The following is a 72,089-nucleotide window of genomic DNA, read 5'->3' as shown; positions in this document are numbered from 1 at the left end:
TGCTAATAGTAACAACTTATACATTGTTAGTAACAACTGCTTAAATTTGGACAGATACATTTTACTTATTTACTTTAAAAATTTGTGTCACCAGGACTTTAAATAAATAATTTTAAGTTGTCATTTAAGAATAGTACTTTTTTATTGCTTCTCATAAGGCACTTATTACATTTCTTTAAGAATTTGAACTGTTTCTGTAGCATATGCCAGCCCAGTGATACAAGTCCTTACATTTTAATAATTACAGCTTTAGAATTTGCAATCTAGTAGAATACAACTACCCAATTTCTTTAAAAGAGTATTTATTATCCCCTATTTCTCCAGATGAATTTTACTCTGTACTTGTCAGGATCTAGGAAATAGTTCAATAGGCTTTAATAGATACTGGATTAATTTATAAGTCAAAGTCATATATATTTTCATCTCTACCACATGAACCAGCTCTACACCTTCAACTGTCCCTTCTGAACCCATGGGCTCGTCCCCATGCCCCTTGTAATTCCTAGTTCCCTTGTCTCCTCCTCTTTCTCTCAGAGGATGCTGGAAATTTATTTTTGAAGTAGGGAACATCACTCCATATATTCAAGTAGTTATTTATTTTTAATTTCTCTTAACAGAGTTTTATAATTTTCTTTAAGTCTTTTGTGTCTCAAATCAAAAATATGCAAGTATTTAATGCTTTGTATTACTATTTCAAATAGCGTTTTTTTCTGAATTTTATGATTTATTTATTTATTTATTTGCTGTCCAGCACTAGAATGAGCAGAGTTTGTTTTGAGGATTTGTTTTAGAATCTCATTTTTGAGCACGTAATTCTCTGGCTAATTTTCTTGAATATTTTAGTCATATAAACATTTCATCTGAAAATACTTATCATTCTATTTTTTCTTTACTATCTTTGCTAAACATATATATTTTAAAATCTAATTCCTACACAGTCTGGGAGTCTACAGAAAGGAAGAAGCTCCTTGTAAGACTTGAAACTTTATTTTTTGTAATTGTAAGGGTTGAATTAAAGACCCTTTAAAATGATGGACTCAGGGTTCAGGAAAGTAACATTAATTCAAATATCACCTATCCAAAAAGTGGAAGATCAGAGAAGGCCTTCAAAACACAGACCAAAATCCCTTACTGAAAAATAAACCAGTGATATTTTAACAAATCAGAAAATCTGCATAAAATAAAAACTGAACATGCTAATATCTAGTGGATGTTTCAAAACAGAAAATATTTCTTAGTTTTCTCAATAGAAAGTGGTATTGGATCAATTAAACAGAATCTAATTAGCAGAAGCAGATTAGTGGCCAAGTCATTTGCATTTCCTTACTGACGTGTGTGTGTGTGCGCGCGTGTGTGTGTGTGTGTGTAAGATTTTGGAAGATTAAAAATTAAAATGCCATTCAAACATTGATTTTATTTTCAGATATTGTTCATTGACATGTGCCACTGCAAACCTCCGGGGATGTTTATGGGTTACGTGATGACAAAGAGCTCTTATACAACTTAGTATGAATAGCAAAAAGGCAGGTGACTAAAAAGAAAAAAAAAAAAAAGACTGAGCATTACAAATATTGAAACAGTCTTTCATTGTCTGAGATGAAGCCCGAGTTCTTGTCCTACTTCCAAGACGATTAAGGAGCAGGGACACAAAGGTAAGGTTAGAGTGAATGTTTAATAAACAAAAGAAGAAAGCTCTCTGCCCGCAGAGAGTGGGTCCCCAATGCGAATACCCATTATGAGGCTGGGGTCCAGGGTTTTTATGGACTGGTAAGGGGAAGGAATGTGCTTAGTCTACGAGCTGTCTTGGCAAACACGTGACTCAACTTGGCAGTGGACCTTGGCCCTGGACCAATCAGGAGCTGAAATGATGCTTCATAGATTCTGCTTAGCTTGGCTCACATTGTATGAGAAGCTGAAGAGAAAGCTTGGCTCGGGACCAATCAGGGGCGGAAGTGACGATTCATAGATGCTGGGCTTATAATCCTAATAAAGGAGAGTCCCCACCGGAATCCACCAGAGCCCACCATGCCCATGCCCAGAAAAAAAGAAAGTTTTCCTGGGAGCACACTGACTATACAAAGAACAAAGGCACCCGGCATGGTGGCTCACACCTGTAATCCCAGCACTTTGGGAGGCCGAGGTGGGCAGATCAGGAGGTCAGGAGATGGAGACCATCCTGGCTAACACGATGAAAACGGTCTTTACTAAAAATACAAAAAAATTAGCCGGTCGTGGTGGTGGGCACCTGTAGTCCCAGCTACTCGGGAGGCTGAAGCAAGAGAATGGCGTGAACCCCGGAGGCAGAACTTGCAGTGAGCTGAGATCGCGGCACTGCACTCCAGCCTGGGCGACAGAGCCAGCCTCTATCTCAAACAAACAAACAAAAAACAACACAAAACAAAAACAAAAAACAAAACTAAAAATAAAAGACAAAGGCATTTCTATGCCCGACCTCGTTCCCTTATCTGAGTGAGCTGGAGGTTTGTGCAAGGTTTTTTCCAAAAGGCCCAGAGGATTTCCTGTCTATTCAGCCATGGACATGTCTCCAGGCACAACACCCTGTGCTAGTTCCCTTATGGGTCCCTGCAGCTTGAATTTTTTCCCAGGTTGCTTTTCATGTTATGGTAGGATGAGGCACTGACCTTTGGGCGAGGTGGGGGTGGGGTGGGGGGAGGGAACAGGGGGACTCTCTGAGACCCTTCCCTTGTTATCTAAGGCAAGCTAACTAACTCCTTTCAGTATGATTAAAGACAAACTCACATGTGATTAGTTTACACACCTTCCTTTACATGAAGCTGCTTCTCCACGTTGGCTCTACCAAACTGTGCAAACTTTATGAGCTTCCCTTCAAAAACAGATCTGTTTCCAGTATCTACTGGTGTTTGTACTTGACAGTTTAAACACCTGAACTCACCCAGAAGTTTTGACAAAGAAAGCCATCATGTCTCTTACCCTTAGCTTTCATTCACCTTTACTCTTTTACATTGTCTATTAAGTGTTCTCTTGTCAGCTGAGAGCAGCATAACCAGGCCCATGATATTCACTCTTTGAACCCAGTCATAGACCACAATATTTATCGATGTCTATTATTTAACACCATACAAATTGCTGGAAATAGAAACACAAACCAAGTCACCCCGTCCTCTCCCATCTGCAGAACAGATGTTTTCAGGATGATTCCATATGGAGGTAAGCAAAGCAGATGTGTCCTTGTTTCCTTAATATTTTTGTTGTTGTTGTTCAAAGCACAATAGCATATCTCAAATTTGCCTTCAGCATTAATGTCTTGAAACTTTTTTACTTCTTTATCTAATGGTGGAGTGGGGATAGAAAGACATTTAATGCTACTTTGTTTAAAAGGTGAAATAATTAAAAAAATTTTTTGAATTCAGGTAAACAAAAAATAATTTTTTAAAATTCCAGACAATTATCTGATGATACACATTTTGGATCTAAAGAGATAGGAGAGAGCATTTAGTGCTCTACACAAATATTTCAGATGAGTGAATATTTCAAATGAATGGGTCTTCAGACCGAGACTTGGAAACACTTTGTCATCAAAGACTCACAATGAAAGATCTCATGGATAGCTTACATTTCTCATATTTAATATACCTTTCATGTCATGTAACCTATTTGTCCTTCTACATTGCTTCAGTTGAATAGTAAGCTTGAATTTCAGTCCTGAAAAAGAAAATAAATGCATATAAAGTGTGTATGTTGTGCAGTATCTAGAGATAGGGTCTTCAGGAATAACTTCAAATATCAATTTCATTGTGTTTATCTTTCTATTACAACTCACACATATAGCAGCAATGTTATTAGGTGCAGTACAATTTAATAAGAACTCTAGTTTAATTACTAGACTCAGATACAAGCAGCTATTTACTTAAAAAGTAAGAGTCCACCAAATGAAGGGCCTCTCATCCCCCAAATGAAAGGATAATCAATATAAAAGAGGGTAGAGGAGCTACCTTCAAATACATTCAACAGAATATGAATCTCATATACTCCCTACTTCCATTTGCATTTCTCATAAGTACTTTTTCTTGTTTAAATCTTAACAAGCACTTCAAAAACAAAGACTTATTTCTCAAGCACTTTAAATGTTCTACTCAACATGGTTTAGACTCTGACTTACGTACTCTTTATCCAGAATCCAAGCTCAAGAAGTAGTCCTAATTTAGAATATATTAGAATCATGGTAGTTGTAAAAGAACTGTGACAGAAAAAAAGAGCTCTTAAAATTAATGTTTAGATGTGTACCAAGATCTTTCCAGTTAATTACATTGGTGAGTAACATGGTCAAGTATGTCATTGGGGCTTGGAAATACTCTTTTCTTAGAGGCAAAGACAACAAACAATTGCTAATACAATCTGCCATAGTAGCAGAGGGAATATTTGTTGACATCTTGAACTTCTATATGAAGGCAACCTCAAAGATGCAAGAAATCAAACAGCACTGTTTTTTTAAGTCTTTCTAGAAGGAATCTACTGAGCAATGAAATCCAAACACCAAGAATTTGGTCAAATAAAGCACTCAGAAATGAAGAATCCTGTTAAAGAAGGAATGAAAGCATTACATTTAAGTGTGGAATCAAAATGAGATAGCTGTATACATTGAGTTTATAATCCATAATTTAAAGGCTACAGCCACAACAAACTAAATTAATAATATAATATTAGCAAAAATACAGAAGGTGGAGGAAAGGATAGTAGGTAGATATGTAATTATACTAATATCATTTTCTATGGGTGAGTCAATCAATGTAGTTTTAAATTAAAACAATGTTAAAAATGACTCCAACCTCTTAATGTTTTCCATAATCTTTTTTTTTTTTTTTTTTTTTTTTTCTTTTGAGACAGAGTCTCATTCTGTCGCCCAGGCTGCAGTGCAGTGGCCTGATCTCAGCTCACTGCAACCTCTGCTTCCCAGGTTCAAGTGATTCTCCTGCCTCAGCCTCCCAAGTAGCTGGGATTATAGGAACATGCAACCACACTCGGCTAATTTTTTGTATTTTTAGTAGAGAAGGGGTTTCACCATGTTGACCAGTCTGGTCTCAAACTCCTGACCTCAGGCCATCTGCCCACCTCGGCCTCCCAAAGTGCTGGGATTACAGGCATAAGCCACCAAGCCCGGCCTTCCATAATCATTTATGAATAGCTTTAAAGATTTACTTTCAATGTAATATTTATTGTAGATTAAAAATATTTACCTTGAATTCAGCGTATCATTTAGTTTCACTTTACTTTTACTTCTTTTACTTTGAAGCAAATATATTTTCATTAAAAATATTATATATAATATATGCTTTACATTTTTAAAAATCATTTATCTATTTCCCTGTTTACTTACAAATCCATATAGTTGAGGTGGCTAATTCAGTACCAAAATGTATGTTACCCTTTCCAAGGTATACACATGTCACTGGAAGTAGCTGCCTGTCTAAGGTCTAATTGTCTCACCCCATCTCCTTTCATGTAAGTATGACCATTTGAATATTTCTCACTGAATGAAATGTGAGCTGAAGGGATGTATGACACTTTCAGGCCAATGCTCTTAATTATTTTCAAGCTTCTTTTTCTCATTTTAAACTCACTTATTTTGACATTGGGAATCCCAAGTGGATCTCTTACATTAAAATGAAAAAGGTTGCTTATGCAGTCTATGAATATTATGCCACTGGGAAAATTATTTCTTAAGTTATCTAAACAAAGTAGCTACTGATAGTAATATGATTTCCATGTAGTAGAACTATAGTATGAAGATCTGCTGCTTGATCTGACATAAGTTCTGAATTTCAGGTCTTGTGACAACTTTATTCTCACTGTAATTAATAAAATTGCAATCTGTTTTTTTCCTTCAGTCTCCACTGTTTAGTTAACATAAGATAGTCCCTGAGGGACTGATTATCCTTGAAAATGGAAAGAAGGGCATCCCTGAGCTTCCAAAGCAGAGAGCCAGATGCAGCCAGCCTTCCCTTTGATCATTTTATTTCAATTTACATCTTCATTCATTCTAATGAGTCCTAAAATGAGGATATGAATGTATGGGTTTCCAAATAATCCATTTTTATAACATCAGTTGAGCAATCTCTGCCTTTATTGTAAAATATTAGCATTTTATTAAGTTATACTGAGTGTGTATTGATCAGAATAAAATTTGTCATACTAAAATATAGAAATTTATGATATTATTAATAAATACACAGGTTGAATTAGACCAAAGTATGTTATGTATATGTGGAATTCTGCATCTGTATTTTACATTGCTTGAAATCTCACATAGTAAATTTCTATATTTGGGAGAAGATATGGTAAATGTGGAGGCCAGAATAATAAACCCCTAAAGACGTTCAAGCACAAATCTCTGGAAACTATGTATATATTACCTCACAGGGCAAAAGAGTCAAAGGGTCTTTGCAAATGTGAATAGAAATATGGATTTTGAAATGGAGATTATTAGAATGGGCACAACCAATCTATTCATATAAATGAATCTGTAAAAGTAAGAACCTGGCTGAGGTTACAGTTAGATGTGACGAAGGAAGAAGGGTCCAGGAAATGCAATGTTGCTGGCTTTGAAGACAGGAGAAGGAGATCACAAACTCAGGAATATGGACAGCCCCTAGTACCTAGAAAAGGCAAGGAAATAGATTCTCCCATAGAACAACCAGAAAAGAATACAACCCTGTAGACACCTAAAAGTCCAAGTGGTATTTCTCGCCTACTAACTGCAAGATAACTTTGTGATGCTTAAGCTGCTAAAAATTTGTGATAGTTTGTTAAGGCAGCAACAGAAAACTAATACAGTGAGTTATTTACATGAGACATCAAAATTATAGGAAAGAGATACCTGTGAAGGGATCTGATGATCACTAAGGTGAAGAAAATGAATAAGGCAGAGGAATTCTCAGGGACCAAGTGCATAAATAGAATATGTCCTTTATCTGGTCATAGGGCTTCTGCTGCCTGATATTGACTTTCAAATGAGCATTATCACTTATATACAAAAGATGCACTAACAAGACACATGAACTTACAAGCTCTATGTTGGAGAAAGGATTGAGGTGAAAGATCGTATATGGTTAAAGAAACAAAATTCACAGAACTTGAAAAAAAATTAAGTAGGGTTCTAATCTGTAGCTTCTCTCAGTAATATTCTTACAAATAGTGACAATAAACCTAATGTCCATGAATCAAGCTAAAAGGAAAGTGAATAAGGAGACCTTGGAAGCTCTTGCTGATTTTGATTCTTTCAGTTTGTATTGGGCTTTTAGCACCTGTCAGAGACTTGCTTATTTTTTTCTCACTCTTTCTTGCTGCCAACAATGAGTTCATGGCACAGTCAAGGGAAAGGCTAGAGAAATCCACAAACATTTTCTAAGGTCTGTTTCCCTGGTTATGTTTTTTTCTTTCATTAAATTTTTGACCATTCGTATGCCAGTTCCAGTGTTCATATAGAGTATCTTTATAATAATATGTTTAATGTTTATTAAAATAGGTTATCACAACCATTATTCAGCTATTCTGAATTTTCTAGTTGTTTTTACGTGTCAGTCTTCACAATAAGGTTTAGAATTATTTTGACATCTTTAGATGTTAATAAGAAAGGAAAAATTTAATTTTTGTTGAGATTTTAGATACTCTTCAAAATACAATTATGCATCCCAGGAACCTCAGAGGCAGACCTAAATTCAGAGGCTTCTTTTAAGACTCTGCTTTAATTCTTTCACATTCCGTTGGCTGAATCAAATGTTGTGGTTCAGGGTTGTATAAATCTTCCTTAATGTAGAAAGAGGAGAAGAGTAAATACTTGCTTGACATGAATGTAATGCACTAAAATATATTGGAAGGTCAAAAATGGTATGGAAAATATGTAGAGCATAGGAAAGGGTATAGAGAATTTGGGGGGATTGTGTTGTGATATAGATAGTGTGTTCTGAGTAGTACAGAGATGACATTTAAGCACAGACCTGAAGGAGTTGAGAGAGTGCTCCACGTGGACGATTGAGAGAATAGTAATCCAGACAGAGGCAGCAGCCCATGCATAGTACCAAGGTGTGAGCATATCCACTGTTTTGAGGAATGATGAGTAGAAAGTAATTGAAGTGGATTCAGAGTAGCTTATACAAGGGAAGCAGCCATGGAAAGGAAATTATATTTTAAAAAGATGAGTATGTTTAATTTGGAAGGTAAACTCAAAAAGATTTTTTCATTGAAATGTGTAAGAAAAATATTTTGGAAGCCACTAAAAGGTGTTTATGAAACTACTTAGAGCATAAAAGACTCTCTATGAAATACATTTGGCTTTTTGGCTTTCTCTCCAATTCGTCTCTATTAATATTTTACCCATTTCAACTACCAAGCTTCTATATTTTAGTATAAAATGATTACAACTCACTGAAAATTCTTTATGCAATGCATTTCTTAGTGCCAGTACCTGTGAAAGGTAATAGAGATGCCTGTATGAATGCAATGGAAATGCCTTCCACCGTTCTGACATTTATTCTCTAATTTGAGAAAGAAAGCACATAAGCAAAGATGAAGTTAGATAAATTCTCAGAGAAATTAAGGAGTGAAGTGCAAAATCAATAGGGAAGGAGGTAATATCTAAGTTGGAGCCTAAAACATACTAAAGGGTCAACTGTGAAAAGAAGGACGAGATCTACACAGAGTGGGTAGCATGTGCACTGTAGCCATTATGAGATGTGCTAAGATATGCCCACTTTTTAAATAAACTATGCATAAATGTATATTATGCATAATTAACAAAATCAGTAAAATTAACTATTAGCAAAATTAGCATAGTTAGCAAAATTAACTATTAAAACTCCGAATTAGTTCACATGTAATTGCCATAAACACACTCAGTATTATAAATTATGCCCTAATAAATACACAAGCCTAGAAGCTAGCAATACTGGGTGAAAATCAGGCTCTGCTACTTACTAGCACGGTGATCTTGAACAAGTTAAATAATGTTTAGCTATTTCACTTTACTCGTGAGTACAGTGAAGGTTGTTGTGAACATTTGAATTATACATGTAAAATCTTTTTACGGTATCTAGCATATTGAAGTAACTTCATCAGCGACTTTTATAGTCCAGATTATTATTATACAGTTTTATGTATAATTAATTTTGTCTTTAGCAAAATAAACTTTACAAACGTGTAAGAGGAACCAATAAAAATAATTTTAGGACATTTATCACTGTAGCCCTGTGCAGATAGCTCTCTAAGGAATACTTTTTATGATGTCATATGTAATGTTTTAGCCACACTTTTCTTTATCTATTAAAGCTACTCTTTGAATTTTAGGAAATTTTAGCTATTTAAGATGTTAGTTAATGAAGTTTGTTACTGGAACATCAGTCTTACATATAATCGATTACATATTAAATGACTTTTCTAAATAACTCTGGGTTAATTAACAAATAAGCCTCCAATTCAAATGTAAATAGAAGTAAAATTACTTATAAAAAATACAATAATTATTAAATGTTTGTCTCATCTAGGGTGAAAAGAGCCTAGAGAATGCCATTCTACTCTGATTCCACTTGCAAATTATGACATATTTGGTAAATAAAAAGCAGAGTCTTGATCAAAAGGCATAGTGGCCAAACTAGAGTAAAGGAGGTTTATGCATAACACTTTTATTTATTGTGTTTATAGAAGGAAGAGATGTGGTTATTAAGTCCAATAGTAGGCAAACCAGTTCTTCCGGATTTTATAATATTTTCGGTAATAATCTTTTAACGCACCTTTTCTTTTAAATGAAAGTAGTGTTTGTTAACCAATTTGATTTTCACACATTCGATTATTCTGAAAAAAAATGTTGAAGCTTATCTAATAGCATTATGCCTAATGTGTTTGGGATGACAAAACTGAAGGATATATGAGACTTGCCCTGATAGATTTTTGAGTCTATTAAGAGGGAAAGACATGTACATTGTTCAATACAAAATAGACAGTTCGGTCTCCTGAGAACTGCTTTAGGAATTTACAAGAGAGAGGTTAACATTCCAACAAGGAAAACAAAAACAAAAACAAAAACAAAAACGCTGCAAGGGTTAAAATGTAAAAATGTAAATGCACACAAGGGACAGACAGGTAAGGTGAGTGAAGAGTGTCCAGGTAGAAGACATAGGCATACATTATATGTTAAACACAGGCACACTCTTCATCACCACACAAAAATACAGTCTTCGATTTTTTTAAACTATAAAGCTTGCTTATTTTATCCACATTTTCGGTTGGAAAGACACTTTCTAATGAAAAATATAATTTGAATTAGGGCAAGTGAGATGATAAATGGCAAATTTTTGTCTCAGCGAGATGGCGGTGGGCTGGAGGAGGTTGGCTACAGGACCCCATATTGGCATGACTCCAGCTGATTGGTGGCCACTGATATTAGGGGCTTGGTATTGCCAAACCTTCTAACTTTCAAGAGAAGCTAGAATGCAGGTTTTGAATGTAAAATCTCTTCATATTAAAAAATTAGACCAAGTTATTAAAAATTGAAAAAATAAAAGTGTGTCTGGGCCACATGAAATGCATATGCTGGCTGAATTCAGCCGGAAGAGGAAGAAATTTGCAACTCCTCCCCGAGGTAATGTTTTATTAGGATATGAAAGAACAGGAGACATCTTTATCTCATGACAATCATTTCTAAAAGTCTATGTTTGGCTTAGGTTCATGTTTAATACCAAGAGTTGTCAGGGTGACATACATTTATATAATTTACTTTATTCCTACCTTAAAACCTTTTTTTGCTATGAAATCTAAGAAAGAAAAGAGAATGACATGTATGATCTCACAAATATGAGACTATACGATTCTAAAATTGTGATCTAATACCTTTACCAAAAATATCAGTGTCCTATGTAATAACTTTATAAACCAGTTCATTGGTGTCATCCCCTCCAAAAAGAATTCCTATGAGTTATTAGATATAACATTTTACAGTTGTACAAAAGGTGATTAAACACTTACCTCCTAAACCATGGTGTTAGTATACTCAGGATAAACTGAAGCATATTGCAACTGAGAAGTATTAACTATTTCATAAATTGCATTTTTTCATTTATAAACTTTTTTCCATAAGCCTTTGGTTAAAATCTCACAAATAACTGAGGTCCAGATCAACCGCAAATTCCAGGGGTCTTCAATAATCAATAGTTTTATATGCCTTCTCTTCATATTCTCATTTATACTGTCCGATTAAGAATATGAATTATTACTATTAATTAAAGAAATCAAATTTTCAGACTCAAGAAACGAATGTAGAAATAAATGGAAACATAATTTTAAAATCTGTGCCTAAAAATATATAATTGACAGAAGAAAAAATTCTCTTTCACAAAATGTCTTTTCTTTGGCAGCATTCCCTTATAAATTCTTATTTTTCAAAATGAGTTTCCAAGGAATGTTTTTCATCTGAATCACCATAATTCTGTTTCAATGCCTCAGCATCATTTTCAATACTGTATGACTGATAAAAAATTTAAAAATGGTTTTACTCAATGTGCTGGGTCTTGCTTTTTTCCACTTCCAAGGAAATAATTTCTTTTTTCTTATTTTTTATTCCTTCTGATTTCACCTTTCTCATGTATGTTTCTTCTGTCTCCCCCTATCCTTATGTTCCCCTAATTCCAGCAAAACCTTGAACTTATTAGATCCCCTGGAAACCTCCCCCCCCTCCTTTTTAATTCTAGATCTCCTGGGACTGTATTTCATGGCAAAACCCTATTAGCTTATTTTGATGTTTTTATCTTTCTGTGATTGGGAACCAGTTCATGCAGCCCAAACAGACAATTTTCTGAGGGCACTAAGTGGATTTTCAGATCTCCTTTGAGGAGAAATGAGCTTCAATAAAACATTAGACCACTACCAAAGTTTACTGGCTTGAGTGATGTAACTTCGTATGTGGTTCCTGCCTTTTACTGTAAGTTTACACTCCCGTGAACATTAACTCTGCCCCATGGTAGTGCTTTAAGTGAAGGTTTGCACGCAAATATGGCTTCCATGAAAGTTACCTCGGGCTAAAGTACTTCCATCATCGACAAAACGAAGCGTCACACTAGGTCTCTGGTGGTTTAGTTGGCCTCAGATTCAGTTGTGGCTCATGTTTTATTAATGCGGTGAGATTGTCTTTTATTTTCAGCCTCCCACAGCAGGTGAGCTTGTCATATTCACTAAGAGAGAACTAGAGAAGATTGCCCACCACTTGCGTGAATTGTTTCCACAGTTCTTAATTTCTGTTGAGAGGCACGCAATATAAACAAAGTTTTACTTAACTGCCGGAACATTTGTCAAGGATTTGATACACGCAAACCTCCATTTTTATGCTACGCTATGAAAATGCTGCAGTGTTTCTCCTCTGAGTAACCATGTGCATGCCAAGCAGAGTCTCAGAATTAAGGTATTTGAACAATTTCTCTGGCTTTAGTCTAAGGAAAAGAAATCTCACCATCCAGAAAACTAGGCGGGTAACCTGGAAATGAGTTAAAAATCATAGAAAAGAGAGGTTCTTGTTTTAGTATGGTAAGCTTAACTTTGTCCCAGCCCATTTTCCTATAGTGGAATTTCTTTTTCTTTTTTTTTTTTTTTTTTTTTTTTTAGTATAGAAAATGCCATATCCTTAAAGTTTTAACCACTGTTAAAAGCTAAGTTCTTCAGGATACTACAATGTGCTAGAAAAACTTTCACATTTTATCTTATTCTCTGTATCCAATATACCAGTAAACACAAGAATATTTTTCTTATGAATTAAATTTGTCAACAATTAAGAAGAGAATTATTCTTTTTTTTTTTTTTTTTTTTTGAGACCAAATCTCGCTCTACTGCCCAAGCTAGAGTGCGGTGGCATGATCTCGGCTCACTGCAACCTCTGCCTTCTGGGTTCAAGCGATTCTCCTGCCTTAGCCTCCCCAGTAGCTGGGATTACAGGCATGCACCATGCCTGGCTAATTTTCGTATTTTTAGTAGAGACGGGGTTTCATTATATTGGCCAAGCTGGTCTTGAACTCTTGACCTCAAGTGATTTGCCTGCCTCAGGCTCCCAAAGTGCTGGGATTACAGGCGTGAACCACCACACCTGGCCCGAGAATTCTTATTGTGTAGTCTCTGAATTTCTCTCTTTTTTTTTGTAAATTGTTTGTCCTATTTACAGATTACTTTTTAATTTGACAGGACCTACCATTCAAAATAGCATAGATACAAATTCTATGCTGCAAATAATGATGAGTAATAACATACTGATCAATGGGTTCTGTATAGTAATTTAATTAAGCGGGCTTCATGAATCTTGGGAAACAAGATTGCATTGTTTATTTCTTTTTATTTTTTGAAATTACAATATAATAAAAATTGGGTAAAAAATATGTGTATGCACACACATACTTTATAGATACACACACATATTTATTCAACTCTGAATTTTAAAAGTTAAACATTATGTTTAGTTCTTGTTTATTTTATTTACTATGAAAATTATTGTATTTTCTATTTTAAACAACTCTAAAGGTCATACATCTATAATACAAGTCAAGTAATGCTTTCTCCAATACCTAATATATTAATTGAATCATAGAAAAAGAAAATGTGGGTACTACTAATGCATTAAGGACTTTCTAATGTTGAATTTTCAAGTTTGGCTACATACCCAAATATGTTTGCAAATTTTATAGTTACACTCTATTGTTAATTTAATGTGTATTGTCAAATTCTCCCCCTTTTTATTTGTGCTTTGGGAATTCTTCTCTATAAGATCCCTTATTCTGTGTTTTGAATTACTTACAGCTAATTAAAACCTATAGAATAAACAAATAAATGGTCTGTAGAAGCTGAAGCTCATAGTTGACACTATTATAAATATAAACTTGCCTAAAAAGCTAATTGGTCAATTTTACCTTAGGGATCTGGAATTAACATGACAAATCTTGTCACTATTTCAGTTAGCATTATCTTTTGAATACTCTATTTGAATGCTAGATTTGAATACTTGAAAGTGATTATCTTTTGAATAGTCGATCATTGAAAGAAGTTACGCCTTTTAAAAATCTTGATATTGTAATTCTAGTACAACATTGAATGTGATTTAAGTAATTTACCCAATATTCTTTACCCAGTGAGACATGGAAAAGAACCTAAACCAACATCTATATAATTCCAGAGCACATCTTCCTCCTGAAATAATCACATAAATTGCATGTAGGATGATGTTACCTCTAGATGAGCAGGAGTCAAGAGAATAGTTTTAAATTAAGCTGGATTAAGCAACTATTTTTGAGTTCAGATTATAGAGGTACTTGAACTACTCTCCTTTAGAACAGTGAAAAAAGCCTTTCCCATTTCAAACATAAAGATGATAATAGCTTTAATTTATAATAGAAAATTATGAAGATTAAACAGTTGCTCTTAAGATAGTGCAAACTGACAAAATGTGCTAGCACTTTGTGGTAGGCAGAATTCTTGAGATATTCCCTCAAAATTCCTGTCCCTTGGTTATTAAAGCAAATACTAATCTAGGAGCTGCTTTGAAAGGACTTTTGAGATGGAATCAAAGTTACCTGTCCTTAAAATAGGGAGATTATTCTGTTATCTGGGTGGGCCCAGTCAAAACACTTGAGTCCTTAGAAATGCATCTGAAAGGGAGGCACGAGGGAGATGAGGGTGAGGGGAGGTCAGAAATATTTGGAGTGTGTGGACCAGACCTGCTGCTGCTGGGGACAGGGGGTGTGTGTAAAACATAGGAAACATAGACAGCCTCTGAGAGTAAAGCCCCGCTCTGGCTTATACTCAACAACTGCAATAGGGGCTACTGTAGCTGCAAAGAACTGAATTAGGCCAACAGTCTGAATGAACTTGGAAGCAGATTCACCCCAAGAGCCTCTGGAAAAGAATGTGGCCCTGCTGACACGTTGGTTTTGGCTTTGTGAGACTTTAACCAGAGAACCAGCTAAGTCTTGCCTTGCCTGGACTTCTGACTCTAAAACAATGTGAGACAATGAATTGATGTTGTTTTATGCCACTAAGTTTGCAGCAATTTGTTGAAACAGCAATAGAAACTAATATATACTTATTTTCTAAGCAGGAGTGATGAATGGTAATGTGACCTCACTGGAATGCAAGGATGTCTTTTCCAACTGATATGAATTTTACACCAATATTGAAGATATGAATGCGTTATAGGATAATAGAAAATATTGAAGAAACTGATGCATTATTAAATGGAAAAAAGTTAACTTTTAGAGTGAGTGGGTGAATTCCTTATTTCTCTTGAATCTGCAATAGTCATATAAACAAAAACTGAGAGGGATAAGGATGGAGTTGTGCAAGCTATTTTATGTTAAACTACCAGTAGTTAAACAGAGCTATGGTTTGAATGTTTGGGTCCCCTCCAAAATTTATGTTAAAGCTTAATCCCCAATGAAATAGTATTAAGAGGCGGTACCTTTAGGAAATGATTCAGTCAGGACATTTCCTCCCTTGTGAATGGGATTAAGGACATCATGAAAGTGGCATTATACGATGGTAGGTCCCTTTTAGGAAAGGACACTTGAAGAAAGCACTCCAATGAGGAATGGGCCATGACCAGTGAATGCCAGCACCTAGATTTTGGACTTCTCAGCCTCCAGAACTGTGAGAAATAAAGTTTTAAAATAAATTACCCTGTCTCAGGTATCCTGTTAAAGTGGCATGAACAGCCTAAAACAGCAGGCTGCATCTAGTGTTATGAAAGCCAGGGCAAGAGATGAAACCAGCTCAGAAAAGAAATGAAGGAAATGGGAAATGAGGATAAAGAATGCTAATCTCGTGCTGTATTGTAAAACGCTTTCAAGGAATTAATGACTCAAGAAACAATGTTATTGTATGTTGCTTTAGCTAATTGTGACTTGATTTAAATCTAGACTTAAAGGGTTGATCATTTTTCTCCCTGGTGAGCCATATGGTTCACTCAGATACTTCTCCCTAGTTTCTGTTCAAATATCACATTGTCACTGAGACCTTACTGACACGCTATAAAAGTGTAAAATATTGCCACATACCTCACTTCCACCCTCTTTTTGCAAGTTTTATATTTCTCAGCAAAATGTATAAAGAAGACATTTAGTTTTTTATTTGCTTATACATCTCTTTGCTTCACCCGAATGTATGCTCTGTGGACACAGGAAGAATGTTTGTTCACTGCTTTGCTTCCAACATCTAGAAAATTATATAAGATGCTTAATTGTCTCCTGTTTGAAACCTTCTCCTCCATGTTATCACAGTGTTTCCCTCCATCATTCCTCTTTAAGCTTTCCAAACCATACAAGGCAAGGGAGTCTGATTCAAACTTAATTAAAATACAAATCAATTCAAATATTCTTATTTAGAAAAAATTTGCCCAGTGACCGAAGCAGTGAGAATATTTGCATTGCTCTACTTGATATTACTACTTTTGGCCGTCTGTGTAAATTAGAGAACGTTTTTCTTCATTTTGTGCACCGTAAATTCAATTCTTTTTTTTTTTTTTTTTTTTTTTTTTTTTTTTTTTTTTTTTGAGACAGAGTCTCGCTCTGTCGCCCAGGCTGGGGTGCAGTGGCCGGATCTCAGCTCACTGCAAGCTCCGCCTCCCGGGTTCCCGCCATTCTCCTGCCTCAGCCTCCCGAGTAGCCGGGACTACAAGCGCCCGCCACCTCACCCGGCTAGTTTTTTTGTATTTTTTAGTAGAGACGGGGTTTCACCGTGTTAGCCAGGATGGTCTCGATCTCCTGACCTCCTGATCCGCCCGTCTCGGCCTCCCAAAGTGCTGGGATTACAGGCTTGAGCCACCGCGCCCGGCCGAATTCTAAATAAAGATAAATTATTCTATTATAATATACTGAAGTTTCTCATACCTCACTTTATTATCAACAACATTTCCAAAGAGTGCATGTATCTTTTTCCTCAAATTCTAATCCAAATGTGCTAAATAGTAAGAGTGGACTAACACTTTCATTTAAGAAAAGAGCTTATTTAGAAACAATGGAGTTTAAATAGCAGCTCAGTGTCATGCAGTAATACCAGCACTTAGTACACCACACTAAAGAAAAAAGCAAGACACTCACATTTACTGGGAAATGAGAAAACCTGGAGTTCTTATCAACTTCCCACTAAAAGAGATGGTTCAAAGCTTTCAGTTTTGTTAAGTACCATTGTTCAACAGCACCATCTGACTTTTCTTATTGTTATGTGGCCAGTTTTAGCACACTAACCCAGAGAGAATGCAGATGCTGATGTATGTGGGTTCTTTGATGTATTTTTCTACCGTGTTTTGAACCTTAACATTTGGTCGTTCTTATTTACAGTTTTGTATTTTTGTTGAAATATAAGTCTAAATGGCAATGAGGGTTATTTGTGTAAAACGAGTTCCCACTGTGTAGTACATCCCATAAACAATGCATATGGTTTAATGTTCAAGCTGAAAATCAGAATCACATTTTAAAATGACTGCAGAGTAACATAGGCTGAAGCCAGTTTCTACAATTTAATTAGATTTATTTTTATGAGAAGATGTTCAAGATTATTTTACTCGAGATATTATTTTAGGCTTTCTCCTACAGGGCAATGATTATTGACACTATTTTCCGCTAACCACAGCATTTTGACTGAGAAGTAATTCTACCTTCACATTTTTGTCACATGGTATAACTAATAGGCTAAATTTTTCCAGCAAAGCATATTATATGTGTAAAAACAATTCAAACTCAGTAAATGCAGTTACTTGGAAACATTATAAGGAAATGTCACACCATAACATTTACCTGCTCTGTTTTATTCTTTAACCCTCAAGCACTTTTGTTGTTTCCCGAGCCGAGATTAGTAACTTAAAAAGCTTTTATTAAACATGCACAATCTAAATGAAACACACAACCAACTGTAAATTCTCTCAATTAGACTTCCTGCAAATGACAAATGAGTGTGAATGTGCAATAAAACTTTGAATACCAGTGATTTAGTGCTAAGCAGAACTAGGGGATTTTTAGCAACACATTGAACGCAATTGATTGTGCGGTAAAAGGTAAGAAAAGTGTGTGGTGATTTTTTGTTTGCCCTTTCGTTTCCTCAAATCAAGAGAGGATACTTGCAATGAAGAATTTATATTAATGTGCTTTGAGAAACAAGTTAGGACAAAGAAAAGACACAACAATTCACAGATTAACAGTTGCATTATTTCAAGGCACCAGACCTCAACTCCTTTGGAAAACATAAGAATTACTTATAGATAAGAAAAATTTATCCAGTGTGTCATTTATTTGCTTTTGTTTGTATGAAGGAACAATTTATGGTATTTCTTTACAGACCATAATTGACTTGCTTTAGACTTTTTGATAGAAGCTTAGTGTATATAAAGAAATTGGTTTGGTCTATATTAGCAATTTTAAGGCTTGATTGTAAGAGCCAACTAAGTCTGTTGGAACTACATTTGACACTTATATTTATTTTCTGAAATATTGTATTTAACTTCATGTAGAGAAAATTTTAGGCCCTGTGAAATTTGTAAATTAATGATGCGGTTGTGAAAAGTAAACAATATTTTCCTTTTAAATAGGATGACTGCAATATTGACTTGGAAGTTACTTTATTTTGTAATATATATTCAACTTCAAAAGGTATCTTTGAAACTAAATACAGTATTGGAAACATATCTTGAGAATTTATATATACAAGATTTATATGTGGTTACATGGTGACAACAAGCAACCCCAAATTCGTGTGACACAACAAGGTAATTGTCATTTATGCTACATGTCCATTAGTAGACAGCAACAGGGGACCACAATCAAAGCCCTTTTATGATCCAAGCTGACTGAGCATCGACCATCTTAAGAGTTGGTTGTTATATCAGAGGGAATGTTAGTTCTGGAAATCCTCAATCTAATGATAATACATGTTATGTCACTTACTGTATGTTCGTAAGGTTTTTTGTATCAGTTCAAACCCCAAGAGCCTGCCAACAGACAACAGGAGGCGGTGTGGAGCAACATGCTGTTTTAATGAGCACCTGGGTGCAAGAGGGCTGAGGCCTAAAATGGCGTCAGCCCCAAGAGAGGACGGGGCAAAAGTTTTGTAGTCTCCTGTAAACAGGAAGTGTCCTAGTCTGATGTAACTGCTACATAGTACCCAGACAGCATCCTTCTGGATTTTCAGGGGTATGTGTCTTCCGGCCAGAGTAGGTGTCTTCCCACGGCTCTCTTCCTGCTTCTGCTGTCTTGCTGGCGCACGCTGCTGATGCAAGTGGCCTTGAACCTTGGGACTGGTCCTTAGAAGGCAGGAGTTATTAATCTCCTTAAGCTTTCAGCCTGGGGAGACTCTTACAATGTTACCTTATTGGCGAGAGCTGGTGTAAATCAATGAAAATGACTGAGGCAAGTCTCAATCGTTTTAGGAGGTTTATTTGCTAAAGTCAAGGACATTCGCCTGGGAGACAGGTCTATACGTTTCTTCAAAGATGATTTTGAGGGGCTTTAATATTTAAAGAGGAACAGTGGATATTGGGGAAAGAGGAAAACATGTTAAAAGATATGGGTAGGTAAGAAGACACAAAGGGCTACATTCTTTTGAGTCTTTGATCAGGCTTTTCCTGAATATATAATTTACATATGAGAGGGGAGAAAAGGAATATTTTATGTAACATAATGTAAACAACAGGGCAGAGGAAGCAATCAGATATACGTTTGTCTCAGGTGAGCAGAGGAATGACTTTGAGTTCTGTCCTTTGTCCTGAGCCTGTAAAGATTAGCTATCAATTTGCATTGCCATGGTGAAATTCAAGGCCTGTTTTATGGGTAAAGATTTGTGGGCCCACAAGGAATTTCCTTGTGGGCAAATTGTGAGGGAGGTATGTAACTTTTTATCTTAGTAGCTATCTTATTTAGGAACCAAATGGGAGACAGGTTTGCAAAACCCAGTTCCCAGCTTAAGTTTTCCCTTTGGCTTATTGAGTTTGGGGTCCTGAGATTTATTTTCCTTTCATACTAGTCACATGACTCCATACAATCCTCATGAGACCTGGACAAAAAATGTTATTCTACCATCTGCCTAAAAAGTAGAGGACCAAATATACTTGTTTAATAGATTAATGGTTACCATATACACATAAGACCACATTAATTGTGATTCTTAGATACACACACGCCTGCAAACACAAATATATAAGTTTTATATATAGTTTTAGTATGATTGATTACTGTAAACCTGCCAGTTATTGTTTCATTTTTAATTTGCAGAGGATAGGTAAAAATTTTTAGAATGCTATCTAATTTTATAGTTCTTGCTTAGCATAAATTGCAAACTAATTATAACAGGTGCTATGCCACTAAATGCAAATATAATAGGTTGTATGGCCCCAGAGCTGAAAGTATTTACTGTCTTTCCTTTTATGGAAAAAAAAAAAAATCCTCTGACACTTAGCTTAAAAATTTGGCTAGTTTTGACTTAGCTTACCTGAGATTGTTCTTCTCATGTCTCTCATCCTTCCCCTGGAACGTGTTCTTCTCTGACAACAATAACATGCAAGAGAGAAAGATGTAAATAATTGTATAGTGTGAAGATATTCTGGAATGCACAAATAGAGAACATTTTGGCATGGAAAAATTGAAATAGCTGATACCTAACTAAATTTAGATTAAAAATACTTCCCTGCCCTGGCAAAGAAAAATATCCTAGGATAGCTACCAAGTTTTGAATGCTTAATATTTGACATATACCTTGCATGTATTTTCTGGTTTAAATTTCGACATTGCAATTTATTCTTTATGAATAATAAAACTGAGATGCCAGTGTGTTGAACAATTTCCACCAATTGTTACAACTAATAAAGTGATAAAATTAGGATTTAAACTTCAGCTGTGTTTATGATAAGGATGACCCCATGTCCTGATATGCACAGTAGAGTTCTAGTTTTTGTATATTGTCCTAGTCTAATGATTAATTAATATTTTTTTATCAAATTGTCCTGTTATGAATGATATATTAGATCATCACTCTAGTCTGAAGTCAGCTCTCAACCACATCATCTTGAATCAAAGGAGAACAGGAAACTCAGTGGAAAAGCTGTGCTTAACCTACGCATCTTCCTTTTGTCTGAAGCGAAAATGTATTTACAAAAGACTGATTTCTAGAAATAAAAATTCATTTTGTTCAGAAGTTAGGTCTCTTATTTCCATTTTGAGAAATAAGGAAAAATTAACAATATTGATCTCGATAGTATTGAGAACATTATGGTAATCTCATTTCTGAGTTACCTAACACATACAAAAAAATATGCTGTGTTATTTGTGTGTGTTTTAATATCTTGAAAGGTTATTGCAGGGGTTTACACAATATAAACCACAATAAGAGGAAAGAAACTCTTTCAGTCTAAAACTGATTTTGAATTGTCCATATTGATATAATTTATTCTTTCATTTCTCTACATGAATCAAAGGAAATATATATATATATATATATAATTAGACAAATTTACAGTCATAACAAAATGTTAAATGGCAGGCTGTGGAGAAAAATGGGGTTTATTAACTTGATTTTAGTAATAGAAGTTAGAGTCTGAGTTTATTTAATAACTTAAAATATTTGATCTATTAGTCCTTAACAGTTTGCAAGGAGTATTGAAATTTCACTAATTTATTTTCATCTCGCATATACTGTTAGTTTGTTAGCTTTCCTGGCTCCAAATCTAGTCATGTACAGAATCTGGTACTCAATAAACACTGATTAGCTGACTGATTGATCGATTGACTTAATACACATATTCAGTGCACTTAGAAGGGAAATTTGAGCTATTTTATTTTATTAGAACATAGTGATAAATCTATTCATATGTAACATTTTGTTGCAAACATTTGAGAATTTGTTTTACTAATAAAGACATATATTCACTAAACACTTTGATATCTGAGAAATATATGAGAAGTGTTATCTCAGAAATATATCTCAGAAATATCTGAGAAATATATGAGAATATATTCAGTAATATATGATGGACAGAAAGATTTCTTTTTTAAAAAGTAATGGAATTTAAGCAAGGAAACAGTTCTTAAGAGGATACCACACAGAAGAATATCAGAATCTAATATATTTAATAAAATGCTTTGATAAAGAATAGACTCAGTATTGGACTTAGCACTCATTGCTAATAATGAATTCAAGTGTGGAAACACAGTCAAATGTGACCAAAAAAATATAAGTTTTTTTCTTTTGTATTATATATTAAAATAGCCACTCTACAATTTTGAGACATATGATCCTGAAAACTCTCATGGTTTGAAAATCTTCAGTTAATGACAGAGCTTATGCTAAAAATAGCAGTAGGAGGAAGAGAGAAAACCTGTGTAGGTATATGCACTTTTCTTCAAACATTTATTAGAAAAGATGAGAGAAAAGGCTATTTCTGTGTATTTTCTAGATGTTGTTTCATGTGCTTTTGTTTATTTTTGAAGACAGGACAACGTGTTTTCTTTAAAAATTTTTTTATTCTTATTTTTTGTGGGTACATAGTAGATGAATATATTTATGGGGTGCATGAGATATTTTGATACAAGCCTGCAATGTCAAATAATCATATCACGGAGAATGAGGGATCCAACGCCTCAAACGTTTATCTTTTGTTGTTCAAACAATCCAATTACACATTTTTAGTTATTTTAATATGTGTAACTCATTTATTGTTGATTAAAGTCACCCTGTTGTGCTATCAAATAGCACATCTTTTTCTTCCCATCTATTTATCCATCTATTTACTCATGAGCCATCCTCACCTCCCCCTTTCAGTCCCCGACTACACTTCCCAGCCTCTGCCCTCTAGGTCCATGAGTTCAATTGTTTTGATTTTTAGATCCCAAAAGTAAATGCGAATATGTGATGTTTGTCTTTCAGTGCCTGTCTTGATTCACTTAACTTCATGATCTGCAGCTCCATCCATGTTGTTGCACATGACAGGATCACATTCTCTTTACAGCTGAATAATATTCCATTGTGTATATGTACCACATTTTCTTTACCCATTCATCTGTTGATGGATGCTAAGGCTGCTTCAGATCTTAGCTGTTGGGCTGCAACAGACATGAGACGATAGATATCTCTTCGATATTTCTGATTTTCATTCTTTTGGGTATATACCCAGCAGTGGAATTGCTGGATCATAAGGTAGCTCAATATTTAGTTTTCTGAAGAACCTCCAAACTGTTTTCCATAGTAGTTTTATTAATTTACATTCCCAAAAACAGTGTATGAGGGTTCCCTTTTCTCCACAGCCTCAACAAAATTTGATATTGCCTGACTTTTGAATATAAGCCATTTTAACTAGGGTAACATGATATTTCATTTTTGTTTTGAGTTGCATTTCTCTGAAGATCAATTATGTTGAGCACATTTGCATATGCCTATTTGCCATTTGTATATCTTCTTCTGAGAAATGCCTGTTGCCTGTTGCTCATTTTTTGATCAAGTTACTAGATTTTTCTCTATAGAGTTGTTTGAGCTCACAGCAGCTGGATATTAATACCTTGTCAGATGGGCAGATTGCAAATATTTTTTCATATTCTGTGGGTTGTTTCTTCACCTTATTGATTGTTTCCTTTGCTGTGCAGAAACTTTTTAACTTGATATAATCCCATTTGTCTATTTTTCTTTGGTTCCATGTGCTTGTGTGATATTGCTCGAGGAATTTTTGCCATGACCAATGTCATGAAGATTTTCTCCAATATTTTCTTGTAGTAGTTTCAAAGTTTGTGGTCTTAGGTTTTAATCCATTTTGATTGGATTTTCATATATGGTAAGAGAGGGGGTCTAGTTTTATCCCTCTGCATATGCATATCTGGTTTTCCCAGCACCATTTATTGAAAAGACTGTCTTTTCCCAAGTGTATGTTCTTGGTAGCTTTGTCCAAAATGAGCTCACTGTAGGAGTGTGGATTTCTTCCTGGATGCGCTATTCTGTTCCCTTGATCTATGTGCCTGTTTTTATGCCAGTACCATCCTGTTTTGGTTACTATAGTTATGTAGTACATTTTTAAATCAGGTAATGTGATTTCTCCAATTTTGTTCTTTTTTTCTTGGAATAGCTTGGGCTATTCTGGGTCTTGGATGGCTTCATAAGAATTTTAGAATAGTTTATTATTATTATTATTCTTTATGTGAAGAACATCATTGGTAATATCTTCTTTTTCATGTCTGATTTTCTTGATTTGGAACTTCTGTCTTTATTTCTTAGTCTAGCTAAAGGTTTGTCAATTTTTTTAACTTTTCAAAAATATTAATTTTTTTCACTTTTTTTGTATTTATTCATTTCAAGTTTATTTATGCTCTGATGTTTATTATTTATCTACTAATTTTGAGTTTAGTTTGCTCTTGCTTTTATAATTCCTTGATAAGCTTTGTTAGATTGTTTATTTGAAACTTTTCTTCTTTTTTGATGTAGGCACTTATAGCTATAAAATTCCCTGTTAGTACTGCTTTTACCGTATCCCATAGTTTTTGGTATGTTGTGTTTTCATTATCATTTGTTTCCAAAAATATTTTAAATTTCCTTCTTAATTTCTTCATTGACCTACTGGTAATTCAAGAGCATATTGTTTAATTTCCATGCATTTCTATAGTTTCCAAAATTCCTCTTGTTATTAATTTCAAGTTATATTCATTCCTTTATGATCCGAGAAGATGCTTACTATTATTTAATTTTTTTTGAATTTATTTTTCATTTTACTTTTAATTTCAGCTGTTCATGTTTAGATTTGTTATGCTGGTAAACTTGTGTCATGGGAATTTTTTGTACAGATTATTTCATCACCCATATATTAGACATAGTATCCAGTAATTTTCCAGATTCTCTCCCTACTCCTGCCCTCCACCCTCCAGTAGGCCCCAGTGTGCGTTTCTCCCCTCTATATGTCCATCTATCCTCATCCTTTAGCTCCCACTTATAAGTGAGAACATACGGTATTTGGTTTTCTGTTCCTGTGTTAGTTTGCTAAAGATAATGACCTCTAGCTCCATCCATGTTCCTGCAAAGGACATGATCTCTTTTTTTTTTTTTTTTTTTTTGGCTACATAATGTTTCATGGTATATATAAACCACATATTCTTCATCCAGTCTACCGTTAATGGACATTTAGGTTGATTCTATGTCTTTGTTATCATGAATAGTGCTGCAAGTAACATATGCATGCATGTGTCTTTATGATAGAATGATTTATATTCCTTTGAGTATATACTCATTAATGGGATTTCTGAGTCAAATGACATTTCTGTTTTTAGGTTTTTGAGAAATCACCACACTAGCTTCCATAATGGTTGAACGCCGCCACTAACACGGTCTAAGTGTTTCTTTTTCTCCACAATCCTGTGGCAGCCACCACTATGCTGAGTTAGACTTGAAGCTAGCACAGTACTGAGTCTCTTCCAAGGCCTGCTGTAGCTACCTCCTTGCTACTGCCTATGTTCGCTCAATGTCCAGGGGCTCTACAATCAGCAGGTGGCAAAGCCAGGCAGTCCTGTGTCTTCCATTCAGAGTGATGATGTCCCCAAAGTCCCAGGTGTGTACAGAGGTGCTGTTCAGGAGTCAGCGACTCCTGGAAAACCTTAGAAGTCTACCTGGCACTCTATTGTACTGCAGCTAAGCTTGTGCTCAAACCATAAGACATAGTTCTTCCCACTTTTTCCTCTTCTTTTCAAAGGCAGAGGAGCCTCACCCAGTGACCATATGTCACTGTCACTAGGAGTACTCCCAGACTACCACCAATGTTCCTGTAAGGCCCAAGGGCTCTTAAGTCAACTTATGGTGAATGTTTCCTGGCCTAGAACTAACCCTTTAGGATGGTGGCCTCCCCTATGGCCGAGGGCAGGTCCAGAGATGCTAAGAGTGACATCTTGGAATCAGGGACCCCAAGTGCCCACTTGGTGCTCTGCACCCCTGTGGCTGTGCTGGCATCTGAAGCCAGCAACTTTTGGAGGCTCACCTGAGCTCCTTGATGTAGTACCTGAGTATCAAGACTTGTTATTTAGGGCATAAGGGCTCTACAGTTAGCAGGTGATAAATGCTGCCAGGAACTGGCCCTTCCTTTCAAGGCAGCGGGTTCCTTTCTGGCCCAGGGTGTGTCTAGAAATGTTGTCTGGGATCTAAGGTCTGTGATGGGCACCTCATAACTCTGACCGGTTCCCTATCCTGCTAAGGCTAAGCTGGTATCCAAAATGCAAGACAAAGTTTTTCCCACTATTTTCTCTCCTCTCAAGTGGAGAAGCTGTGAAGCTATGAGCTCTGCCGCCTTGCGTTAGGGGAAGGTTGATGCCAGCACTCCCTTAGCCACCACCGATGGTATCTCAGCAGTCATATGCTTCCCCAGTCCACTGTTTCCAGGCCCAGTTCAGCACCAGGACTTGCTTAAGAGTTGCAAGAGTTGCAGTCCTTATGACCTAGACTTCCCTTCAAGTTTACTTAGAGACCCAGAACACTCCAGCCCTTGGTTTTGAAGTTTGCCAGGAACTCAAGTTTGGACCCATGGGGTTGGCAATTTCCCTCTGGCTAGAGCTGGTTTTAATGCTCCCTCTGTGGGTAGCCGCCAGCTGAGTTTCCTCCAGTTTTCCTTTCTGCTCTAACAGGACAGCACTGGGTCCAATGCCTCATAGTTGTGTTCTTCCTCCCCTAGTGCTCCGGGACACACTCTGCACCATGTTGACACTGCTGGGGCATGGGAGAAATGTGGCGTTTGTGCGACTCAAGGCTGGTTTTTCTATTTCTTCAGTGTGTCTTTCAGCTATACAAAGTTATCATCAGGTTTTGTGAGAGTTCATCTGATTTTTGTTTTTGTGAAGGTGTTTTTTTTCTGCGTAGGTAGTTGCTCAATTGGTGACCTTGTTGGGGGAATGATTAATAGAGCCTTCTGTTCCATCATCTTGCTCTGCCTCCTGACACCACAATCTGTATTTTCTAATGTTTTATATTCTACTTTTAACCATAATGTAATGATGAGGATTAATATATTAGGTTCTTTTTGATAAATGGAATCTAAGGTGAGAATAGATTCTCATTGGATAAAACCTGCACACAAGACAGGACTTGTGTAAACACACATAACATCTCTTAGATACCCACATTTTGCTTTCAGTGATTCAGTAGTTATTTCTATCAAATTTGAAACATTCAAGATCATGTGGATAATTCCAAAATGTTTGTAATGGGTCATTTAAAAAAAAGTTGAAATCATGCCCATACATACTATATTGAATAAGGCAAGCATAAAAGTAACGTGTTTCAGATACGGTTCCTTTAAATTGTCCTCAGATTATTTTGTCATACTTTTGAAAGCTGTTCCAGATAGCTCCCAAGTTAGACAGTAATTGTCAAAAAGACTACATATGTGAATACCGGTGTCCCTCCCAGATTAATTTTATCAGATTTTCTGTGTGACGGGAGGGATTGGGGGATGATATTTGCTTAACGTTCCCCAGGTGGTTATAAGTGAAACCAAAGTTGAAAACCACTGATCTAGAGCTCTGTGGAAGAACATTATTTTCCTCAGTCTCTAACTATCCTTCCCAAAGGGGATGACAGAACTAAATTTTAAATACATCCCTTGAGACATGGATGCAATAAATAAAGAGGCGAGTGATGGAAGAAGTGCCTGCACCTCTTCTCTTCCCCTTTGATTCCAGAGTCTGCTTCTTCTCCCTTAGGCCTGGTGAAGTGATGTGATTGTTGGACACCGCCTTGTTAGCCTCTGCAGGCCTTGAACTTTGGCAGATTCAGCGCTGAAGCCCAGTAGAAAAGAGTCTGAACTGGAACTAGAAAGGAGAGCAGTGTATTGAGGGAGGATATGTTTTGTTTCATTTTATTTTGTTTTCCCGGTTCGAAAACAATTGAATTTAAAACAAAGAAAGTTTCAAGATATAGAAAGAAGCTTCCTTCTTTCCTCCCTTCCTTCTATTCTTCCTTCCTGCCTTTCTTTTAACTTACCCTGCAAGAGAAACAAGGAATTCCAAATTAATTACATTATTGTTTAAGTGTACAATTAGTGCTTGCCATGAGTGCTATGGTATCTGAAGACACAAATTAGACATGTTTACTCTTTCTGAGAAGACAAAAAAAGAATGTTCAAAAATAGTTGTAATGCTATAAAAAAGTTATGAAAGTATTACATATATTCTATATTTCTTTAAATGCTATTAATATTATAATATTTTCCTAATGATCAGTCCTTAAAAACATACAGACATTTCCCAGCCACATTCTCAAACATAATTTTTAAACAAGTAGATAAAATAGATAGTAATACTTAGTTTTCTAAAAGGAAGTAACGATATTATAAAAAATAACACTTTTTGATACCAGAATAAAAACCAGAAGCATTTTGTTTTGAGCTCTTGGTAGAGTAACCATGACAGAAGCCTGACGAGTAGGCAAATAAGTTGTGCAAATATTGTAATATTTAAATTAATGTCTAATTTTGTAATATTCACTTAGTATGGTATAGGTAGGTAATATTAACAAAATAATTGTTAAAAATTTAAAACTCTTGAGGACTTAGCAATCTTCTATTCAAACTCTAATTTTTTATCTGTGAAAATGGAGAACTTGGAAAATTGTGACTTTTGTGATATTAAAATTAATTTCTGGTAGAATACTAAAAAGTTGATGTCTTACCACTCAATTTTGTGTTTTCTTAGGTAACTCATAAAAGTTTTTTTTAACTGTAACAAAAATATCAATTTTTTTTTTTTTTTTTTTTTTTTTTTTTTGAGATAGACTCTTGCTTTGTTGCTCAGGCTGGAGTGCAGTGGCAGGAACCAACCTTGACCTCCTTGGCTCAAGTGACCCTCCAGCCTGAGCCTCCCAAGTAGCTGGGACCACAGGTGCACACCAGCACACCCGACTAATTTTTTGACATTTTTAGAGAGACAGGGGTCGTCATGTTGTCCAGGCTGGTCTTGCACTCCTGGGATCAAGCAACACTCCCACCTCAGCTTCCTAAATTGCTGGGAATACAGGCATGGGCCACCACACCTAGCCCTGGATTGTGATTTATTTTCTTATATTTTATGTGACAAATATCAGACAGAATCATGTTTGTTTCAAAATATTAACATAAAAATTGATAGGTATTCTAAAAATGAACAGACTTAAGGGGAAATTTTTTATATGGAATTAGTATTTTCATAACGACATCAATTTAAAGAAAGGCAGAGATTAATTAATAATTTACTAAAGATATTAGTAATAGAAGAACACAAATTACTTAAAGAATTTTAACCATAAAGTACACTTACTACTTTAACAGATTGAAAATATAACACTATGCATTATGAAAGCCTCAAAATAATACATGTAGTAATAAAGGGATAAACATTTTTTCAAATAGTTTATTTTAAGATATCTTAAATTTTCATTAACTTTTACTAAACACTTTTTGTAAAATAAGAAAAAAGTCGGTATTATTGAAACATACTACATTGATGGAAGATGATACCGGGAAGACAAAATAGTAACCTTTAAAAATGATACACAGATCACAGAATCTGAAAAAATTTTGATAGGAGATTTCTGAAGAGAGAGAGCGTAAATGGAATCAAAATGATCATTGCTTTGCTGTTCATGTCTAGCAAATAATATGTTAAAAATAACATCTAGGCCGGGCGCAGTGGCTCACACCTGTAATCCTAGCACTTTGGGAGGCCGAGGCAGGCGGATCATGAGGTCAGGAGATCGAGACCATCCTGGTGAACACGGTGAAACCCTGTCTCTACTAAAAATACAAAAAAGTTAGCCGGGCATGGTGGCGGGCACTTGTAGTAGTCCCAGCTACTCAGGAGGCTGAGGCCAAGGAACGGCGGGAACCTGGGAGGCAGAGTTTGCAGTGAGCTGAGATCGCACCACTGCACTCCCCCCTGGGCTACAGAGCTAGACTCCTTCTCAAAAAAAAAAAAAAAAAAAAAAAAAAAATTATGTCTACATTAACGTTTACAGATTTGTAGTAACTATGATATGCAGATTTATGTGTTTATCTGGGTAAAAGTCTAGAGGAGGGTGAGATTAACACTGACTCTAATATGCATTCTTTTTGTCAGTTTGGAAAGATATATGGAGAGCGGAAACTATTTCGTAAAATAAGAAGGACCATTCTTTTTATATTTGTAAGTGTAATAAAGTAAATTTACATTGTGTCAAGTCATTTTAGACAAAGAGAATTGGGGAAAAAAGTGAAAGCAAAATGATTGCTTAGCAGATGCCTGCAGTTCTCATGAAGTACTAACACTGTGTGAGAGACATACTGAAAATCACCCTGAGTTCTGTTAAATGTTTTTGCTACTCTATTAAAAATAAATAAAAATCTGTCAGGAATCCTTAAATCGGCATGGAACTCTGATGTTCACAAGCTTCCAGTTGAGCTTAAATATTACTCTGTAGTTCTGAGGTTTTCAATTGTTACGTAAGCAGTACATTAATAAATACATCAATTCTTTAAACATTAGATTTTTGTGCCTGCAATCTAACATTTTTTATCTTAAAAATAAAACAAAATTAATAGTGCAGACCTCAGATTTCTTCTAAACAATGATAAATAAATCTATCAGTATGTCCATGGTATTATAATAACATCAACATAATACCATATAAGTAGACCTTTTTAAAAGACTGACTTCCTTATTTCTAAGAAAAGAAAAATTAACACATTTATTCTTTCAGAAAAGAACAACAAAAACAAACTCAGTATAGGGAGAATGTGCTCCCGATGTTTAACGTGGGTTCTTTTCTATTTCCTAAGTGTCTGGGCTGCGTTGAGAAATAAAGGGAAAGAGCACAAGAGAGAGAAATTTAAAGCTAGGTGTCCGGGGGAGACATCACATGGCGGCAGGATCCGTATGTTCCCCCAGCGGTGAAACCAGCAAGTTTTTATTAGCGATTTACAAAAGAGGAGGGAGTGCACGAATAGGGTGTGGGTCACAGAAATCACATACTTCACAAGGTAATACAATATCACAAAGTAAATGGAGGCAGGGCGAGATCACAGGACCACAGATGAGGCGAAATTAAAATTAAAATTGCTAATGAAGTTTCGGGCACGCATTGTCTTTGATAACATCTTATCAGGAAACAGGGTTTGAGAACAAACAACCTGTCTGACCAAAATTTATTAGGCGGGAATTTTCTTCTCCTAAGAAGCCTGGGAGTGCCAGAGGAGACCGGGGCTTATTTCATGCCTTGGGCTTGGATCATAAAAGAGGGCATACTTCTAAAGGGGCCCTTTATAGGCGTACCCTCAGGGCGCATTCTCTTTCTTAGGGATGTACCTTGCTCAGAGTAAGAATTCAGCCATATTTCTCCTATTTGCTTATGAAAGAGGAGAAATATAGCTCTGTTCTATCCGGTTCACCGGCAGCCAGTTCAAAGTTACCTCTCTTGTTCCCTGAACATCGCTGTTATCGTGTTCCTTTTTTAAGATGCCCAGATTTCATATTGTTCAAACACACATGCTCTACAATTTGTACAGTTGACACAATCACAGGGTCCTGAGGAGACATTCATCCTCATCAGTTGACGAAGAAGATGACAGGATTAAGAGATTAAAGTAATGACAGGCATAGGGAAACACAAGGGTATTGATTGGGGAAGTGATAACTGTCCATGAAATCGTCACAATTTACGTTCAGAGATTACAGTAAAGACAGGTGTAAGAAATTGTAAACGTATTAATTTGGAGAACTAATAAATGTCCATGAAATCTTCACAATTTATGTTCTTCTGCCGCGGCTTCAGCCGGTTCCTCCGCTCAGGGTCCCTGACTTCCCGCAACAACCCAGAAACCCTAAAAATCCATTAAAAACAAATCTTAGATACTTAACTCCATTTTTATTTCCTTTTTATGAATTTGCTCTTGCTCACCCACATCGCCCACCTCTGCAAACATTATTCAATAAAACTTACTAGGGAATTTTAAAAGACCTGCTTTTAAGATAGTTACAGACTGCTTTATGCTTACCAAAATTTAATTTGACTTAAAAATGTATTTTCAATTAATAACTTAAGCAATATTTTGATGATTCAATTTGTGAAAAAGATCTACTTTTTTGGTAATTGAAATTTTTGACAACTTTCTTTAACATTTAAAGTAAACTTGCCTAAGCATTTCTAAATATTGGATTTAAAATAAATACTCTAGAATTTAATGGGTGCTTTGGTTACATCTTTGAATTCTCACCTCATCTGCATCAGTCCCTTACTCTTTTATGCTTTTCATGACATGAATATTTTATAAAGTTTTTTTATATACAAATATGTAGTTTTGTAAAGAAGACTTATGAATCCATAATAGTATTTTTATTTTATTTTACTTTTTTTTTTTTTTTTCGGACAGAGTCTCGCTCTGTCGCCCAGGCTGGAGTGCAGTGGCGCGATCTCGGCTCACTGCAAGCTCCGCCTCCTGGGTTCACGCCATTCTCCTGCCTCAGCCTCCCAAGTAGCTGGACTATGGGAGCCCGCCACCGCGCCCGGCTTATTTTTCGTATTTTTAGAAGAGACGGGTTTTCACCGTGTTAGCTGGGATGGTCTCGATCTCCTTACCTCGTGATCCGCCGGCCTCGGCCTCCCAAAGTGCTGGGATTACAGGCATGAGCCACTGTGTCCAGCCCATAATAGTATTTTTAAATCAATTGAATGTTATGAGATTTAAAGTACACTTATTTGATCTTGGTCTTATTTCTTTGAAATGAAAATGTTGGTTCATAAGAGCATTAACATGTATACTTATTTGCATTATTCTAAATAATCAGTTAATTTAAAAGAGTAATACCAATTTTACTCCAACACTTAGACTCCCAAATAATATTTACGTTTCTTTATGCTTCTATGTTATCGTAAACTCACTTAAAGTAATTTATTCCTCTATGTGGCTATGTCACTTCCTTATATATAGTTAGGTTTATTTGTTATATTTCTTTTCAATTTCGGGAGGAGTTTGCTTCTGTAAATTTAAATTTTCTTTGTGAATATGTGAAAGATTTGTATGTTTTCTAAACCAAGACTATGTCACAAAATGTATTCTGACAGGATTCCATTCTACCCTTACTTATTCACCCTTGGTCTCTCCCTCTTTCTAGAAATAATTATTTTTATTAATGTATGGATTAGGTGAACAAGTTTTGTTTTCTTTCTTAGTTAACATTTACTTATGTTATATTGATTTTAGGATTTTATATGGAATGTTAACTTGGTATTAGACTGAACTGCTTTGGAAATTCTCAGGACTAGGCCACTGTGGATTGAAAAGAAAAAAGTTTTCAAAGGAAATGGACTACCAAAATGCCAGTCTTTTTCTTCTTTCTACTCTCACTGCTGCTTCATCCAGACTTTCTAAATTTGATGAGTGGCTCTTTTATTTCTCCTGTTCTTCCTGGGTACTGGTCTTTTGTATTGGAAGGTGCTTGCTTCATTTCCATCAGAGAGAGGTCAATTAGAAGGGGCATATCTGGGTTTATTTGGGGAACCTTTTTTTTTTTTTTTTTATGATGATGTCAGTAGCTTCCTGATCTTATATATTTTTTCTATCTGGAAAAACTGAGGATTGAATTTCAGACTATCTGTTTGTAACTTTGCATTCTCTGAATTGTAATTTTCCCAAATAAAATGTAATTGTTAATACATAGCAAGGAATGTTGTAAAGAGAGCACAACTGAACAAAATAGTTATATGATCCCACTTACCATGCAAGGGCCTCACCTTCCAGTTCTTCCCACCATAGGTTATGATTGTACTTTGACAGAAATTTCTCTTAGTCTGTTTCCCTCTAAGACTCTCAGCTTCATGAATGCAAGGACCATATCTAATTTGTTTCTAGTTCTATCCCTAGTGTTGAACACACTGCCTGAGCTATTCATTTTTAATGTAATGAGCTCTTTCCACTGACATCAAAATACTCTCTTGGGAGGGAGCAGCTGTTCCATATACAAACTTCTTCTGAAGAGGTATACAGATATGTGAGATGGCCAATATAACACAAATACAAGAGAAACTTATGTTTATTACAAATGCAGTATGTTATTTTAAGGATATATACCTGAGACACACATTTTCCTCTAAACTCTTATCAAAATCTTGTTACTATAAAACTTCACCTCATTTCTCTTCCACAAACCTGTTGCTTCCCCAGTTTCTAAATTTGTGATTCTCACTACTAGATTGCCATATCTTATGTACATCTACTTTCACTGATTTAACTTAAACATTTTCTCTTGCCTAATCACCTGCAATGGCCTTTTGTTTAATTTCTCAGTAGCTGGTCTCACTATTTTCTCTTTTTCCTGATGTAAAGAATCTTGAATTTCTTTGAATACGATATCTTTTATGTCAATCATTTTTTTAACCTGCTTTTAAAATTGTATAAAATTTTGTGTAATATCTCTAATTGTTAATCAATGGTTTTTAGAAATTTTTTCTATCAGCCTATTCGATTATTTCTTATTTTGTGACTTATGTTCCAAACTTAGTAAATCTCTATTTATTTCCATTATATATGGTGTTCTTATATGGCTTCCTGACTTTAAGTACAATCTTTCTTCAATTTGGAAGTCCTATCCTGCTCTCTTCTTGAAAGATATCTACTTATCTTTCAAAGCACAGATAAGCTATCACTTTCCACTTTGAAAATGTCGGATACTACAGAGAATTAGCTACCTCATTTTCTGTAGCAATGGTATTAAAAAAAATAATCACAGAGGTTTTTTTTTGTCATCTACTTTATATATGATTTATCAAATTCACACTCTTTTTTATGTGCTAAAACTGAGGTTCAAAAATATTGTGTAATTCAGGCAAGACAATGTAACCTGGGGCTGTACTACTTAAGGCTTTGAAAAGATCTTTCAGACTGGCACAGTGGTTCATGTCTGTATTTCCAGCAATTTGGGTGACTGAAGTGGGAGGATCACATAAGCCTAGGACTTCAAGGCAAGCTTAGGCAGTGTAGTGAGATCCCTGTCTCTATAAAAAAAAAAAAAAAAAAAAAAAAAAAAAAGCCAGGCATGGTGGTGTGCAACTGTAATCCCAACTACCTAGGAGGCTGAGGTGGGAAGATCACTTGAACTTGGGAGGAGGAGTTTACAGTGAGTTGTGTTTGTGCTACTGCACTCCAGCCTGGGCAAGACAGTGAGACCCTATCTCTAAAAACAAACAAACAAACAAAGCAAAATTCAAAAAAAGAAAAACTCCAAAACTTTTTTGAATAAATAAGTTTCTGAATAAATAAATTTGTGAAAAATTCCTTGTGTTTACATAGACATCAATTATTTCCACTGGACTTGGCTGATATTTAGCCAGGCTGATTCTCATCCATTTGCTTATCTTTCTGTCTATCTAAGAGAAAAGAAATTTTCTCAATTGTTATTTTCCTTATCTTCACCCTAATTTCTCTGAGCTAACTGAAAAGGAGTAGATCTCCTATGGTTCTCTAATTCCTCTTCGTATCTGTAACCAAAGGTGGGCTGCTTGTGTTTACAAGCAACATGTGTCTCTGGTCTTCAGTTCTCATAGATATCTTCAGTTCATTTCCTTCCCAAATTCTTTATCTACCTTCTATTTGCCACCTACTTCTCTTGATTTACATGATTTGAATTCTGATCTCTTGCTTGAGTTAAAGTTATACCCTTCTTTCTCTCCTGGTTTCTTGCTTACTACATTAGTTAGCATATGTATCGAAATGCATGTAGTAATAATGAGCATGGGGCATTCAGTGGCTGAAATAAGATAAATGCTTACTTGTCTTTCTCATGTCTCCAAGTTATGTTGGTTGAGATCTAGAATGTTCTTCCAGAACTAAAGCACTTTCCCTCCTCTTATGCATTTACCATCCCCAAGGTGTTGTCCTGGTCCTCATGGTCCAAAATAAGGCACTATTAAATCTGTATTCTAACCTTTTGTTTAATGAAAGAGTTGAACACAATGAGATAAACCAAAAGTTGCACATATTGCTTCTGTTCTTATGTCATTAGTGTAGACACAATCATATGACCATATCAAATTGCAAGAGAAATTATGAAATGTTGTAACTAAGTAAAACATCTGAAAGGTAAAGTTAGAATAAAAATTAAAACTCAGTAGTATTCATTGGACTCATTGATTATTATTCTGAAGCCATGCTAATTTAACATATATATATATATACATATTTCCAATTATTTAGTAGGAAATTGCACACATGAACTAGAAAGTCCTGGGATTCAATCCCAGCACAGCCATTTAAAAATGTTGGATTTTGGACATGAACGTTTCTAAGCCTCAGTTTTTACAGCTGAAACTAGAATTTGTGGAAATTCTATCAATATAGTATGAATTAATTGTAAAGTATTCTCTGTTGCATATTTCAGGAGTAGCATGCATGGTGACAAGAACAATGATCTTCACCCTATACTCATTCATTTTACCAACACTTCCCCTATCACTAAAGATATCACTCTTTATCACTAAAGAAAAAAATAATTTGAAATATTAATGCATGGTATTCTATTACTAAAAGGAAGAGAGAATGGGTATTGTAATCATTAACACTTAAAGAAAAAAATAAAGTACCCATACTCACCATATAATCTTTACTCTATACCTGCTCTATAACCTGTCTACCCTATGGTTTTTAATACACTGCTATATTGCATTAATAGTTACCTTTGCACCAGGGTCTTACGGCAATGTATAATGATAACACACCCTAAATTTAGGCTGATTGTATTTACTCATCCATTCTACTTTATTCCACCTTTACCTACGCTTATTTGTAAAACAAATTATGTACCTTCTCATAGAATAGTATAAAAGAAAAATTATGAATCTAATATTCTGCATCTTCTTACTCTGCAAGACATTCTGTAAGAGTGCAGTGACAATCCAGAGATATGCTACATTTAAACGTATCAGTAATTTCTTATTAATAAGTCTTGATACTGAATAACACTACAAATAAAATATTATCTATTGAGTATGAATACTGTCTATAAAAATACTTTTCCTATAAAACTTTGCCTCATAGCATCATTACAGTATATTAATGAAATGTGCCAGTAAAAGTGTCACAGCACAATAAATTTTAAATACACATGTTAAGTGAAGTTTGACATGGCTCAATATTTTAAAATATGCACTTATTATAGCTTTGTTCCAAGGCACTCTCAAACTTTAAATTACTGGCTAACTTGATAAGTGAAAATTTATTAACTACCACCTAGTCTTTTTACTACATTAACTTTTTAACCTTGAATCCCACTGAGAGTAGCCTTCATATACATTTCCAAGTTTGTTATTTAGTCTTAGTATCCATCTATATATTAGCATTCTCATAATAAAAACTAATTTTTATGGAGGTCAAACTGTGTCAGTTACCATAATAAATTCTTTGTAATCCTCATCCAACTCAATGAATTAGATTGGATTACTATGCTCTTTTTACATATGATGTAAATAAATGAAGCTTGCCCAGAAGACTCTTGACTAAGTAATTTTATCAAGACAGAAACTCAGGTACTCTATCTCTAGAACCTGAATTTTACCATGATAAATTTCTTCCTGTTAGTCAATTCTATGATACTCTCCTATATATTAATAGATGAGGCAACTGTTTATTTCAAGTTGACATTCTATGAATGTTATTTACAATTCATACTGAAATAAACATATAAAATACATTTTTTATAGAGAGCTAAACTAGCCCTAGAGTAAAGTTCTATTTCTTTTTGAAAAAAGAACTTATGAGAGACATCCTGAAAAAGTTTTAGGTGGGACTAGTTCAGTTTTGGCCTCAATAAAATATAATTCTTGGACTCTAGCAAGAAAAATAGGTTAATCTTACTGCATTTGGTTCCACATTAGATTGTACATTTCTCCAATCTCGAGCAGAATCAGAGATTAGAAAGATAATAAAGATGCTTCTATAGTATTACACAAATATAAATTCAGTATGATCTGTGGATTTCATGAGAATAAGTGTCATTTAATATTTATTTATAACAGTTTATATGTAATCATTGAAAGAATTATATTTTAAATACATTTCCTTGTATTAAATATCTACACTTTTGCTTTTTAGCTCTACTCCTAAGTATAGCAGACCACTAAAGGCCTAGACTTTTAAATGAGCCAAAGTATTGTAATATAGTAGAAGGATGAACAATGTGTTTGCTCAATCAATGTGTAAATTTTTTGAGCGCTGCTATATGGCAGGCACTGTTCTAAATGCATTTGTATTTGGCCTTGTACATTGAAGCTACTTCATACTGTGGATAATATTACTTTTAAGCCATGGATTAAAGTGATGTTTTGTTTTGTTCCATATCAATCTAATGTTAACATTTTAATAATTGAATTTGAAATAAGTGAATTTGAATTAATATGTTGAACTTGTTTTTGTTTACTGAAGCAATAGTGGTTCTATCACAAGACTGTAAATCACTTAGGCAATAATAAAGATAATAAAATTACTAAAAAAAACTTAAAACAGCTGTTATAGATATATTCACAAATTTAAAAGAAAATAATGAGCAGAATATAATTAAGAAGCAATGGAATTTCTATAATTGAGTAATAAACTATCTAAAATAAAAACTTCACTAAACAGATTATATACTGCCAAAAAATATATAAATCCTAAATAAGCAAAAACTTGATTTTGAAAAAAAAAGGGACAATATACACATTGATGCATAAAATGAAAAAGAACTGAGAATACATATAAAGATTCTCAGTGATGTGTGGAAAGTGTCAAGTTGTCCTACTGTATGTGATACTGGAGTTTCAGAAGGGGGAACAGAAAAATATACTTGTAAAAATAATAAAAATTTTTCTGAAATTGATGAAAAATGTCAACCAAGAAATCCAAACCAGTCAAATAACCTCAAGTGGTAACAACGAAGAAAGATGTGACAATGTTCTTTATAATTAAATTGTTGAAGAACAGTCATAAATGGAAAATCATAAAGATACTCAGAGTAAAAATAATTATAATGCATACAAGGAAACAAATATAATAGGGACTGCAGACTTCTTATTGTAAACAATGCAAGTCAGAAGAAAATGGAATTACATTTTAAGGAACTGAAAGAAAATAATAAAGTTGTCACTCTAAAATTCTAATCTTTAAAGAAAATCCATGAAAATTGAAGATGAAATAAAGATCTCTTCAGTGAAAGGAAAACTGAAGTTATTTACCTCCAGTGTACCTATGAAATCAAATAGAAAGACTTGAAATAAAATTGCATACTAGGAAGTAAAAATAAATTTTGCAGACTGAAGGAAAAGAGTCACAGAACCATAGATCTACATAAGAGTGCTCCAAAGGGTAAGTACATAAACAAATATGAGTAGCTTCTTGCATTTTTAGAAAGATAATGAACTGTTTAACAATAATAACATATTGTGAGGATTATTTTACATGTATAAAATACATACAAATATATTTAATGTTAACATATATTTGGGTGTGTGTTAATATATATCAATAATAGTATAAGGCATATGATGAGGTAAGTGTTGAACTAGTATATTGTTTGAAAATAGATGATGATAAGAAGATATAGGTGTCACGGGAAATCATAAAGCACATGCCATTATAAATAATACCATAATAAGAAAACTATAAATCAATATATTCACAACCACAGATGCAAAAATCCTCAAAACAGTGGTATTACGATACAGTGGTATAGGCCTTCATCACCTATCCACTGAGCTATTATAATAGCTTTTAAATTATTCTTCCTGCTTCATCATTTGCCTCTTTCTTTGATTCTATTTCTAACATAATTGCCAAAGTAATTTTTAAAAGGTAAGACTTGTTCTATGTCATTTCTTTCCTCAATAGCTTCCAAATAGCTCCACATTTTATTCTAGTAAAAATTCACTCTTTATTGTGTCAAATTTCCTGTTCCAAGGCCCTGCATCATCTGGCCTGAACTGTCTGTCTTACGTGACTTCTTAGAGATCTTCCCGCAATTATCTCTACCCTTGTGCTGCTACTGAGTATTTCTCAGATATACCAGTTTCCCTTTCCAATTCACAGCTACTGCAGATGGTTGTTCTCATTGCTAAGAAGCACGTCTCCCACATATCTATCAACTCACTCCCTGACTCTCTTCCTTCAGGTCTTGTTCAAATTCTACCTTCTCACTAACGTGGAACTTGAATAGTTTCCTTCCAAAATTCCCCTATCTTAAATATTAAATTATCTTCTTTCTTTATTTTCTCCCCTCTTATCTGCTTTATTTTTTTTCTTAACACTTATCACTATATAACACACTATTTGCTTTTTTGTCTTATATACTGCCTGCTCCCTCACCGTTGATTATGCTCTATATTTTATTTACTGTTTATGCTCAGCACCCAGTACAATGTCTTGTACATTACCGAAGTTCATTAAGTATTAGTTGAAGAAAGAAGAAAAGAAAGGGAAGGAAGGAGGAGGAACTAACCTGGAATTCCACGTGTTAATGTTGCAACCATGTGAATGTGCAGTGCAGTTCAAATGTCCAGTTCAAAGCAGTGTTAAATTCATTTGGATTAAGCATAAAAGGCTATATACTCTATACAAATTTTTTTCTCAATTAAAATAAATCATTTGTATTGGTTTCAATAAAAAAGAAATGAAGAGTTAATGAAAATGATTTTGCAAAGATAATTGAGAACCAGTAGGTAAAGTGTCAGGAACATTATACATGGTATTATGAACATTGTACATATAACTTTGTACAAAGTATTTGGAACATTGTACATAATTATACCTTAAATAGCATCTATCATAAGTGGAACTATGGATGATATATTTATAACATTTTCAAACAGCAAGATGTTTAACCCATAGCATTAGTGTATTTGTTGTCTCTTGCTGTGTAACAAATCACCCCAAAACTTATTTGTTGAAGATATCAAACATTTATCTTACACATTTACTGAGGATCAGAAACCTGGGAGTTGACCTGGTTGGTTCTGGTTCAGGATCTTTAATGAGGTTGCCATTAAACTAGCTGGGGCAACAGTCATCCAAGACTTTGCTAACCTGTCACTTGGCTTTTGCCAAAATACTTCTATATCTTGATATAGGAGCCTTTCCATAGGACTGGTTCCCAAGTTGTAGATGGTTTCCTTCTATGTGAGTTATCTGAGAGAACAACCAAGACTGAAGCCACAATGCCTTTTATAGCCTAATCTTGGAAAAGACATACCATCCTTTCTGCTATCTATTATTGGTCAAACAACCAGCACTGATACAATATGGTATTGAACTATACTAGGGTGTTTATACCAAGAAGCAGGACCACTGATGTCTTGGAGGCTGGATAGCTCAGCTACTAAAAATATATTTACATCAATTAAGTCTATCTGAATCATAAACCATTGCAATAAGCTTTTCCAAATTCCTTGTTTTAACAATAATTTTTCTTAATGCATCCATATTATTTGTATCTAATTAGAATATGCAAAAACAGGTATATGAAACATTTATTTCCTGATAAAGTCCAGAAAGTGTATATTAATTAGTTTGTCTCTCTGTAAAATATAGTTTCCTGACCATTACTTAAAAATGATAACATAATTTATTTCAAATGCTTGGCATATAGCACTCTGATATTGACTGTGACACTTGCATTAATTGCTTAAAATTTTCTTTATATAGAAAAAAATTTAATCTACATTTTTTCAGTGAAAAAATTGCTCTTTATTTTGGACAAAGTAAGTATCTAAAGGTTAATGAAGTGAGGATAATTTGAACACAGTGACTACATAAAGTTTATGAAAACAGAAAATACCTGAATGCTATAAAAGTTAGAATGAGTAGCTTTTTGTAGGCTTTCTAACTCATAATTCTTTATTCAAATATCTATGACTCAAATATTTTCCAGATCTTAAGCTCACAGGTATTTCATTTGTTGGCAAAGTACGCTGTTTCTCAAAATGATCTGTGATGTTAGTGTCTTCTGAATTATTTTCATATCTTTAAAATAACACTATTAATAGGTTTTAGTTTTAAAACTTACAGGTACATTTTGACAAGATGTTCTTAAGACAGAGCTGGAACATGGCTATAAACTGCTAATTCATGCCACCAGTAATATCTGCACTATTTAAAATACCCTAAGTGGTATTTTTACCCTAATTGGTATTAGAATAGATACTTACGGTATAGTGTAATCTTAACAGAAGAACTGTACAAAAATCATGATCAACTGTACTTCCTCTGCATTTTTTGGGCCAAAGTAGAGTCAACTATCTATATGTGGAATTGGAATCAGCTGCCACCTTTGCCATTCCTTTCCTGTAGTCTTGTCTCATAATTGTGTTCTCATATGCACTTGTAATTATCACTGTAAAATATAATTTTGGTTTATGTTTGTATGCACCAGAGGATTATGAATCATTAGTAGGTAACTGCCATCATATAGCTTTCTTCTCTGTTCTTGGGGCCTGACATATAATACAAGCTCATAAAAAGTTCACCAAACAAAAACATACATTGTATGATTTCTGAAGTATTTTGTCTCTGTGATGGTTAATATTGAGTGTCAACTTGATTGGATTGAAGGATGCAAAGTGTTGCTTCTGGGTATGTCTGTGAGGATGCTGCCAAAGGAGACTAACATTTGAGTCAGTAGACTGGGACAGCCAGACCCACCCTTAGTCTGGGTGGGCACCATCTAATCAGCTGCTAGCATGACTAGTAGAAATTCAGGCAGAGGAACACGGAAAGACTAGATTTTCTTAGTCTTCCTGCCTACATCTTTCTCCAGTGCTGGAGGCTTCTTGCCCTCAAACAGAGAACTCCAAGTTCTTTAGCTTTGGGACTCTTCAACCTTCAAACACAGACTGAAGGCTGCCCTGGTGGCTTACCTAATTTTGAGATTTTGGGATGTGGACTGGCTTCCTTGCTCCTCGGCTTGTAGATGGCCTATTGTGGGACCTCACCTTGTGATCCTGTGAGTCAAAACTCCTTAATAAACTTCCCTTTATATATACATCTATCCTATTAGTTCTGTCCCTCTAGAGAACGCTGACTAATACGGTCTCCACATAAAAATTGCCCTCTGTGACCTACTGATTGATGATATAAGTTCCATGAGTTTATTCCCAAGTTTTCATGTTGTTATTCCCAAGTTTAGATATCTGTTGAAATACAAGCACACAGGTAAATATATTAATCTGCATATAGCATACAACTTGAAACAAGATATTTTAATCAGTTTTTTAATCTGGAGATATTTATAGATTTACATAGAATCTAAAAAATAATATAGAGAGATCTTGAGTACCTTTCACCTAATTTCCCCAAATGGCAGCATCTTGTAAAGCTGTATGATTTTTCTGCTGGTATTTTGCTCAACCAGGGCAGGTGTTGGAGAAATACGTGTTCTTTCATCAGGCCACCCTCTTCCAGTCTTTCTGCTGGTGAGAATGTGCTTTTTTGTGGAACTTTATTTTTGGTCTGTGAGTGTTGGCAGCTCCACGTTGGAGGCTTCTGCAGTGCCCTTCCTGGGCTGTATGTGAGAAATAAAGAAACTTATGGGACTCACCACTGTGTCTCTCTCAAGCCCTGAGATTTCCAGGTATGAGCCTTCTTTCTCTTGCCACCTTTCAGAATTGTCTTCTTCTTGTTTTGTTAAGTCCAGATGTTTTTAGTTATAAGAATGAAAAACTGGGATAACCGTGGTTACTGCGTATTGGTGAACCAGACTATGTTTTTAATTTGTGTCTGTAGAATGGGTTTGTAACTTACAAAAACAAAAACAAAAAATACTGATGGATTTTACCTGGGTTGAGGAAGAAGAACATGTAGGTTGTATGCCTAAAGTGGTAGAAGAGGGATTACAGTGGGGGCAGAAGAGATATGATGAATAAGTGACTATGAAAGAGCAACTTTAGTTGCCATGCCCATTTTTTTTTTTCTCATGAATTACCCCAAATGCCAGTGTTTCTAAATGCTCAGGTTTTGAACCCTGGCCCATTAAGTATTTTCTGGTCATTTTGACAATACTGCATTGCTATGTATTAGAAACTTTTCTTAATCTTTTTCCTCTTTGGAAGAAGTTATAGACAAGTACCTTTAATTTCAGTTTCTGCAGGTAACCCATCTTACAGTCTTGCATACCAAAATATACCTTCCCTTAATTGAAAAATGATAAACATCTTAACTCATTTTTATTAAGAAACTTGAAAGGTGAAGTTCTTTCTGTAATAATGAGCAATACTTTTAAAATCTTTTATTATCCAATTTTCTTTTCCAAGTCCAACTAATACATAATATCATGATACTGTCTCCTATCTCTCTTCTCAACTTCTCCAGTACTCAGTCTCTGCCAGCTCTCTGTTCCTTCCTTTTTTCCCTTCTTATTTTTTCTCTCTTTTTCCAGACTGACCCTTTGATCTTTCTAGTTTAAGTCAATCAAGCCAGTTTTGAGGTCCTTGCAAGTCCCACACTTTCCAATCCTAATCCATTATGCATCATTATATAACAAGACCTTCAATTTAGCTAACAAAGGAGATTTATTTCTAGTTGTCAAACCGAGGGCTAACAATGTGAAATACACTCTGTGTTATTTCTTTTCCCTTATCAAATTGGAAAAGTACGTTTTTGTTTTGTTTTAAGAATTGGAGACTATTAGCCATGGTGAGGCATGAACATGTAAATCAAATAGAAGAAGGCATATTTGTTACCTGACGCAATTAAACTAGCATGACTGTGGAAATAATCAGATTGCCAAATTCATGTTACAAAAGATCATCCATTTAATCAATATCAGGGACTTAACCACTGTTTTCAAAAAGTGATAGAGCATCTGATGTTTTGATACTATTTGATGAAACAATGATCCCAACAAATTTTTCAAGTTTTTAGAAAAAGTCTTATGTAAGATTTAAAAAAAAAAAATCTTTCTAGTCTCATCAACTTGGAGATATATTACCTGAATTTTCTAGTGAAGACTGGAATGATTTAATGTTTATGGTAGTTTGTGTGGCTTTATATAGCAGTAGTAGAAAATTTGGCTGAATTGTAAATTGTGGCTGTCTAATATCACACTCCACATTTCAAAATGTTGTAATTGATAGAATGTTAAAATTTTGTTCATAAGGCAAGATGTCAATCTTTAATTACACAAAATCTCTTTATGCTGTTCTTTTTGAAGGAAGGACCTATAAAAATAAAAGCAGAGTCAAACTGTAGTATTCTCATTTAAAGGCATAGTGCTTTAAGGAAGGCATCATTTTTTAAAAGGGGAGAAATTTAGCAAATTGTTTTCTATAAGTCGTAGGAGTAACTACTTTCTGAGATAACTATAGATAGAAAAAACATAGTTTATTATGGTTATCTTAGAAAAACTATCTCCTTAGAATTGTTTAAAATGTAGAAATCTTAAATGTGAAACAGCAAATGCTTATTGTGACTTTTCTGGGTAGTAAATAAATCTTGAAATTTGACATCAGTTTATTTTTATGTTATTTGTACTTATTACTTCTTTCACATTCCACTCTTCATAAGTAAAATAGAGATAATATTTAACTCATATGTGCTTGTGGGACATAAAAATGATTAAAATGCATAAAATGTAATAATTTTAATAACCTTTTATAAAAATACTTATACGTTAAGCCATTTGTCTTCATTATACCCTTTAAAGTATAACAAGAAACTGAGATTGAGAGTTGTTAAATAATATTCCTAAAATTACAAGTGACTGTCAGAGGCAAGATTTAAATATATGTCCTATAAGTTCTTGCCAAAGAGTGACTCCGTTACTCAGTCTTCTTATAGCAAATTTAATACATCTCATCACTTTAATGATGCATCTGTTAAATATGGTTGCAACATACCTTAGCAGTTGGACCTGAACTTATAGTTCTTTCTGCATCTTACATTCTCTGTGCAACTTCTTATGCCATTTGTTGTTGGTTTCAAGGGTAGTTGCCTTCTCTAGCTTAGTACTAAAGCCTCACCATGCTATGTAGCAATTGTTTTGCACAATAAAAACCTATGTTGACTATTTACTGAATTGGGTTGGATTTGATTTTCAAAGGAGTATTTATTATACATTTTCTAAGAACCCAATCTTTGCAGTCATGTTTCCAGGGTTTATACCCCACCTAGCTTAAGGTCTTGATGCGTTAGTTTCCTATAGGACAATAACTACACAATATATATACCTCCCTCCTAGGTTTGATGGGAAAGTTAAATGAGAGAATAGATATAAAGGGCTGAGAACAAACAATATCTGGGACATAGAAATTGCTCCTTAAGCTTTCTATTATTACAGCTGTTATTGTTGTTTGTCAACAGAAGCCAAGTGTTATTAGACATGTATGCTAGACCTATGAAGAGTAGGCATAATACTGTGTGTTTGCTTCTTTAGATGGGAATTGTAAAAGAAAAAGGATGACTTACACTTAGGAATTAATTGTACTTCTGACGAATCAATTGAAAGCAAGTGCACACTGCTTCTAGAAGGTGGAAAAGACAATCTATTCTTCTTGAGAAATTCAGCTCCAGCTCTGATACCGTCTCTGCTCTTGTATCTACTCAAGGGTTGGGTAGAAACAAAAACATTTTTATATAGCACATTTATCTTAACTAATGTAACAGAATGTGCACATATTTCGATAAGTGAGAAAGAAATCACTTGGAAAATCATAGCTAAAACTCTGGAAGATTTAGAAAAAATACAAAAAATTAGCCGGGCGCGGTGGCGGGCGCCTGTAGTCCCAGCTACTCAGGAGGCTGAGGCAGGAGAATGGCGTAAACCCAGGAGGCGGAGCTTGCAGTGAGCCGAGATCGCGCCACTGCACTCCAGCCTGAGCGACAGAGCGAGACTCCGTCTCAAAAAAAAAAAAAAAAAAAAAAAAAGAAATAACTTAATGACGGGGTAAAAATCCAATTTTAAGGCCAAGTGTAGTGGCTCACACCTGTAATCTCAGTACTTTGGCAGGGAGAGATGGATAAATTGCTTGAGCTTAAGAGTTCACGACAAGCCTGGGATATGTAGCAAAACCTTGTCTCTACAAAAAATACAAGAATTAACCAGATGTGGTGGTATGCATCTGTAGTCATAGCTACTTGGGAGGCTGAGGTGGGAGGATCACTGGAGCCCAGGAGGTCAAGGCCATCGTGAGCTGAAATGGCACCACTGCATTCCAGCCTGGGTGACAGAGCAAGACCCTGTATCAAAAATAAATTTAAAAACTCAGATTTATTAGAAACATCTACACTTGTTCTTAAGATTATATCATATGAGAAAAGCTAAATCTTATTTGTTGAGCCATGTAGCAAACAATGACATCACTGAAGAACACAAGCAAATAAGGTTCAAAAATATAGTATAAGCTTGGTAGTTTTTGTTCTCATACAAAAATCAACTTCAGTAGTATATATTTAGGGTTTTATTATTCTGTCTTCTGGTAATTGAGTATGTGCCATAGACCTATAATACGTTTTCAAATATATCATGACTATTTCCTTTTGGTCTGTTGACTGAGATCAAGTGTTATGTGCTGTCTCTAGGGACTTTAGCCTACAAAGCCAAGAAATAGGCTGTTATCTAATAAGCTTTTAGCATCTTTTAACTAAAATGATGGTAACCAATATTATGCTAAGTGTTGTATTATTTATGAGCAATCTATTGCTCAGAAAAGATGCTCAAAGCATCAGCTACAATGCATCTTCATCATTTTCAGCTATGTCGGACAGTAATGACATTCCATATTTTTTTTCGTCCTTTTATCTCTTTCTCATTTTGCTCCCTAATTACTTGATTTGGTAACAGAACTCAGCTAAGTATATCTTAAAGCCATAAATTCTATTGATTAGAAAGTATTTCCCTTTTGTTTTCTTTCTAACATCAGAATATTAACGGAATACCTAATGTATTCACAGTAGCACTTTTTACAGATTCTTTATGAGAAAGGTAACTGCATGCCATATACTATTTTCAAAGCTTACTTTAAAACAGTTTCTTGGTAAATAGTCCAATGAACAATACATCAGGCATGTGTCCAGATATATATATATTAAAATAATTAGTAATATAAAATAACATTATGCTTTAAACATTGACAGTTAATCATTCTCAGATTAGTTAAATACTCTCTCTCTCTATATATATATATATAGAGAGAGAGAGAGAATATAGAGAGAGAGAGAGAGAGAGAGTCTCAAAGAAGACAGTGGAGAGTTTTATTTATTATGGGTTCCCATATCTCAGCAAATTGTTTCCATAGCAAGCTGACTTTCTGGTCTCTACTCTGTCCATTTAGGTTTTGCTCTCATCCAACTATCTGTACTCAGGCATAACAAATTAAGATATATTCCTCTATGCTATTCAGAGACTATTAATTCTTTACTCACTATTCATTGTTTATGCTTTGTAAGAAAAATAGATTTTATTGGAGAGAAGAAGAGAAAATATGCCCAATTAAAAAAATAAAACGTATCTGCTATCATCCTTTGCAAGGAACATTGCCATTTTACATCATAGTAGTCTATGAATTGTAATGAGAACTTATTTTATTGGGAATTCCAAAACGTACTTAAAACACACACATACACACACAAACACACACAGAGCCAACATTGACTATTGGTCACTCACATTTCTCCTTTCTTCTACTATTAAAGTTGCCTTACTTACAGGTATCTTCACATGATTAATGTGATTTTTCCCAAAGGATGCAGAACAGAAAGACAAAGAGATTGTGGTGTTATTGGAATCTTGGAGACTTTCCCAACCATAGACTGTCTCTCTCCAGATTTATCATTACATGCACAGAATTCTCATTAATTTTGTTTTAGTTACTCTTTTTTAGGAATATGAACTCATAGTGAAATAGGATCCTTTACTTTCATCTCCCTAAGAGATTTATATTTTAAAAGGGTATTTTGGAAGAACAATGAGTTAAATATCTAAAAAAACAGATTAGTAACCTTAATCAATTACTGTAGATTCTGCAATTGGAATTTTAAGGTTTGTGATACATGAAACAAGCTACTTTGTAGTTTCAATTATTAGCCCTTATTAAAATAATTAGTAATATAAAATAACATTATGCTTTAAACATTGACAGTTAATCATTCTCAGATTAGTTAAATCCTAGATTATTAACTCTGATAGCCTGTACAATTCTATGAAAGCAGGAGTGATTTCTTTCTTGGCCAAAATATCCCCAGTCCCAGCAGGTAATTTAAAACACAGAATGCTTTAAATAAAAATTTTTAAATAGATGAGTAAAATATTGAAAAGATAAACAAACCCAGGTTGTCCCCAACCATCAACAAAACTAATTAAATGTGGGTAATTATTTTTTGATGTTAAAGGCCTTTGTGCATGAATTCTGCCCTTGGACAAAGTGGTAACCAGCAGTAGTTATTCTTAAGACAAAGGGTTTAATTTTCTGAGGTGTCTTTCTACTTACCTCCCTTCCTCCTTCTACCCTCTTCCTTCTTCCCTCCCCCTCTCTCTTCCCTTTTTTCTCTCTTCTTTTTAATTTTCTTGATACTTTTTACCAGCCCATTTGCTTAATGCACCCAGTCTCTATCTTTTCTACATCTCTTTGCAGTAAAAAATGTGACATTTTGAATAATGGAGACGTTGAAAATAAACATATATATGTATTGCTTCCTCATGAGAAAAATAAATCTGCTGAATTGTTTTCCAATAATAAGTGCCTTTTTCATTGTCTATCTTAACTTTCTTTCCTATGAAAGAAGAAATAAATTTTTACTAATTATTTTTACTGATTAGTTCACATGGTCTAGCCTTCATATGAGCTTGGAGGTAGAATCAAGGTATTTTTGTACTAGAATACTACCATTAAAACCCAGTTAAAAGAAACATAACAACATGCAGAGGTATACAGTGATTTAACCACAACTCCAAAGTAATAGTATTGCACATCTCACCAAAGGTATTGATTTTCAATACCTTTCTAAGTGCAGGAAAAGTGGATTAAAAATATTGTGGTCTGTTTAAAAAAAAAGGCAGAAAAAATGACAAAGTTCACTGATCCTAGGTAGATTAATTTCAACTACTCCTCTTCTTATCTTTAGCTTGATCTTGAGCTTAATATCATATTGACCCCTTACTATGTCTCTGGTCAACTAGATAAAGTTCTGAACTAGAATTTCTGTAAAATTTTCTGCTGTATTTATTAGTTTCTCTTAGGTGGAATACTGCACAGATTGGGAAATAAAAGAGTTTGGATTCACTGGAAATCTTTGCTCTTATAAACATTTCTGTGATGCAGGTTAGAACCTGACCTTAGTTTATCCTTGAAATGTACTAACAACCTAACTGAAAAGTGTTTAGGGGGCTCTCCTGAATTATATATATATATACATTTAAAGCATCTCCCTTTGACTTAACAGTGTCCTAGAGTCCAGCAATCCAGTCTCTTGTTATAATTTCGTTTCTGTATTAATATTAAAAGCTTATATAGCATATGTGTTTAAAAGAGGTTATTTAAAATTATATCTGTCACATAATCTGAGTTACTCACAAGAAGGATATTATACTAGGTTGGATGGCATCAGCTGTGACATTATAAACTCTAATATCAAGATAACCTTCTCTGAGAGGCTGAGTCCCAGAAAAACTGCCTGATGTCAGACTTGAGGAAGTGAATACAAACTACATTAATTCTAGAGGCAGCAATGCTATTTCCTAACTTCTGTAGGTGCTCAACATAAAATTACTACCACTTTTTTATTTTAATGTTTAAAACTCTCTTTCAGTTTTGTAAATGCATAATTTTCTTTCCAGAACATAAAATTAAATTTAATGATAACCATATATAACATAACAAATTTACATGTTGGTAGGTTTATGCACAAAATATGTAAAATGTTTGGAGGGGTAAACAATATTACAGAAGGTAAACATCAGGAGGATAGAGGTTGAGTAGTAGTCAACGAAGTTTGAGTGTTATCTGCATTTTTTGCAATTTTTATTATGTTGAGATCTATACATATATATATTCTTTTCTTTTTTTCTTTTTTATTATACTTTAAATTCAAGGGACTGTAAACTATTTCAACCATTGTGGAAGACAGTGTGGCAATTCCTCAAGGGTCTAGAACTAGAAATACCATTTGACCCAGCCATCCCATTACTGGGCATATACCCAAAAGATTGTAAATCATGATGCTATAAAGACACATGCACATGTATGTTTACATATATATATATTTTTTTTTCTTAATTTAAACGGATTTTATAATTAGCATATATAAACATTAATATGGATTATACATATTATATAGCTTATATATTAACATATTAAAATAATAATATCTGAGAACTGGAAAGAAACTTAGAGATCATTTTTAGCATATTTGTGACAGAAAACCGCCTGTTCTGATAGGTAGTAGGAGAGTTCCCTAGAATTGACACCATTTTTACTAATATTTCTCTACTTTAAATATAAAACAAATATACATTAAGTCAACTGATTTACATTAAACTATAGTTTACCACTATGAATTTTAAAAATTGTTGAAAATGATTCTTTGGAAAAGAAAGTACAGCTTGCTAATACTGCAGTTGCTTAAATATTTTAATTTTGAGGTATGTCAATGATAAAATGGAAACAAAATATTTATATTCTAATACTGCCAAATTTGTTGTTTTTCTTCTTATGATCCCTTTATTTGGCATTAAAATATAGATTTTCACATGTATAAATGTAGCATTTTATACATTTCTTTTGCTATTAACATATGACTTTACAAATGTTTTCCATGCTGTTACATAAATCCGATTTTATAAAAATATTGATATATGACAATTATAAGTACTTAAGATCATAGTTCACATAGGTAAAAAACATGTACAACAGATTATGTCCACATATGTATAGGTATATTGTTTTATTTTTATACTTCTTTCAGCAGTCTGAAATAAACAGAAACAGAATCCAGGAAAATTTAACTGACAGGGAGAAACACTTGGACTTAAAATTCATACGTCTTCTATCGATAATTTGATTCAACTATCCGTGGAACAATACAGGTAACTTTCAGTTTGCTGAGAATTACATTTCTAGTACTAGTACCATTCAGAATAGTAAAGATTTTGGAAATAAATTAGATTAAAGAGAGGCAGAGAGAGTGACACATGGCTCAGCCAGTAAGTCAAATAACAGCAGGAAATAAACAGAAAAGAAAATGTCTTCATAGAAGCCTAAAAAATGCATGTGCATTTTCTGATAAAGGAGGTTTCTGGTCCCATGTATCAATGACTATACTGATTACACATTATAGTTGTATATATATATAATATGTGTATATTATATATGTATATATATTATTTACTAATTATGGTATAAAATATGAAACACAGTAACAGAAGTAAAATTACTCAGAAGAGGATTGACTCTCCAAAGACAAGCACGTAAGTTTAAAAAATCATTTCTTCTTTTATTTATTTATTTATTTTTATTTATTTATTTTTTTTTGAGACGGAGTCTTGCTCTGTCGCCCAGGCTGGGGTGCAGTGGCCGGATCTCAGCTCACTGCAAGCTCCACCTCCCAGGTTTACGCCATTCTCCTGCCTCAGCCTCCTGAGTAGCTGGGACTACAGGCGCCCGCCACCTCGCCCGGCTAGTTTTTTTTTTTGTATTTTTTAGTAGAGATGGGGTTTCACCGTGTTAGCCAGGATGGTCTCGATCTCCTGACCTCGTGATCCACCCGTCTCGGCCTCCCAAAGTGCTGGGATTACAGGCTTGAGCCACCGAGCCCGGCCAAAAAATCATTTCTTCTTTTAAAAAAATGTTTGTGGTGGCAAATAAAAGCAAAGCCAAACAAACAAACCTGAGTTTTCTAGATTCAGTCACCTCAGAACCATATCAAGCACTTCAGAAAAAACAAAACAAAAGAAAATACAGTTCTTATTTGGAGAAAAAACCACAGCTATCTGCAGAAATTTAGCCTAGCTAGAAAGTAATAACATTTCTTTGTTTTCAGTTACCTATAGAAAATCATCTCTGTTGCAGAATAATTGTAATGCCACTAATTTCTGTACTAAGTTAAGGGAAGGCTGAAGACAGTCTGTTCTCTGGTTTTACCTGATGATCGACTCCTTCCTAGAATTTTAGAGCAATAAAACTGCCTAGCAATAATTTCCACAGTACACTAATTATTTCTTTGGTAGTGCAATAGTCAGTCCAAAGGGCTCTGTTCAAAAGCTTAGAACCAGTGAGGTGTGCAGGGACCTGAGATTTTCTATGGGATTGTGTGTATGAGTGTGGCATTCTGTGTTGGTGAGCTGAGACTGTGGTTTTTTTACCTATAAGAGTGATAGGAGTCCCCATTGTCTTTTGTTTTACTTATTTACTTTTATTTTCTTAGCATATTGCATATGCAAAGGCTTCATACAATTCTCTGGATTTTTTTTTTTTAATGTCATGGCAGCACTAGTGACAAGTAAATATTTCCTTAAATTTTCATCTAGCAACTGATGAAACACCTTGGTAATACAGATTAATTACTGACCTGGGACTAGAGGTGCAAGTTTCTTACTTATTTTGCATGTTGAGTTGCTTTCAATCTGCAAATATACACAGTTTCAAAAACTTCATACATATCTGGATATTGCAATTAATTATTGGGTTATGTCTAAAATTCATTCTTGTCATAACATTAAGAAAACTCACAGTTGTTAATGGAAACACCAAAATCTGTAAAAGATTTTAAAGGGCTTGTCGTGAACCAAAATGAGCGACTGCAGTCCAGAGAATACAAGAAGCCTTAAGAAAGTCATCCTGAGGAGATGGGGTACGGTTTTGTTTTACGCAGTTTAGGGAGACAGAAATTGTTGGTAAAATTATAAATCACTACATGGAAAGTTTCTAGTTCAGTCAGAAAATGTAGGACATTTCAAAGTGAGGAGATTATAAATTAGAGATGGGTGTAGGGGCTCTTATTAGTTAACAGTTGGTAGAAAGAGTGAAGCTTTTTCTAAAGACTTGAAGTCAGTACAAAGGAATGCTTGAGTTAAGGTAAGGGAATTTGTTATCTGTTATGTGATGATATACCAGAGCCAGGTTGGAAAGTAAGCTGCATTACACTGAGTTAATTAAAAAACCTATTTAATGCAATTTTATGGTTTGTAGGGTATGACTTAACCTTTTCCTTGCATGGCCTTAGGCCCTATTTATAATTTGGTATTACCACAAAGAGTCCTTTCTGTCAGTCTTATGATCTCTATTTTAATATTAATCCTGATCAGTTGTGCCTGTACTCCAAAAGGGAGGGGGTATGATGAGGGATGTCTGACCTCCCTTCCTGTCATGACTAGAAATTTAGTTTTTAAGGTTTTTGTTGGATTCCCCTGGCTAAGAAGTAGTCTGTTCAGTCAACTGAGGGGCTTAGGATTTTAATTTTAGTTTACATAGTCAAAATTTAATTACCTATGAAATTTTTTCCTGCCACTAATTGCATTCTCCAGAAATAATTAACAGTATGTATGATGGTTAAAACTGAGTGTCAACTTGATTGGATTGAAGGATGCAGAGTATTGATTCTGGGTGTATCTGTGAGGGTGTTGCCAAAGGAGATTAACATTTGAGTCAGTGGACTAGGAAAGGCGGACCCACCCTTAATCTGGGTGGGTACCATCTAATCAGCTACTGGTGCAGCTAGAGTATAAAGCAGTCAGAAAAATGTGAAAGCTAGACTGGTCTAGCCTCCCAGCCTATATCTTTCTCTCATGTTGGGAGAAAGATGCTTTCTGCCCTCAAGCATCAGACTCCACGTTCTTCAGTTTTGGGACTCAGACTGGCTTTCCTTGTTCCTCAGCTTGCAGACAGCCTAATGTGGGATGTTGTGATCATGTGAGTTAATACTCAGTAAACTCCCATTTTCATATATATGTGTATATCTCCTATATCTCCTATATATATATATCTCCTATTAGTTCTGCACTGTAGGGAACCCTAATACAGTATGCATATTCTGTCATAGATTCTCCCAGAATGGATGCATGTGGAATACTATATTTATGGTATCTTAGAAATAATATGCTATATTTAAATTATATATTGTACTTATATTAATAATTTTATATAATGTTATTTTGTATTTGTTCCTATATGTATATTATTGCCTTATACTATGTGGGTAGTTTATATAATACATTTTAAGGTAAATAATGAATATTTATGAAACTATATTTACCTAACTTTTGCAAAAGAAAATTTAAAAATATCAGGACCTCTAGAACTTCTTATATAAGGAGAAAGTCATTGCAACACTATCTTTTAAATGGATAGCTGTTACTAACATTTTGCCTCAACCAGATCCCCATGGAAAGGTAAAAGGTCTCAGGCATCTATGGAGGACTGCCTCTACAGATCATTCATCAATAAATTCTTTGCTGGGCTCCTATAAAGAAGGGCATGCCAATTGTAATTTTAAGTCTACAATCTAAGTCTAATTCCTAAAACTAAAGTGTGTTCCATTCCACATGGATAATGTCATTATAAGCTTATCTTCCCAGGACAAGTCATTGGACAAAGTCAAGACTCTTTCTTCTACCTACTCAGAGATAGCTGCATAATTGACTATTCTTTTACTCCCTTTGTCTCTTCAGATACTCGCCTTATCTCATGTAAAATATAGATTTACTGGTAGCCAATTAAAGTCTCATAGGAATGTAACTATTCAACCAACCAACTACCTGCTCCTCTACTTATCTGTGTCCCTCAACCACCCCATTTTTAAGGAACCTTATAAATACTAAACCTGAAAACCTCATTGGAATAACAGTCACTCATTTGAGTTGTCACTTTATAGAAATAATTTAAAAATAAGCACATTTTAACGTTATAAACAGTTATGTTATGTTTATATGTCTTATACTTATTTTAAATTATAATTTTCTTTGGTTGATTTACTCTGAGAATTTGTTACTGTAGCTAAATAATAAAATTTTTCCTTATTGGTTATTTGCTTTTAAGAGAAATAAAATTTTTTTGTGGAATTTTTTTCCTTAAAACAGTATATTTAAGAGCATAGCTGGGAGAATAAAATCATATTTCTTGTAATTTCTAGAAAATTAACAAGGCTTAAAAATCTATGTGTAGATTTAGATCACAATTAATATATAAAAATAAGATAATATATATTGACTGTTTGTGTAAATCACATATAAATGATTTCATATTTTTTTCTTTCACCTAAGCCCTAATTCTCTATTGTATATTTGTAATAAAAGAAGTTATTATCTTTGAATTTAAATTTTTATACATGGTATAGGTATTCAAGTAAACTGTATTTTGTATAAAACATATTATCCTCTGTGTATACCAAGTAGAGGCTGCTTAATCAAAAGCCTCTATGAGGTAGAATTCATTGGCGGTAGGTAGGCAGGAGCCCTCAGCCTCAGCAAAGCCTCCAGAGGTAACACTAACCAACACCAGAGAAGTCTCACCATTGATGAGAAAGCCTTGTAATAGCTCCACATGACACACTAACTGCTGCTTTTCTACTAGGTGGAATCTTTCAAATGCTTATCATTGCTTACTTTTATTTCTAACCTTTGATGATTCTGATTTATTTCCTTTTTCACTTTTATAATACTGATCTGGGGAGCTTTGATACATTGAATAATATATAAAATTTAGTAAATATTTCTCATTTCAAAGATGCTACTTTTGCACTATATAGTATTTGTTACACAGTAGTTTAAATGGTATTCAGTCAGTTTGTCTGCTCTCTTGGAATAACTTTGGGGGAACTTTATGATCTGGCTCCAATATACCTTTCTATAAAATCTTCACTAATAGCCTTAAAGAAGCATCTTAACAAATAAGGACAATAGTCATTCTGCAGTCACCATTAGTAACTATGTTCTATCCTTTTTCCTGTTATTCCTACATACCATGACTTTAACTTGGAAGCTCAAATATCCATTCTTCATGATTCTCTACCCGATCTTCCAGTCAGAATTGATATTACTCCAATTGGTTTTCCCATAAAATTATGTTATATTATAACCTAATGTGTGTATATATATGTGTGTGTGTACATATACATACACACACACACACACACACATATATATATCTCACCTTGAATTACATCCACTTCTGAATCTTCCATTCTAGATAAGCTACTTGGACATTTCATACTCTGCCCCACTCTCAACCCCTCAGTCTCCTACCTAAGTTTAGAAACAGTAGATCCTTCCTAAAATGATGCTGATTGAATCACTGGAATAATTCTATCACTGGAATCATTTCATAAGACGAAGGTTGATCAGGTTGCATGGTACCTTTTATTTCTGATTCAATTTGTTATTTTTAAAAAAGCACAAGTTAAATGTTATTAAAAATATATAAAGAAATCATTTCATAAATACCTTTAGTTTCATAAAGCCATCCAGGCTACTCTGAAACAAAGCTCCTAAGGCACATCAGGCTTGAGCCAAAGCAGGACAGGGTTTCAGCATAAACTATCAAGGTGGTGAAATGAGAGAACAAGCCTGGGGTTTTGAAGCTGTAGGTTGTAATTATGGACCTGACATGAGTGATCCTTGTGGACTTCACATCACTTATCCTGCTTGTGTTTTTGTAACATTTTTGGTAAAATTACGGCAATGGATGAGATCACCTGCCAAAGTCTTGCCTAGTTCCAATTTGGCAATTTTCGTAACAAAGTAAAAGTAATAAAAACACGTGAATTGTAAACCCTTAATATGTGTAAACCCTTAATAGGAGCTATAACACGAACCCTGGCAACTGAGAATTCTGGGGAGATTTATTGAATAAACTGGCCATACACTCTCGGTTTCTGCAGACAGTCGTCATTTATGATATTTACCTATATCCTGGTGTCCCACCTAGTTTAGCATTTTGCCTGAGTTTTTGCCTGAGACACATTATTAGGAGTAGTTCAATATAAGTCAGAGAGGGATTTGTAGATGTGTGTTATAGTTTCTGCCATGGTCTTATGGGGTAGAGTGTAGGATGCTTGTGCTCTCAACAGAGTTTTTAACTTTTATTACATGAATAAATATAAAAGAGAAGTAATGATAGTCTCTCTCTCCTTTCCTGAAAATCTCAAGAGGCAAAGTAATTGGACAACCCCCATCCAGATCAGTAGTGTTAAGTGCTCACTGTCAAAATAAGTGCTTTCTGATTCAAGCATCTAGTCTTGGCTTAGTGTCTGTTTCACTCACATCATTTATTGGTTTCTATTTATAAACGTTTGTGTTTCAACTGACTCTATCAAGAAGTGACCTGGTGGCATTTATATCTTGTAGATCCTAGCACATAACTCAACTGGCTTGTACTTCAAGTGGCTGACCGGAATGGCTGAACTATGTGCTAGAGTCTATAGGATACAAATACTACCAGGTCATTTCTTGATAGTGTGAGTGAAATAGAGACTAAATCATCTTATTCTAGAATATATGACTGGAATGTTTTTGCTATAGTTCTTTTTATCAATTTCTGCATGGTGAAAATCTCAACTCTGTTAATTTTTTTGTTTGCTGACGATATACTGTTTCTGAAATTTACTTTTTGAAATAAACATTTATTTTAGAGTATATTTAGTTTTTGCAGAAAAGTTGCAAAAATATTGATATGTTATTTTTAACCAAAATCGATGATTCCAGATTTTCTTAATTTTTGAATAATGTCCTTCTTCTGATCCAAGATCTTATTTGGGATGTCATAAGAAATTTGGCCATCATGTCTCCTTAGTCTTCTCTTGGCTGCCACTGTTTCTTAGAATCCTTTTTTGTTGGTGACCTTGACAGTTTTGAGGAATACTGGTATTCTGTTGAATGACCCTTAGTCAGGATTTGTCTGATGCTTTTTTCTGATGATTAGATTGGGGTTATGAGTTCATGTGAGAAAGACTACAGAGTAAATTGGCATTTTTATAACATCGTATCAAGATTACATACTGTCAACATGACATTTCTGTTCATGTTAACTGTGATCATGATGTAGCTCATGTCAGCTCTTTCCACTGTATAGTTTCTCTTCTTTTACCCTTTTCATATCATCCTCTTTGAAAGGAAGCAACTGTGCAAAGCCCACACTTAAGGTGTGAAAAGTTATGTTCCATTACCTTGTGGACAGGGTATCTACATCATATTTGGGAATTCTCCTATATTAGAGATTTGTCTATCCCCCCCTATTTAGTTATTTATTCAATCATTTATTTATATACTTATGGCCTCATGCATATTCTGTTTATACTTGGGTTATAATTCAACATTACATTGTTTAATTAGTTGCTCAGATTGTTGTATCTTTGCCAGTGGAAGCTCTTTTTATTCCTGTGACGTATCTCCACCATTGCATTTAATTTAGAATGTTTTTTCACCTTCTGATACCATAGGATGCTTCAGACCTATTCTATATATTTCCTAGCCCAGTAATGTAATCAGACATTCTCAAAGAAGCTCTGATTCCTTATATTGGAAAATGGTAGGAGAAACCAAAATACAGATGCCAGGTATGTTCATTGCTTTGCAAGTTCATTTTTTCTAAGTCTTCTCAGAGGACAAAACAAGGAAACACAAGCAACAACACTCATGCTAGTTGATATGGGCTGGCTCTGTGTCCCCACCCAAATCTCATCCCAAATTATAATTCCCACATGTCCAGGGAGGGACCTGTAATCCCCATGTGTTGAGGGAAGGAAGTGACTGGATTATGAGGGTGTTTTCCCCTATGTTGTTCTCATGATAGTGAGTGAATTCTGAGGATATTTGATGGTTTTATAAATGGCAGTTTTTCTTGTGCTCCCCTACACACTCTCTCTCACCTGCCACCATGTAAGATGTGCCTGCTTCGTCTTCTACCATTATTGTAAGTTTCCTGAAGCTTCCTCAGCCATGCAGAACTGTGAGTCAATTAAAACTCTTTCCTTTATAAATTACCCAGTCTCAGGTATTTTTTATAGCAGTGTGAGAACAGACCAGTATACTAGTTTATTAGCATTATTCTCCAGCAACTTATTAAAATAGTCAACCATTTAAGTGTTTCTACCAGTTTATGGCTTCAGTGGCTTCTGCTCCACATAAACAGGTTTTACTTGTGTCTCTAAGGATTAAACAGACTCCTGGATTTGGTGTGGTGATTTGTCCTGCAACTATAGTTTTCTGATGAGCACTGATTTACAGGTTGTCCTAATTTTTCTTCTAAAGATCAAAGTGATGACTTCCAAGTTCCTTACATGCTGGAGCTGAAACCAGAGGTAATCTCTTTGTAACCATTAATCATTTGCTTATGAACCTTTTCATAAGCAAAGGACTAAAAGGTGAAAGTGCTGAGTCTCTATTTCTTAAGATGGTTGATGAATGTAAAAATTACATTTTTTAAACATTGGTCTATATCATGAAGTTTGGCTATATCACTGAATATATGAAAATTAGAAGGCATAAATTCAATGAAATAATCAGTATTTTTTCTAAAGTGATATTTATTAAAACTGTATCTGGGACAGCTATTTAATTGGGCCACTGCAAAACTGTATTTCTATATCATTTGGTAAATAAATACTTTTTGTTTATATCATAAGATGGTTCTTCTAAATTAATTTCATTGTAATTTTTATTCCAAATTAAATAGTAATAGTTAATTCACTGACTCCATTAGCAAATAAAAAAAACTTCACAATGTTTTAAATGATACCAGTTTTACATTAGTTCTTCAAAGCCTTGAAATGGAAATCTACTGAATATCAATAATGGTTTGATCATTTACCTTTATCCAATTTATAAACTCAAAGTATAGCTCTAGAGGTTCAATCCATGAAAGGTAAAATATTACATGTTATTGTGATGCTTTTGCAAATTCAGTTAAACTTTCAACATTGGATACATCTGATTTTGCACTGGTAGCAAGAATAAAAATATTGATGGAGCACAGTATTATTTTAAAGTGCTTTTACTAAATTAAAAAACTAATGGATTAGAAATATACTTGTAACTTATCATTGTGCAGACAATTGATAACTACATCAAAATAAGCTGTAACTAGCAACAAAATAAACTGTAAAACTTTGCATACTTTTTATTACATAATGTGCTTAAATTATAATATTTTTGTGAACAGCTGATTTCTAAAACTAAATAGACTTCAGCATGGCATCCTATGCTTTCTCTGTCTTCTGCTTATCACAAATTCAATTTTAGAAATGTTTACTCTCCAAAAAAATTAACTTTGATAAATTAAACTTCAGTGAGGCACTGAAACTTCTTGTAACTTTTTAATCTAAATTGTAGGCGTATTTGTTTCAAAATAAGTTTAAAATATTTAATCAAAATATTTTAGCTAATGAATATCAAATTTGTAGTTGTTAAAACTCTTAGAAAATAACAGAGACAAAATTTAAAGATAAAAAATTTCAACATATCCCTATAAAATTAAAAGAGAACTCAACAAATAAAACTAGGAATGCTCAAATTTAAACTATTAAATCATGCAGTTCTAGAAATGCTTTCTTTTTTTTTTCTTAATTTAAGAGAGATGAAGTCTTGCTATGCTGCCCAGACCGATCTGGATCTCTGTCCTCAAGTGATTCTCCTCCCTTAGCCTCTCAAAGTGTTGAGATTATAGGCATGAGCCATTGCACCTGGCCTATAAATGCTTTATGAAAAATTTCAAATTGAGATTAGAATCTTTTGATAGAGCACATATATTCAGTTATATTTATATTCTCTACCCAAAGCTAATAAATTAAAAAGGCCTGATTTGGCCTAAATCACAAAAAGTTGTCTTTATGATACATTTAATGTTATACCAAATTTAGGTATCTAATTTAACAGTATCTAATTTAGGCATAAATTTGATATAACATTAAATGTGTCATAAATACAACATTTTGGAGACTTTTATTCATAAAAATATTTGTCAAAGAAAAGTACGCTAAATTGTGATAGTATACATACAGATTTACTTAAATATTTTAGATAAAATGTTTAAATATTTTTATTTGAAATAAGTTAGACTTTAGAAAATCCTTGATTTTACATAGTTTGATCTGAACTTCTCAGTCATGTCAGCTCCTAGATAAACAATATTGTTTCAATTAAAAATGTTATGATCTACCAAGATGTGTTAATTTAAAATGTACCTTTCCCACCCCAACTCTGATAACCACCATTCTACTTCCTACTTATTTCAGTTCAATATTTTTAGATTCCTCATATAACTGAGATCATACAGTATTTATCTTTCTGTGCCTTGCTTATTTCACTTAGCATAGTATCCTCCAGGCTCACATATGTAGTCACAAATGACAGAATGAAATTTGATTTTTAAATAGAGCGATTTCATAGCTTAGTAACTTAATAAATCAATCAAGCAATAAATATTTCAAAAATATATATAAGTTTTATTGTTTTTGGTACCTTTCCAATATCTAAAGTGTTCTGGATTGTACAATAATTTATGTACTTACCCTGTGATTGAGGGTATACATAAGGAAGCCTAAGGGGCATCTGCAAAACATGTTTAAATTCATATTTAAACTTATTTTGTCATATGAAGTTATAAGAAAGTAAAGATAATATGATAACCTTTGGCAATTAAAATTGAACATTTTATTGAGCTTAATATGCTATTATTTGTAAGCATTCCAGCTTACCACATTAAAAAATCTGCTTCATTTTTCTGTCTGAATTTGCCTATGTCAAAGGGAACTGTAATAGTGAATATATATCCAGCTCTTTATAGCAAAAATAAATTAGAACACAAAGTAGTATTTTTAAAATAATTAATGCTTATTTTGCAATCTGAACTGTATTCTAGATGCAAAATATTCTCGTTGTGAGAATAACTTGGGATTCAGCTATTTGAAATTACTGTTGTACATAAATAAACACAGTAATTAATTAGACTCCAGAGTTCCTTTCACCTGAAAGATTTAAAACTTTGCACATTTGTCAAAAAGCAATATTTTCCACACTAAGAAGATTAGCATCAGTACAATGTTGGTGATTCCCTACTAAAGGACAAAGAACTTAAAGGCCATCACTGCACTCATATACCAAAAGGAGAAGAAGACATGCAGTTAGAGGTAATTTTTCCCTATTGCACCCTGTTTACTTGTGAACCCGAATATTCAAACATTCAATGTTTTGGGTGCCTCTAAAATATTAAAGTAGAAGACGTATTAGCAGAGAGGCCAAAGGCATTGGGGATGTGAAACTGAAGTGTTCCATCCATTGAAATGCAATGAATTGTGTGCAGCTTGCTGATGGTGATGGACGATGATAGTTGATTACTCGGCACTAGCCACTTGGCTGAAAAACAAATTGGGAGTGCAAGGCAAACGCAGAGCTGGGCAGGCCATCAAAATAAATAAGTAAAAAGAAAAGACATTAAAAGACAATGGATTGTTAGGATGAACACTTGTAATAAATGATGATGTCAGTAATAAACTGACTGCTTATGCCACGGATAAAATTCCAGAAAGGAAAATAGATTTAAAAACTCAGCAGTATCAATGACTAGAAACCAGTTTTCAAAGTGCTGAAGGTTAAAATGAAAGTTTCTATAAGAAATGCATAGTCAAAACTTAGGTGATACCAGAAGACATAGATTGACATCTGTTTCAGTAATTCTTCAGATGCCTGTGGAAGTTGATTGCCACAAGAAATATATATGTTGGAGAGAATTAGGGTAAAATGTCGTCAAAGTTCAACAGTTAGAGTTGAATTTCACGTCTTCTGTGAAGAAATTTACCTTTTATTTTTATTTTTCATTTTTGCTCCACTGATTTATTTATTTATAATGACTGATTTGCATAAATGTATGGCATTTGGAAATGAAAAAGATTTTTTTAATTCCACAAATATTTATCTAAACGCATATCAGTAACACTATTTTTATGAATCTGCTGGCTGGAGATATTACAGAAAGTGAAGTCATTGTGTTTGAAAAGTTAAAAACAATTTGTGACTTAACTACAATCCATTACTAAAAGAATGAAAGAAAAAACAAGAACTAATACAAGATTATATAGTATATCATCAGTTAATTGATCTGTACAAGCATTTCTCAAATTGTGTGAAGGATTAAGGGGTATATATAATAGGTTTTTAAATTTTAATTTTAAAACTATATGTATGAAACAGTGCACATTGTTATAAACTCAACTGTATCCCCCAAAACTCAGATGTTTAAGCCCTAATCCCTAATGAGACTGTATTATAAAAGTTAACATGTTAGAAAAAATAAATTCTTATTAAAAGAAAAATATTTCAAAGAGCACAATGAAACAACTTGTCACTAGGACAACTTCCAGATATCCTTTAGAAGAACATAGAATTTTTTTTTTTTTTTTTTTGAGATGGAGTTTCACTCTTGTTGCCCAGGCTAGAGTGCAGTGATGTGATCTCAGCTCACAGCAACCTCAGCCACCCAGGTTCAAGTGATTCTCCTGCCTCAGCCTCCCGAGTAGCTAGGATTACAGGCATGCACCAGCATGTCTGACTAATTTTGTATTTTTAGTAGAGATGGGGTTTCTCCATGTTGGTCAGGCTGATCTCAAATTCCTGACCTCAGGTGATCCACCTGCCTTGGCCTCCCAAAGTGCTGGGGTTACAGGCGTGAGCCACTGCCCAGCCAGCATTTTGTTAAACACAGATTATCATGTAACAAAAATACTTTATAACTATGTGTCTTAGTTTGCTGAAGGCACCATAACAACAACATACTACGGACCAGGTGGCATAAAAAATATGTTTATTTTCTAACAGTCCTGGACACTAGACATTTAAGATCAAAGTGTCAGTGCGTTTGTTCTCTCCTGAGGTCTCTCTCTTGGGCTTGGAGATGACCTTCTTACTGTTTCCTTTACTTATCCTTTTCTCTGTGCACACATTCATGGTGTCCTTCCCTTTTCTTCTAAAGACACCAGTCATATTGCATTAGGGCCTCCCTGCTATTACTTCACTTAACCTTAACTACCTCTTTAAACGTTCTATCTCTAAATATAGTCATATTGAGAAGTTTACCTTTAATGAGGTATATATCGTTGTCTTTAAACTGTCATGCTTATCACCCACTCTGACCTCAATATTTCACACATATTGTCTAAGATACCTCAGAAGGTATTTGGTTGCATTGGTTCATAATGTCAGTCAGTAAGTCAGGAGATACCCAGTAAACTCTGCCTTATGTGTACCTATGTGCTGGGCTTTGTATCAGAGGCTGATGGACAAGCGAAATTCTTGTCTTTAGAAAGCTTTCCGCCTAGTGTAGTAACTTAGACAAATTTTGGCTTTAATTCCATTAATTGATTTTAGAGTCTTCGAAAAAAATAAAATCAACGTATATCCTCAATCATTTTAGTCTAATTCTTCCTAAGTAGGGTGAGTTTTAGGTCTAAACTTCCCTCCTAGATAAATGAAGGCATGGATGCAAATGATCCTAGATGAGGATGGGGGATTGAAGATCCTAAGTCTGGCAATGGGGCAAGATTTCAGAAGTTCTCAGTTTGTATATCATCAAAGCCCAAAGACACAATCAGACAAATTAAGAGTCAAGTAAATAATTCAAGTGAAGTTGCATCTAAGGAGAAAAAAATGAAAACCAAGCAGCGGGGGAAAAAAAAATGAAGATAGCAGAACAGAACAAATTGGATTCAGAGGATAGAGAAGAAGGTAGAGCCTAGAAAACAAGCAAACAACAAAACAAAAAGCAAAAACCACAAAAAACTTTTTCAGGGAGCTAGAATGTAGCATTGAGGCTTATTACTGCCTGCAAACTCACGAGTAGACGTGGAGAGACCCTGGAAGGCACTAAGTAGGCTCAGATAGCATTCTTATATGATAGTTAAGTCCTTGAGACAAGATGTAAATGTTTATTCATAACGTTCTTAAGTAAAGAAGCAAAAGCTGAATACATGTAAAACAGCATTTTAACGTTGAGAATATATTTCCTTCCTCCAGTAAAACAGAAGTAACATATAATAAATGTATCGTTTTCTGCATGTAATTTTTGCATTATAATCTTTATTTTATTTGGTGCTTTTGTTTTAATTTTTCAGATGACCCAAAATCCCACATGATGTTGATAGTAGCATTTAGTTTTTACCCAATATATTTTTTTCTACAGACTTACTCATCCTCTCATGTATGTGCTCATGTGGGCCAATATAGAAACAATCCCATTTGCATATTACAAGCCTCCACCCTCTGAATGGTTGCAGCCTGGAGTGTGTGTTCACTGAAGGATCCAGTGTAGATTCAGGCGAGCCCTGGTAGTGTGTATAGGTTATGCTTTAGGCTTTGTTTTTTCCCAACTATGTTTACTATGTTTTTTGTCTAATTCAAACTATAATTCCCTGTTGAAACTGAAACTGTAATCTTAAACTTAGCCTGCTTTACTGCGGTCACAGAGATGATTCTAAGGTACAGGGAGAGAGAGCAATTTTATTTTCCACCAAAAAAAAAAAAAAAGAAAACTTCATAAACCTTGGCTCTCACAGAATCTTTTCAGTCTTCAAAATACAGGATATCTTGGCTAAAAAATTCCTGAACTTCACCTTCCTACCAGATGCCTACACCTTTTCTATTTTTTTCCAGCTTCCCAGTAGAAAAGGAATAATATTTCATAATCTGAAAAGATGGTAACTGTGCATTTAACTTTGAATATTACTCAGTAGCTGAATGTATGCTGCTGCTCTGCCATATAATGTCTCTGAGCCCATTTAATATTAAGATTAATTTGATTAAGTTCAAGTTGCTATTTCCCCTTGAAAACTTAGAGTGCACCGATGATTGTAACTCTGAGAGGGGACAATCTACAGGTTACTCAAAGTTAACACCCTCCCCAAATCCTTTTTTTTTTTTTTTTGGCTTCTTCATCCCCATTGGCCCACTGAAGTTCCCAGTGGGTCTCAAAATTGACCTTACCTGATTCTACCAACACAACAGAAGGTGAAGGCCTTAAAAATGTGAGAAATAATCTAAATATAGTGATTTTTATTTGCTATCTTTTAGTTTCATGTAATGCATTCATAATTATGTCCATGCTTTTACCTTTTGAACTATGCTAATTAACACCATTATTTCTGAATTGAGGATCCTCCAAACAAAATTAATGCTTCTGTCAGATCCAAGTTAAGTACTTTGCTCTTTTGAATATTATTTTTATTATAAAGGACTTTATAAATAAAATATTTTATAGAGATGCAAAAAACAAGAACAATCAGAGCAATAAAAATACGAGAACAGAAAGCATCTTCCATCAAGGAGTTTTTTCTTGACCTAGGAATCATGTAATAAGTGTGCCCATAACAAAAGACTATGCAACAGGATCTTTCTTAGTGCAACACTGAAGCTGTGTATCTCAGGACTAATTCTTTAAAATTCAGAAAAGCTTGTAATAAGATGCTGTATGTGTGTGTGTGTGCGTGTGTGTGTGTGTGTGCGCGCGCACACGCAGGTGGGTGTGCTCACATCTGCTGACTAATTTATTAACTCTCTAGTACTGCCTTTGCTCCGTTGTATTTTAGATTGCAGAGCTACTGAAGAAGTAATATTTACAAATCACAGAAGACTTTCTCATTTTTTGCCAATAATTATGCATCCTGATTCATTCACACTGAAGAATACCTAGAAAGGCATGGACTCTAGCTCTATTCATATGACCATTTAGCTGAAAGTTTTTGGCTAAATTCACCAGATTTAACAAAAGGATACTGGGATTTCATTCCAATTACAGATCCCCCTGTTTTATGGCTCTATTTCTCTCAGTTATATCATTTCACACTTAAGCTGAATATTCCAAATGTAGGTATGATTTGAGCTTGGAAAAGGAAACAAAAAAAGAAAAGAAGAGTTTAGGGAAATGAAAAAAAAATTAAGCAAGTGGTATATATATGTATATATATGGTATATATATAATGGTATATATATAAATATATATATGTACAAAATATGCTTGTCAGTTTGTAATAAATCACACCTAATCCTCAAAATAACCCTACTAATAGTGTATTAGTATTAGGGTAAATAATGTATTATTATGGTAAATAATGTATTATTTAGTCCACAGAGAAGAAAATATAGTCACTGAAATGTTAAGTAATGTCCCTTTAATTATACATATGGGCAAGGGGCAAGACTTGAATCTAATACAGGCTTTTCTGAAAATAGCCTTTCCTTACACACTTATGCCTGAAAATGTCATGCTCAATCATGCCCTTGTTATGCACTTCATTATCTCTCATTCACTACACATGATTAATTCAATAAGTTATTTAAATACAATCCAAAATATGATTTTTAACAGACTTTACCAATTCTACTGTATTTTAGGCCACCCATGTCACCAACAACACTGTCTTCTTTCCTCTTACAGACTCCTCCAGGATTCATCATGTGCATAGTACTTGCGCAATCATATAACGTCCTACATTGTTACAACTTTTTAGGTGGGTTTTTTTCCTCTTCAGTATGGTTGTAAATTCCATGAGCTTTAGCTGTGTATCAATCAATCAACAGATAATCACTGCGACCTTTCTGTGATTGAGACATTGTGTAAGGCGAAATAGTGGATAAAACAATTTGAGCAGTAAATAACTGAAAGTCTCAAAAGAGAGTACGTGTCTCAGTATACTATTGCCGCAATAATTCTAAATAACGCACAGCCACAACACTCATGGCCTGTAACAGTAAGCTGTTATTCCTACATTCACTGGTGTGTGAATTAACTGTCCTTCAGGTTCAAGCTGTGGTTTGGCTCAGATTGGCTCCAGCTACAGTTGGGTCAATACTTCTGCCTTATTTTGTACTCCTGATTGAAGGAGCTCTATGCAAAGACATCTTTTCCTCACAAACTTAATTGCTGTGTTTGACATCCCCAACAGATTCTTTATTAATGCCTTCTTTCCCTTAAATTATAAAATAATTTTTAGAAATAATTACGAGATAATCCCATATTAATCAGTAATATCATTATTCTATTTATTTGCCGTTGGTTTTAAACAATATTTTTAAAACAATAATGTGCCTACAATTTAAGATATTATTAAAATTCAATAAAATATTTCATAGTAGATCTAAAATGTTCATTTTCAAAGCAAAAATTTACTGCTCCCGAATTTGCATTTTAATTATTAAAAAATTTCTTCTTAAATACAAGCTCTGAGACATCATTTAAAATGACAGAAGTAAAGTTACTCAAGTTCTATTTCCGCATCTTTATAGTCAATCACTGTGAAACTATGATTACTTATTTTAAATCTACTCATTAGTAGCAGGATATGCAGTGCCACAAAGGGTTAGAGACTCAAACTACTTCTGAAGTGATTCTAAAAATTATGAATTTACTTTAGAAATAAATGCGTATAGCTTAGTCTGCTGTGCTGATGGCTGACTGTATCCTCAGTAATTAGTTGGCCTTAAATCAAAAAAGACTTGGGAGTGTACTCCATATTTGGTAAACTCTTTTCTGCTTTGTGGGTATGTATGCTAGATTCCTGGAGTTCAGGAAGCCAAGTTATACCATCTAGTCTCTATTCAAATATCTGTTCACTTCATGTCCATTAACATCCAATTATCAAAACAGGTCATGTAGCCAAGCCCAAAATCAAAGGGTGGGAAAATACACTTTTCCCATGATGAAGAGATGGTACAGGTATGAGGGGTGAAGAATTGAGATCAATATTCCATCTACTCCAGTAAATAATAAAGTACATAATGTATTTTATGAGGGAAGAATATTTAAAATTTAGAGGAAAAAAGAAATTGTGGTTATAGAAGTATTTCTTAGTTCAGGTCAATCTTCATAGTATTATATAAATGATATATTTGAACAACTTTTAAGCATTCATTCATTAGAAATAGCTTTGATATACTGTGTATAATGTGTATGAAATAATACATAACGTATATAAAATAAATTATATATTTTTTTCTGGATCTCTTTTACTCAGTCATATCCCCTGGAAGAGACTTTGGTATTTAAAGGTATAAAATAATAATTATCCATAATAATTTATATAAATTTAAATAATATATAGTATTTAAATAAATAATGTATATTATTAAAGATTTACTATTCATAAAATATAAATAATATATAAAATATGTAAATAAAATAAATTATATAAAGGTATAAAAGAATAATTATCCAAGAAATTATTGACTATCTAAAGTACATAGGTAGACCTATGTATATAAGACCTTGGTATATAAAGGTATAAAGACTTTGGTGTATAAATCTATAAAAGATAATTATCCATAATAATTATTTATATATGTATAACTAACATATAAATATTATATATTATTTAAATACATTAAATAATATATTATTCAACATTTATTATTTATAAAATATAAATATATAACAATATATAAATAAAATAATGTATATAAAGTTAAAAAAGAAAAATTATCCAGGAAGCTATTGACTATCTAAAGTACATGTAGCAGTACCAATTAATTTTATTAATAAAATCATTAAAACCTTTTGATAAGGCTCTCTTTTCTAATTATTTTATAATAACTAACTTTTATGTATGTTTTGGATAGCAATGAAAGACATTGGATACAAAATGCGGGTTTTAGCTTTCTTCAACAAATAGAAAACAAAATGAAAATAAGTATTTTATTTGGAATAAAATGTCAGATCTTCTTTAGTTGTTGGAAGTCTTTTCAGGTATTATGTATAGATCGTATACAAAAAATGTATTGTTAAGCAATATGTTTGTGACCTTTATGAAAATACATGTATTTATAACTCTGAATTATTTATTGCAATGGTTGTTATAGCAAAAGCAATCAAATTATACAAGCATTCCTTAATTTGAATCTTTCCTTAATCATGGTTCTAGCCATTTCTGTTTTGCTTCAATTTCCCCTGCCCCACTCACCCCACAAAGGCTGCATCAGAAGAGCCACCTACTTGTGTCTGGGCTTTTATACCAAGTTTTGGGAATGTTCAGACAGTTTCCAACTAATTAAAATTTACATGTTAAGTTCTCTTCATCTATAGTATTTCTAAAGAGAAGTGATATTTGTTTTTGTTTTGCTTTTCTATCTTCAGGTTAGCCTCTACAAATGTCTGCAGTCTTTACAGAACATTGACTTCTTTTTCTGTTGTTCGTTTTTTGACACTTCTTTATCTCTGTCTCTCAATTCTGCTATGGTTGCTGAATATCTTTCCACCTATGATGTTTTAGATGGGGAAAGAGTTTGGCCATCAGTGTCTGCAAAGCAGATTCCCTGTGCACCAGTTACCACTTCAGCCCACTACATCTTGGGCTGCAATTTCTACTACTTGCATGAATTCTGTGAGACAAGACACTCACACACACACACAAGTTAAATGAGGGGGATTTATTACTTACATACAAACATCAAAGGACAACAGAAGTCTAGGATTCATGATGAGCTGGTCCAATCCTCAGGAAAGCTGCCTGGGGCAGATGGGGTCTCATTTGCTCATACCCCACTTATGCCACAGCTAAGGGAACCAGGAAGGCAGCTTGCTCTTGGGTTTGTCCCCCAGTGTGGCAAGACTCTCTTGTCTAGAGCACTGAAGGACATCCTTTCCTAGAAGAGACTGAAACAGAGCCCAGGATGTCCTCGTCCGTCCTTCCTTATCTCAGGATATTGCCTTAGCAGCACATACTCTGTCCTTGAGAACTACAAGTTAGGAAGGAGGGAGAACTAGATAGGTCCAAGGCCATACTGAGATGTTTTCTAGTTTCCATTCTGAGTCAAATCTGAAGAATATCACATCCTTTACAGAGTCATGAAGTCTAAGAAATAGCTAGCTCAGCCCCCAGATGGCTGAGTAAACTCTGAATTCTTGCATCACTTACATAGATGTCACGTGGTCGCTAACTTCAACTCCTACACCAGTAGCCCTAATTGCACTTAGCTTCATTGATTTCTTACATTCACAATTTATTTTACTTGATGTTTTTTCAAATATAAAAAAAAATTCTTTAAAATGACAGTAGGATTTTCTAAGAAAGGATATGACAGGTGCATTATAAGATTTCCATGTAATCCTAATTACACAAAAATAAATAGTGTGGTGCTACTAAAGTATATTCTTTAATATTTTATTATAATACTGCA

The sequence above is a fragment of the Macaca thibetana genome, chromosome 5 (genome assembly GCF_024542745.1).
Source record: "Macaca thibetana thibetana isolate TM-01 chromosome 5, ASM2454274v1, whole genome shotgun sequence".
Taxonomy (NCBI): domain Eukaryota; kingdom Metazoa; phylum Chordata; class Mammalia; order Primates; family Cercopithecidae; genus Macaca; species Macaca thibetana.
Note: the sequence above shows the minus strand (reverse complement) of the source record.